This window comes from Juglans microcarpa x Juglans regia, chromosome 5D (assembly GCF_004785595.1).
Source record: "Juglans microcarpa x Juglans regia isolate MS1-56 chromosome 5D, Jm3101_v1.0, whole genome shotgun sequence".
NCBI classification, from domain to species: Eukaryota; Viridiplantae; Streptophyta; class Magnoliopsida; order Fagales; family Juglandaceae; genus Juglans; species Juglans microcarpa x Juglans regia.
Genome location: NC_054602.1, coordinates 32,446,308 through 32,507,255, shown reverse-complemented (window position 1 = coordinate 32,507,255; position 60,948 = coordinate 32,446,308). Strand labels below are relative to the sequence as shown.

The following is a 60,948-nucleotide window of genomic DNA, read 5'->3' as shown; positions in this document are numbered from 1 at the left end:
GCTTGCCCTTAAGCAAGCAACACCATCCCACACTGGGCAATAGAAAAGTGCTCACAACTTGGGATGAACATCGTTGCGCATGCTCGTGGGAGTAGTGTGAATCTTTGCTCCTGGGTAAGTAAAATGGAAAGGGAGAGTGCTCGCCCTTGGGAGAAAAGAAATTCACACACGAGGTTGGCATAAATTTTGGTACTCGAAACTTGTAAAAAATGCCGATCACCCTAGGACAAGCAACACCATCTCACATCGAGCAAGAAAACAGTGCTCGTGACCGAGACGAGCACCCTCCCTATGGCGAACACCTGTCAAAACACATGTCGACCGAACCATAACAACCTAATGATAGATACTTCAAGGGATTTTTCATTATCAGAGTCACTTTTTCAACATTTTTCTCAAGTTTAGGGGCTCAAGGAGAATAGATGTAGCTAGACTTGACGGTACTCATATTGTAGAGGTGGTGTTTGTCACCATCCGAGAGGGCCAAGAAACTCACACTCACACTTGCGAAAAAAAGAAATAGGAGGAGAAGTAAACAATGACTTTGTTTCAAATATAGAACAATTTTGCATCCTTGGAAATGATGCATTTCATATAAGTTGAGAGGTTGAGAATTTTATGGAGAAAAAAAAAACAAAAAACGGAAGAAGAATAAAATAAGCATAAGAAAAAGAACAATGGAAGAGACGATTCTAGGAAAAAAAGTAAAAAGTAGTGTAAAAGCGCCAGAAAGAAGGCACTGAGGTTTTCAAACACACGACAAGCAAAATGACCAAAAAGGTACATCCTGCTACAAAATCAAGGATATTTTAGACAAAAGCCATACATTTTTTCACATTCTGCAGAGATAATCAGGTAATTTCAATTCCACTATCGACGTCAATCATAGGGATACCATTAGGCAAAACAAAATACAGACATGCATCAGTCCTAAGGATACTAACATTTCTCCACAAAACACAACTTAACCCATCATTAAATTCAAGGATAAAGATATAATGAATCCATCAAACACAAACAACTATTCATAAACTAATACACTCTTTTATAAAGAGAAATGCTAAACCCACACATGGGGCTCCCAACAGTAGTTTTTTTAATTATTATTATTTTTACTTAATGATTAAGGAAGTATTTTTTTAATGATATTGTGAATTATTTAAAAAAAATATATATAAAAGTATTAAATATATATATATATATATATATAAATTGCACCGTCGGGATGCCTCGTGTGGCTGTAGAGCCACTCTTTATAATAAAGGTAGATATATTAACTCTGAAAATCCGTATAGTTATGACAATAAAATTAAAAAGTTAAATTCTCTCCATCCATTAATTATGATCTAAAGAAGTGTCTCCCAACCTCCTTTCTCTTTCTTCGGTTCGAATAGACAGAGATGCAAAAGTTTGATCGATCATAATACGAGTAAAAATCTCTCAATCTATTTTTGTTTCATTAGCAATAGAATCTACACATTTTTCACCAAAAAAAAAAAGATCATTGTATATATAAGTCAACTCTTGGGCGTCCAATTAACATGTCATATAAATATATATATATATATATATATATTTATATTTATATAAAATATGTATGAGATCTATCTCTCGTTTTTCCCATAATTGCTAGAAAGTTATTTTCCAACTAATTGAGCGGCGCATGCAATCTAGCTAGTTTGTAGAATCTGTCTTTATTGTTGGGCGGTGCATGCAAACCCTAGATAGTTGAAAAAGGTTTCCCAACGAGGGTGTGCGTTGCGTAACATGTTATAATTATAATATATTTGTCACTATATATGAGTGGGAAGTACTTAAAAAAAGCATTTAGATGACGACCGACCTTGACATTCTAGCTAATAAATTAGCCTATGCTCTCCATGTTTGTCACGTTCAGGTTGGAATAAACGATGACATGATGATCAACAACATAATTAGCTAGCTAAAAGCAGCCGTGTTCATTTCTTCTTTCACCATGTTTATTGTTTAGTGGGTAACATGTCTATCTTCTTGTCGATCTCATGTATATAAAAGTTGGGAAAAAAAAAAATTAAAAGCATAAACTTGCGCAAATTATAGGAGAAACATGGGTTTATGCCAATTTATAATATAGTGGATCAAAAATCCTGTTTTTAGTAATATAGATGTGTCTTGGACCTTTGATTTATTTATGTTTTCTTCTATATATACGTATACATATACATATATATATATATATATATATATATATATATATATATATTTATGAGAGTGGCTAAGGACCGGGCTCGGTGAGTTATATATCCATTTTTACACCATCCAATATTAGTCTGACACGTGTATTTCTTAGAAAGTTTACAATAGAACTGGGTGTAGAAAAAACAACCCGTGTAAATCTCACTTCACTCTTCCCCTACCAAGCCTCCCTCTCTCTCTCTCTCTCTCAAGTCGAAGGCCACTATAGATCTCCCTCCTTGAAACTGAACAATATAGTTCATGATCTCCCTCAGTTGATCTCCTCGAAACCGAACAATAGATCAAATGTACTAAACAGGATCTTGCGATTAAGGTTCCGTTGAAGGCAAAATAAGGTTCTGTCGAAGGCTCAATTAGGGATAAAGAGAGAGGGTTTGTCAGAGGAAGGGGGGCCTGGGGGGAGAAGTGAGAAGAGAGAGAGTAGGGAGGAAAAGAAAGAGAAGGGTTCTGTTGGGGAGCCGAGGGATTGGGCAGAAAAAGGGGAGAGATTTAGTAAAGCGTACATACAATCTGTTGGCGATTGCGATGGGCTCCAAAGGTAGGGTGGGTTCCGATTCAAGAGGCAAAGAATGTTGAGATCAAGAAGCGTAGTACTATCGATGGCTTCCACTACTTCTGATGAAGTTGGCTTTATATGGATTTTCTTCTCACTCTCTCTCTCTCTCTCTTTTTTTTTTTTTATTTTTTTTTATTTTTTTTTATTTTTATAAACGATGAAATGAAAATTCCAAATTATATTTTAAATCAAAATCTATATAAGTTACAAAAAAAATTATATTTATAATCTTTTTATCAATAATCTTTTTTGGCGCGAAACAAATATATATAAGATTTGAAAGCAATTCGACTTTGCCCATAATTTATTTCCAAGTCGTCTAAGAATGTGCCTATACTTCTTCAGAAGATGAATTAACAATCACTTCATCCTTTATACAACTTGGATGAATTGGCCAATAATTATAAAAGAGTTTTGCTATTAATTATTTCCATATGTCACATATTACGCTTATTTTTATTTATTTTTTGTTTTATGATTTTTAAATTAATTGAGTTCTTCTACTTATCATTTATACGTCACACATTTGATAAGAAAAAAATAAAAAATAAAAAATTATGTATAGTGTGTGCGTGGTGTCTGAGGATGATGAATATAATTTTTCAACATAAAAATATTAAAAAATTATTAGTATGAGTAATGGACAAAATTAAAACTTATAAACAAGATCAGCTTTGAACATGAGACGTGATCACCATTTAAAAGAAGTAGCACTGATCATAATATAGATAGAGTTTGTGGATTTAGTATGAAATATTGGTGGATACGTAGAACATTTCATATGGTTTGGATTTAATTGGTTCTAACTTCTAACATTTAGTGATTCATCTAGTGACAGTTACATATGCATGTCATGATACGTGTCACTCGTTGGATTGATCAAATAAATAAGTTAAGTCATAAATCTATTACGTTGCATGTGATCCAATGATTACACATGTGAATAGCCTTTTGGTATGAATCATGGGAGGTTGAGATCACCATCATCTTGTCTAAATTTGTAGATCCCATCATGATTTTGACATTTCATTAAAAAATATTTGCTTTTCTTGAAATATATTTTTGAAATATTTTAAAAATTTTTAATTTATAATATTTTTTTTAAAACAAAAAATTAGATAAGTAGATTGATGGGATCATGTCAATGCGTCATGATATCGACAAAACGAACGAAGTACTAGAATTTCAAAAACTTTACAGCTAGATTAATTATTCGATCTATCGGCCAGAGTAGTTGAGCAGATCATGATCAGCTGCAATGAACTGAAGTTGGCAGACCAGCGGATAAGGGAGACCGATGAATGTCTTGTAAAACAGTAACACGAGTAGCCGAACTTCCATTGCGGCCTCATGCATATATAACCCGCCCCACCTTTTCTTTATTTTTCTTGTTCTTTTTCTACGACGAAACATCGTCAGATCTCTGTGTCAGGCTGTAACGGGGACGGTCCATGATGTCCAACACGCTTTTGCTCGAGCGTGGCCTATCCAATTATTTAAGAAGAAGGGAAAAAAAAAAAAAAAAATCTTTCCACTATTTGTAAGATCTTATGGACGTGACAGAAGGCTAATTTCGACAGACATAATACTTCCTTTTAATATATAATTGAAGCCGTGAGTGGTGGTAATTAAAGTCGGTGCATGCCCTTCAGTGGTGTCCAGATGGGCATGCAGTACTGTGAAGTTTCTACTTATTATTATTTTTTTCTTTTTTGCTTTGCTACCATTATTTATGCAGTACGTTCCCCATCTTCTTCTTCGCCCACTGTCTGCTTTATCTCTCTTTTTTTTTTTTCTTTTTTTAAAGCTTTCTGCGTAAAGTGGGCAAGCCTTGCCTGCACGTTTTTCTCTTTCTGCTGCCTAGAATCCTTTTCTTTTTTCTTTCAGCTGTGGAAAGAGATAATTGGATGTGATTTGGTTGAATCCCACCCCGAAATCTATCATTTTATGCTCCACTTTTCATTAGTCCAAATGCTTACCCTAATAAAGGTGGTTCATAGGTCCCGCACCTTCTCACATGCAAACGATCGATGCTACTACCATCCCAGACACACACACATATATATATATATAATATGAATAATATTATATATAATTATAAAGTGAACAAGTACTATGTAATCACTTCTAAATTTTATGATTTTAAACATATCAATAACTGATATGTATGTAGAGAAATAAATTTTTTATAAATTTTTCTTAAGTACATTTATTATTATTTTTTATATATATAATAGTATATACAATTTTAGTATATATATATATATATATAAATCTAATCAGAATAATGCCAGAAGACATACCATCCATATTTACTATGCAGGCGAATGGAGAGGGATCATGAGGCTTGCAAGCTATATTATTTTATGATCAATTGTATGGTTCTAAAGAACATTTGAAAAATGGATTGAAGAAGGTAATTTATGAGTTCCAAATGCAATGAAGAGGAAAAATGATCAGAATATATTGATCAAGCTAATCAATTTGGGGAGCCCAAGAGCTAATCATCAAACCTAGCTAACTAGGAGAAATATTATTTATTAAAAGAAGGTAAAAAGGCCGTTTTATTATTAACTCAACTAAAAATCATTAATAAAAGAGAATTATATATGTATGTACAAGAACATGAATATGTATTTTTTTCTCAGCTTCCAATTGTTCCATTATATTTATTTTGAACTTCCGATCCAATCGATATCCTGTCTTATTCGATCATATAGGTTAAGAACGTGGAGTATCATTGTACGTTATTGCATCTGGAAAAGACGCACATGGTGATCACGGGAAAGGGGCAGCCGCTACCTATTGAATAATTATCATCTACGTGAAAGGGGCAGGCGCTAGCTCATTAATTACTCTTTAATTTGCTACACTATGGCTTGCTGCTTAAGCCTCCAGATGTTAAGAGACGATTTCTTTACACTTTACTATTATACATAATATTATTTATATCTCAATATCTAAAAAGCATCGTAGTTCTAGACTTGCGCTTGCATTGCATTGAGCATATGGACGTGGGAAAAAAATTGTAATTAAGGTTCCGTTTGGATTGAAAAATTATTTTAATTAATTTTATTTTATTATTATAATTTTTTAAAATTTAACTTAAAATATAATAATATTAATTTTTAATTTTTAATCTAAAATCTTCTCATTTCGTCCAACCTAAACGAAACTAAAATATAAATGAAGGAGGTCTCATGGGATTACTTTGGGGGCGAGAATATCGAGGAACATGTCTCCTTAATTAGCGCGATTAAATATGGGGTTTGTTAAGATCGCGGTTTTTGCCTTTTGATAGTGTTTGTCTGGTTGTCCATGGATTGAAGAGTTTCCGAGATTCTTAATTTTTTAAATGTTTGACCATATGTCCCCCCCAATTAGCAGCTACCACTTTGACTAACCCCAACCTTTCCACTTCGGCTGCCATTTTGTCACTACTAATCTTAACTGGAACCCATGCTGATCACTGAACCTAATTATTATTAATATATTATTTAAAAATCAATTAAAAAAAAAAAACCCATCTTTGTTGAGAACTTGACAGCTAATTGCCTCAAAATTATATAGATGCCAAGTTATTATTTTTTTTGTTTTTTTTACTAATATCGATGATAAGATGGTAGGCCACGGGCCACCTCCCCTTATAATTACGACAATATTGTTTCTGACGTCGACACCAAGGCAAGATAGTACAATCATTAAAAAAACAAAAACAAAAACAAAAGTTGTTAAAACGTCTTTCAACAAGCTACGAAAGAGTGGTCAACCTAGAGATTTGATCCATCTGGAATATGTGTCTCGAAAAATCTGTGCATACGTACTGAAGTGTTAGGATTAGGTTGAAGAAAATAATAAGATTACTATCCCTTATTATCTATTTATTATTATTATTTATTATTATTTTTATTTTAATTAATAATTAAGAAAATAACTGTTATTAAAATTATATATTTTTTTAATTTTTTTTAATGATTAAAAGAAAATGATAAAAAATAAAAAATACACTATAAATAATAAATAGATAATAAAAAGATAATAACCATATCACTACCCTAAACTATTTGTACTCCAAACTTATAATGAGACTAGATTCAATCAACTATTTATTTATTTTTATTTTACTCTTTAAATTTGGACTGAAAATCTGAAAAATGAACTTCTTGTATAATCTAAAGAATGTTAATTTTTTTAAAATTAAATTTATTTTTAATTAAATTACATGATTATGTTGGTTGATTAAATTTATTTTTTTCTAGATTATGCAAGAAATTTATATTCTTAAATTTTTAATCTGATTCAAATAGCAAAAAGAAAAATAAAATTGAATAATTTAACAGTAACAAAAAATGTATAAAATTATCGTTACCCAATTTACAAACGTTGGGTTAATTTTACTGTTGTGTTATATAAATGATGGTGACAAAGTTGTACATTTAATTATTATCTCCTTGAAGCTTTAGGCCTTTGTTCTAATGTGCAATGCAGCTTGGACATTGACGTCCGCTGAAATGACATCAAATTAATAAGTCGTTGGAGTTGAATTTACGTTTTTTGTGACAATCACATGAGCACTAGCTGCTTGCCAAAGCCCAACAAAAAACTGGGGCAGTGGACTGGAATATAGTACCAAGTTTTTTTAAGTGTGGAATTTCTTTTAGGTCTTATGTTTATATATCAATGATGAGAAATGGCACAAATCCTCTGCTCTTGTATAAAAAAAATAATGAGAAAAATATTTGCATCATTGCATGGTTGCACAGCCTATACCTATGTGAGTGAGCAAGTACCATCCAATCACTTTAAAATAAGTGAATAAATATGAGACCTGTATAAAAAAAAAATTAATTTTTTAATAGTAGATCCTACTTTTTTCAAAGCGGCTACATGATGCTTGTGCACTCCACGACTGCATATAGCATTACTCTAGACCTATATCTAACATTAATGTTTAATTAAATAACTTTACATTAGTCGCCTTGTAATCCATCTTTGTTGCCTAGCGCAAAATACTACGTACGTACTATGACATGATGCCTGTTGGATGAATGGGCCAGATGGGTCCATACAAACACATGGCCCAACTTTTGTAGGTTTGAAAGCGCAATCTCATTGAAAATATCTCACTATCTCTCACCCAACCCTAATGATGAATAAGAGAGAAGAATATCGGTTCTTGAGAGTGGGATGTATATAAAATTTTAAGATGATGGGAATGGCGGCCTAGAGATATATTTGATGTGGCGAGGCGAAAAGGCGAAGGGCAATTTATATGAACGGACAGATGATACACTCATTTAAATGCATGAGATCAACATAAAACACTGCCCATTTACCCCAAACTAAAAGGGTAACTTAACAAGGGGATCATTTACGTTGTGTTTGGTTGTTCAACCAAATTCAACTCCTTTCAATTCATCTCAAACTAATTATTGATGAGATTTACTACTTTTTCAACTTCTCATAAAAAAAATTAAACTCATCTCAACCTAAAAAAGTTAAACTCATCTTAATAAGACCCACACAATATTACTATTCACAATTCAACTCCACTCAACTCATCCAAACATCTAAATATAGCCTCAATGCAACACAAATTAAAGCATCAATTAATGCAATGGCCCGTGATAAAAGAGACAAAAAAAAAAAAAAAAAAAAAAACTCCACTACCAAAGTCTTCTCACGCTGTACACTCCCAACAAGACTTCTTTATTTCTTGTGAGCTAATCCATGATCCATCCAACCGAAGAGAAGGTTGTTGATATCAAAAGCTATGCCAACATTATTCCTTAGATGCATGATACATCTTTACACTCTTATAACTAGAGCATGATTGGTTTATGTGGGGATATAGCCTAGATATAGTTCCTACTTAATTCACTATAAGAAAAATAAATATTTATAACGAATTATTTGCGATGAGAATGACTATTTGTGACGAGAATATATTAATTTTGACCGGAAATAATCATTTTAAAAAAAAAAAATTTGATTACAAATAAGCAATTTTTTTTTTTTTTACAGTGATTACATTCCACACTAACAGAACAATTTAACCTATAGTTAGCAAATTAAAAAGTGATGAGATAAGGTAAACACATGTCTAGTAAATTAAGTAAAAGCCATGAAGACAAACAAAAGAGACTACAAAAGAGGGCTATGATCAGTCTATGACATGTGTAGAGTTCACAGATTTCTCCTATTTTTATTTTTTCAAAAGAACTCTAAGATTATATATAAATCATTTTACTTTTTCTAAAAGGGCAATTGGCAATTATATATGTGCTTGCCGTCTGGGTTGCTTGCTCGAGACCAGATGAACAGAGGCTTATGTGACTAGTCGAGCAGAGCCCAAATTATGCATGCTACTGTACTTTATGTAGGGAAAGATAGTAATTCATTGTTCTGCATGGCCTGTTTGACAAAGGCCTGAGTCTGAAAAACGGTCCATCTTCTTAACGTCTTGTCTAACTTTCAAATGTCTGGCTTCACTACCTACCTATCACCTGACTTTCCCCAGCAATTGCATGCAGTTCACTATATTGACAATTTCGTGCCTCCTTTATCCCTTTCAAAAATCGAGATTTTCTTGGAAAGAGAAATGCAAATTCCATTTGAAGTAAATTTCGTGTTGGGTCTTGAAGTTTGAACGACTTCTGCTTATTTAGCTGCAAGTTGATTAATCTGGTTTTTACCAAGACTTTACCTTCCAACCTCTCACTGATCTCTCTCTCTTCGACCTCTTATTGTGAGGTATATTTTGAGTTGGCTAGTTAAACTTTAGCTAAATTTTATATATGGCTAGCTCACTACAAGTGCTCTTTCTTTAAAAATGGCCAAAGCTTACGTTTTATTTCTTTAGAGAGAAGCTTATGCCATCGATGCAATATCAACTTAAGGATCCTATTCATGTCACATAGATAATTAGAAATGTTGGCAGGAAATGATACAAGTATAATATTTTTCTTACAACTCATTTTATAATCAATAAATATAATTATGACACTTTAGTAAGAATGAATTTTAATTATAAAACTACCGTACATTTAATATAGAGTTGAAAGTTGATCATTTAATACTATAACTTGTTTTATTTTCACGATAAGTATATGAGAACATGTAGTTACTGGTGAGTTATTGTTTTAATTTGTTCATCAATTATTATATTAGTTTTTTTAAAAAATAATAAAATCAATAATTAATGGATTATGCATATTAATACAAGAATTTTGGAATGAATTAAGAACATAATTAATGGATTATGCATATTTTTCATTATACAAACTCAACTTCAAAAAGAATCAAATATTATCCACACGATCTTTTGATGCCAGGTCCCGTTTGTAACTTGGACTGAACTGAAATCAATTCAATTCAAACTAATTTTAAGTTAAGTTTAATATCTAAATACCCAACTCTCAAATTATTAAACTCATTTCAACTTAAAACCTCTTTATATATGGGACTCACAATATTTTTTAACTCAACATTTCTTTATACGTGAGATCTAAAATCTTTTTTAACTTTTCATAAATATATCTAAAGTCATCTTAATATTTAAATACATCTAAATTTATTTTAATAGATTTCACAAAACTAACTTCACTATCTCGAATCACTGTTATTTATTAAAAAATCAATTCATTTCAATTCAATCAACGTATAAAATGGGGCTTGTACCGGTACTGGAACCCAAAATGTTTTTCTCTGCCAACTTCATCGGGAGAAAAGACACTATATTTATAAAAAGTCGTATTTGAATTTTATATAGAATAATGATTGGGATACAATCCTATTACTACTTATTTATTATTTTTTTTATATTTATTTTTTAATTTTTTAATTTTATTTAATGATTAAAGAAGTGTGTATTAATAAAGTTATATATTTTTTTAATTTTTTTTAATGATTAAAGATATTAAAAAAATATTTAAAAGAAAATAATAAAAAAATAAAAAAACTTAAAATACCTTTTAATAGTAGATGGATGTATCACTCTCCTTTTATATATATTGTTCTGTTAACATTTGGGGGATCGAAAGTCTTGGCAATGCAAGAATTTCTTTGCATGACCGTCACTTTTACCTTTATCTTCCTGACACGTTCATCGAGGTTGATCCCGTCACCTGAAGCATCACGGAGAACCCATTTTGCGTCCAAAACAAGAGTACTGATACGCTACTATCCTATTATTACTTTATACTTTTTTATTATTTTTTTAAGTATTATTTTAATACGATCATTAATTATTAAAAAAAAATAAAAAAAATATATAATTTTATTAATAGTCACTTCTTTAATTATTAAATAAAATAAAAAATTTTAAAATAAAAAAAATAATAAATGAGTAACAACCTTATCATTTTCTCAAAAAAAAAAAAAAAAAAAAAATCTAAAGTCCAATAATGCTATCAACACATACTTTTCCAACGGTCCGTAAGTACTCGCCGGTGGACCCATGCCAAGACGTGGATGGTCCTGATTAAAGTAAACCTTAAAGCAAGAGTGCAGCGTGTAAGCATTCAAGCACCCATATTATTCTAGCCAGTAGCCAGCCAGCATATCGCAACTTGTGTTGCATGCCTTCTTTGTTAATATAGATTGCCATTACCACATTCTCATGTCTTTTTTTATATAACATCTAAGCATCAGAAACGCATCCCGTAATAGCAAAGTTTTGTCTTCTGGGGAATCTTAGCTTTTATCTTTTTGATTGACGTTCACACGCCAAACCTGTTGCTCCTGATCTTCCTGATCTGACAGACCATTACTAAAGCCAGAGGAAGCCGAAGAAGAAGAGGAGGAAGCAGCAGCTTTGAGACGACAGAAAATGGTCAAGGATAGGAAAGTAGGTGTGGCCATGGACTTCTCAAAGAGCAGCAAGCACGCTCTGCAATGGGCAATAGATAATTTGGCCGACAAAGGAGATACCCTTTTCATCATCCACATCAACCCCAACTCTGTCGATGAGTCTCGTCACCAGCTTTGGGGAAAATCTGGCTCTCGTGAGTATCTTAATATTCAAGCTTTTCATTTTCTTTTACAAAACTGAATATTAATGATCAAGATCATGATCTATACAAACTCTGATCCGATCTAATTTGATATGGTCTTTTTTTTTTTTTTTTTTTTTTCTTGCAGCTCTTATTCCTTTGACTGAGTTCAGAGAGCCCGAGATTATGAAGAAGTATGATGTTCAGACTGATATGGAAGTTCTTGACACGCTTGACACTGCAGCGAGACAGAAAGAGGTTTTTCTTTTTCTGGAGTTTGTTTTTCTTTTCCTTCTACACCCGGCGTTGGAATCGAACAATTTTTATCTTAATCTGTATAAATTAATGTGGGTTTTAGGTAAACATTGTTACAAAACTGTACTGGGGAGATGCGAGGGAGAAACTTGTAGAAGCTGTTGAAGATCTGAAGCTGGATTCTTTGGTAATGGGAAGCAGGGGGCTTAGTACCATCCGAAGGTCACTTTTCTGATTTTCCTCTAACCAAAATCTCATATACTGCCCTTTTTTTTTTTTTTTTTAATTCTTCATCATGCTTATAAATAGGTAAAAAAGGAAAAGGAAATAATATAATCCAAAAGAAGTTTTCAATCTCTCTCCAGAGGTCCTTTTCTCTTTGGCATCCTGCCATTTCTTCCGCCGAGAGGTAATTTGGAGTTTCGGCTCTTCCTTCGCTCTTCCTGTTCAGCTAACCCTAAAGCTATCAATAGAGTTTTTTTTTTTTTTTTCGTAGTTTTCTGTCCGTAGCATCAAGATGGATTGATCTACTACCTACGACCACCACGTGCCTCTCCAGCAGACTCTCAGGCTGTCAATTTATTAGACCGTTGAAAAAAACTGTTCAAAAGAGTGACGTGTGAGTTTTACGCACGGCTTATAACGCTTCAAGTGGAAGTAAAAGTCTCTTCCAATCAGTCCAAATGTAGCACACAATCTTTTACTGTAGCTTCTAACTGTAATATAAGTCTATTTATCAAACTATATTAAAATTACTTCAAACGGTTTCTTCCGATGAAAAATAGGTGTGAGCTAAACTTTTAACTCTAAATTTTATTTTTTATTTTTTATTTTCGTTGGTTTTAGAAAGACTATAAAAGACTTTTACTCTATTAAAACTTGTATCATATAATTTACTAATTTATCTATAAATATTTTACTTACTAAAAAAAAAACCTAAATTTTACGGAAAAAAAAACATATGAAATACTTTCTTCTTGTATTTTTTTGGCTTTCTTTTTTCGATTCATTTTCTTTCTCATCATCTTCATTTAAGACATGTATCTAAAAATATTTTTAAAGATATTTTAAAATTTCAGTGACGTGGGTCCGCCACTTGATTGTAGATATATTCTTGTGCCTTACATTCCTGTTTTGGAAAACAGGATTCTGGTGGGAAGTGTGAGCAACTATGTTATAACGCATGCTACTTGCCCTGTCACCATCGTCAAGGATTCAAGCTCTGCCTAGCCTTCATCATTTCAGTCATTTGGATTTTGGTTTTAAGTGCTCTGTTATTACCTATTTACCGTACCATTTACAGTGCTCCTTTTCTATGTTTTCCTGAATTAAGTTGTTTTGTGCTTAATTACAGTCAATTACGAAGTATAAAGTCTTTTGTTTTCTTAACAAAAACGTTAATGCCTTTGGTAATTGGGATATTTTAGGGAACCTCTTCTTATTTTTTTTTTCCTCTTACTAAATATGTGATGTATAGACGGTGAGTAGAAAAATTCAAGTAGTTTAAGACGAGTATAACAAACAAATATTAAAAGAAAAATAAAAAAAATATAGTGTGTGGTGTATAAAGATGATAAATAGTAAAACACTTAATTTAATTTAGAGAAATTCTATTTGCAGTCCTCAGTAGAGATGTCGTGTGCAGTCTCATTAATAAATGATAGTAAAAAAGAAAAAACATTATTTTAAAAAGGATTTTTTTGATATAATTGTATGAATTTGTATGAATAGTTTTTATTTGGAGATTATATGTAAACTTAACTCTTTAATTTGTGGAGCCAATTTTGGGACAGACAGTTGTGAGTGGTGACATGTACAAATCTCCAACATGCAAATGAAGTTGTAAAAAGAATTAAAAAAATTAGTCGTGGGTGACCTAAAACATGTTATTTGTAGAACTTGCACGTTACGTAAACGGTCCACTTCACTTAATTTTCTTTTCTCAATTTTATCCGCCGAGTAAGTAGTTGAAAATGTCGCTTCCTAACCTTAGTAATGGTTGTCCAGATGACTAATTTAAGAGGGTGAATTGGGTTTATTTTTAAAAAATTAACAATTATAAATCAAATGCATAATATAAAATATAAACAGATTGCTAAATAATAATAAATATAAAGAGTAAGAATAAGAGATATGCAAACTAGTTTTTAACGAGGCTTAGTCCTACTGCCTAAGTCTTTGTCTCAAGCTATCAGTACTTGATTATTTCTAAATTTACTATTTAACTTTATTCGGGTGGAGATAGAAACATATTACACATTTGAGCAAAAAGCTTTAAAGGATTAGTGTTGAACACCTTCTACATTAACAATCACCTTATTACGAGTGGTGATTCAACTATTACTTGTATAGAACTTTGACTACACTTACAATGGTTATACATACCCTTTTAATATTATACAAGAACTGATATTGGGTTAATTATCATCTTACACTCCTCAATGAGTGAAATGAAACAATACAATGCAAACTATATATCTTTAAAAATAAACAAGTCTTAAGACTCAATACTAGAAAAGAGAGATTGAGAGCTCTTGATGAATGAATGTTGTAAAACTTATAGTTGTGTAACTTTGAGGATCTGAAATGAGTTATTTATAAACATATGAGACTTCATTTTCAAATTTAAAAAGATTCAAATGTCAAAAAAGAGCACCATTCATTTTTTTTTTCAAAATTGCCAAACAAAAGCTTCTTTTTGCAATTGTTAAAGACAACGTTAATCATTTTTCAAAATTTTCAAATGAAATCTTTTACTTTTTGAATATGTCAAAAATAACATCCTTCACTTTTCAAGATTTTCATACCAGGTGACATGTTTGAGATTTGAAAAGTGAATGATGCTTTTTTGACACATGTAAAAGTAAATATGAAAGTTGTGTACAAAAATACTCTTAGTCTCGGTTTGGATTGAAAACTCATATCATCTCATTACTACAACTTTTCAAAATTTATACACAAAATACAATAAACAATTCAACTTTTTCAAATCTCAAAATAATAATAAAATTCAAAAATAATATTATAACAATATTTTATTCAACTCATCTAAAACTATCTCAACTTATCTCAACTCAACAATGAATCCAAATGGGCCACGCTTCATTTGTAAACTTGTTCATTTTCTTGATCATGTTTGATTTGTTGACATTTTTGGTCTTCGAGACTTCATTATGTGGATAATTTATGATTCTTTTATATTTGAACTTGTTTGTTATCATCAAAATGTATAAGTAGATATAGTATAATACTGGAAATCTTGGACTCAATAGTGATACATTAGAAAATACATACATATGTATTAGTAAAAACATGTTATATAAATGTAAATATAATATGTACGTACTATATATAAAATTTATAGAGTAAACGAATATGCTCAAATTTTAAACAAATTTATTTTGGTTACAAGTTGATTGTAAATTTGTGTTGTTATTTTGATATTTGTTAATAAAAATTGTAATTTCGATTCATTCAAGCTTTTTAATCATCTTTTATTAATGAGAAAATTTAGAAACTTAAAAAAAATTGACCGACTGAGTACTCGACTCAATTGATCATTTTAAACAAATTGAGTCAAACTTTAGGTCATGTTTGGGAATGAAATCTCTCGTATCAAAATTTTTCATAATTTTATTCTCCAACGTCACTCAAATGTAAAATACTTTTTAATTTCAAATATTCAACTTTTTCATTCAATTAATATCTAATCATTACAAAATTTTAAAACTCCTAGACAAAACATAAAAAATAATTCAACTTGTTCAAATTAAAAAAACTTATATTAAAAAATCATATAATAATAATTTTTTAACTTTATAATATTTTTATTCAACTTTCACTTTCCTATTTCAAAATTCAATAAAATATCTTAATTTAAACAATTTTACTACTAATCACAACTATTTTACTACTATTCACATAATTTTCATCTTATCTCATTATCCAAATAAAGTGAAAAAAAATTCAATCCAAATTAATAATAAATGATAAGATGTTGATATTTTCACTACAATCTATTTCACTACTATTCATAGAATTCTCATCTTAACTGTTGATATTTTCGAGCTAGGCTTGAACAACCCCCAACTCATCCAAACTCGAATAAAATACAATCCAAATTAAGAATAAATGATATGTTCAATCAACATCTCTAACAATTTCAAAACTGTGGAAAAAAAACATTGGGTGAAACATATTACTGGTTAATTAGTTTTTATCTTTTACACCTAATAAGATGCTTATAGCTAGCCTTCTAAGCATCCATCCAATTAATTTCCGAACATATACTAGGATGTTAGCACGAATAAAAAATCATAAATTCACGGAATTTCGATTCCCCGCGTTTGTTTGTTGATTCCGAGGTTTATGCAAATAAAATTGATGATCAATGTTCTTATAATAATTTGATTAATTTGTTCCCCTCTCATGCGAGGTGTTCAAACATGGAGTACTTTCTGATCTACCCCACCCCTTTATAAAAAAATAAAAATATATAGGAAATTTAGGGCCTAAAAATTGTCAAAAATAAAGTGTAAAAAAAAAAAAAAAACAGATCTATTATAAGCCTTTGGAGATGAAATGAAAACCGAAACAGAGTACCCCAGAGTCATGAAACCATGACAGACAGACAAACAAATTAATCGGATGAAATGCCTAATTAATATAATAAATTATTAATGGCACTAGTGGTGGATTTTATTCGCTAGATTTTGACGATCGACCACCAACTGCATGTGAGTACGTAGAGATGTGCTGGTGTAAATTCAGGATCAATATCTATTTGGCCGGCTAGCTCCCGAAGAGATTTTTCAAAAACACAGTAAGTTCGTCTTTGGGAGGTAAGTTTTCCTTGACAGCACTTGTGCTTACAAACTCATGGCTCCATTTGCTGAGTTTTGGAAATTTCTCTCTTGTCATCAACTCCACTCCCGACCCTTCTTCAAAACTTCTAAGCCAAAGGCATAGCACATCTGCCACAATGTCTACCAATCCAATTGTCTCTCCTCCAAAGAACCTCTTTTCCTTTATCTCCTTCTCTAATAACTGGAGAAGTTTAGTTACTTCTTCCACTGCCTTATCACGCCCTTTCTCTTCCCCCCAGCAGGCTCTCCGTATTGCAGGCAGCAACTGCAAAAACAAGACAATTAAAGACAAATAGTACTCAAGTTGTTGGGGAGAATATTAATAGAAAAAGTAAGACGATAGTGCATGCATGCCAAGACATTTAGGTGTACGAGTTTCCAATATTACAAATTAACATTACAAGCAAGCTAATTAGAGACAATATGTATACCTTGTCATCAATGAACTTGGCCCAGAAACGTGCAACGGCTCTCTCGTAGGGGTCTTTGGGAAATATGGGATAACCTTGCCAGGTCTCATCGATGTATTCAAGAATGACAAGGGATTCCAAGAGAGGGTTTCCGTGGTGTACAAGCACTGGAACTTTCTCATTGATGGGGTTGTATTTGAGAAGCAAAGGACTCTTGTTGAATAAATCTTCTTCAATGTATTTGTACTGGACTACTCCTTTTAGTTTCAGCGCAATCTTTACTCTGCAACTAAAAGGACTTGCCCACATACCAAGCAACGATAATTCTTCTGCCATTTTTGACAACAGTACTTCGTGTTCTCTCAACTTACCGGACTTTTAACGATTTTATGATGTTATTCAAATGCTTGTGGCTCTAAAGTTTGGGGGTTGGATCCCTTTATATAGCCATATATACATGCACGATCCAATGTCGAGGTTACCTGGGAATGCCTTTGCGCCTCAAGTTATTGATCTGTAATTAATTAATACGGCCTGTACATGATATCGTGATTAAGATATTGAATTTTTATTGTATATTATGGTCAATAATTATGGTAAGAAAAAGCTGGGAGTTGGTACTTGGAGACTTTCCGATGATTGACCGGGGAAGATAAGAAACTACCAATGGCTGCTTTACCTGTTGGATTATTGAAACTCTAGATTCGAAATAGTCGGGAATCCCATATCTATTTAATCCTTGGATATAGGTGTGACGATGGACTCATATGATCAATATGTCATTGATGATCTTTTATCTCAAGATTATGAGCTGAGAGCTGATGTCAGCCACGAACATGCTAACACCAGTGAGCGTTTGCTACACAATAATACAGACAACAAAATAAAATATTACAAAAGAATGGGGTTGGTACGAAATGCTAATTAAAGGGACCCCATGAATTCGGGTGTCCACCAATTTAGAATCTGCCTGTGATATACATGATATGGTTTTGATCTCACATTATATATATATATATATATATATATATATATATATATATTTGTTGTTCACATGCCCTGCCCAAGAACATGTATTTAATTATTTCGTTTGTAAGAAGAGATCAGATTATAATTTGATTGTCTTTCTAAAGTTTCCTTGTGGTACGTACGTACTTAATGAGTCATCATTGAAAATTCGAAAGATGTTAGTCAAAGATTAAAAAAAAAAGGAAAATGTTAGCTGTCCTGATTTCTTTTTTATTTATTTTTACTTAATGATTAAGAAAGTGTTTTTAAAGATGTGATTGTTTTTAAATATTTAAAAGTGTTAACAAAATACATGTGAAAAAAATAAAAAAATATAGATAAAATGTACTAACGGAAGCCTCCAACGGTGGTTGTAGAGCAACCCTAAAAAAAGGAGTGATGCTACATCCACCGGTGGAATCCACCGATTGAAACTTGTGGACGTCAGTATCTAAGATTTGAAGGTTATGAACAGGGTCTAATATACACACAACCCAATGGTGGAGATCTTGTCCAATGGAGGAGATGTTAAGGGTTCCCTGATGCGGATTGGGGGCAGTGGGGTTCTTTGAGGAATTTGGTCTTCATTACGTCTGCCAAAGGTGGTATTTTCAGCCCTCATCCATGGCTCATATTGAGAGATTTCGGGTACAACAGAAAACGAAGGGCAAGCTTGAGCTAAGTGTCCTAGACATCCATAAGCATAACAGAATTCAGAAAGCCTTTCATATTTGATCAATTTCTTCTTCAGTTCACGGTTTGGCCTTGCCAAATCAAAACCTTTTGGAAGAGGTTTTTCGATGTTGATTTCCACCTTCATACGCAGATATCTTCCAAGCACTACACCAAATATAGAAGCTTTATCTACTTCAATGAGGTTTCCTAGAACTTGTCCTATTTTCTCAGCATTACGGAATTACGGATTGTCAGCATTTCCATGAGGAGTCCATGGATTTGAACCCAAAAGACAGTATAGTTCAGAGCTACTTCATGTATACTGAGCCCTGGTGGCCAGTGCCTTAGGACCTAATGATATCCCTTGAAATTCCATGGATGGTTGGCTAGCACCCTATCTCCTTATCTTGTTGATTTGGAAATGTAAATAGGAAGGTATTGATGTTTATATCTTCAATTATGAGTTTTTTGTTGCATGAAAAGTGTGTTTGTTCAAGGGTTTTGAAGATCAACTTCCCTACCAGAGTTAAATTGGAAAAGTGATTGACAAGGCCTCCTCTGGTTCAAGTTGGAGATCACTCCATGTTAAAGCTTCTGCTTGCCTTATAAGCTTGTCAATGTCGGATTGTTGTGATGACACATTTGACGTGTTGTGTGCTGAAGTTCTTTGTGGTGGAGGTATACTGAAGAGGCTGGAAGTGTTTTATGAGAGAGTTATGAAGGCTGGATGCGTTTGAGAGTTAGGGGAGAGTTGTGAAGTCTGGATGTTTGATGGGTATTTGAGGAGGTTTGGAGGGGAATTCTACTAAGAGGGGAATAACCCACATGAGAGGTAGAGAGAACTCATCCTAGAGAGAGAGTTGAGAGAAATCACCATGTTATAATCTTATTATCATATATGTATTACATTATAGCTTTTTCATCATTTTCGACAGTCATAATTGGACGGACGGTGCTATAATATGAAGAAAAATAGTAGTATGAAGTTGCAACTTGTGATCAAAAGTATCTAGTAGTTTGGTTATGTACGTATTGGCTTGTAAAAGGGATAAGAATTGGAGGATGCAAGATGTAGTTTTTTTTTTTTCTTGAAAAATATTAATTTGATCACCATTCACAAAACAATATATAGAGATTTATAGATAAATTTATAACCATGCACCAAAATCTCAAAAAGCGCAAACCATTTGCAACAGTACATTAGTCTGTAATAATATTGTTTCAAAACCGAGTTTTATTAAAGAATTAATATTCCCATTAGCCACTATTCATTACCCACACCCTATAAAAAAAGAAAGAAAAAGCTGTTAAGTGTGGCAGTGAATAATAATAACACATGATTATATATCAAGAATGTTGCAAATAAGACCCATCACACTAATAATGTCGGCCATCTATAATCGTTAATCATACCGCACTCATTATTAATTATTAACAACTCTAACCAATGACAAATCCAAAGGTGAAGAACCGCTCAATGAAGCAAGATGGAAACGCTCATGTTGGCCAGAGAAGGGTGGCTTCGAGTGGCGGTGACTGAGATGGACTGAACAGTTGAATCCACCGAAGAGAAAACCGAATGGCAACTTTTTCAGCTCACAATCGAAACAAGCTTCCTCAAAGAAGCACTTTCTGGAAATAATTATACTTGTACGAAGTATAAAAGTTCCGTTGAGAAGGGTATTTATCCTATAACTGCAGAACAAAAAGTGAAGTATTGCATGTTCTGATTACTACAACATTGGACATCAAATGATATATTGTGCATCTATTTTTTTTTATTGGCACTGGGTGTCCAGGATTAGCGTCCCGACTAATTCCAGGGTGCATATACCCTTGGCAAGAAATTTTCCGCAAGTACATCTCGGGTAATTCAAGAGAAAAATCCCTCCGTCCGATGGCTCTAGAGATTGTTTGCACCTAAAGTGATTTGAACCTTCGACCCAGGGAGAGCATACCCCAAGCCCAGGGAACCACTTGAGCCAAACCCCAGGGGTTTATTGTGCATCAATTTACTATAACCATCACAGTTCTGGTAAATTGTGCAAATACCAAAGAGCAACATGATCAAATGATATACCAGCTGCATGATCTCACGGGTGAGCATGAAAGCCATGGCTGTCACTAATACGACAAAAGGTGTCATGTATATGTGTGTGTGTGTTTATATATATATATATATATATATATATATATATATATATATATTTATTTATCTATAAGCCGATTACAGAAGAAAGTTAGAAAGTATCTTAACACCTCAGACATTCCGTTTCACAAACAAAGAACCATAGTACAAGAAGCCAACTATTTTGTTAGAACCATCATATGAACAATTAAACCTGATTCGTGCCATAACAAAGAGACGTGGCAGGGCTTGCCATTGTTGTTACAGATATTTTATCAACAACCATATGACAGCAACTAGAACCACGATCCCAATAACTGACAAGAGCATGGACATGCAAGAGCAACCACCCTTGGTGCGCTTATTCAAAATCGCCAAATGCTTCTGAACCCGCTGTTGTGACAATGGCAGAGACCACAAAAGAAACATGGTTAAAATTCACCCACCTTAAGTACTACATACATACATATATATATATATATTGTATGTGATGATAGCTATCTACAATAACCTCAATTTAACAAAGGCAACGAAAATTATTTTATTCTGTTGTTACATTTTGCAATTATGTCACTTGCTAAAGAAGGGTTTTGGTTGCCAGTTAGAAGTAGAGACTGAGTGTATTATTACCCGTAACCTACTGTCTGTAACATCAACATGTTGGTCCAAGTCATCCTGCAAAATGGAGGAGCAAGGAATTGAATATTCACGGTAACACAGTATCACCAACTATTTAATTCTAAATGACACTCAAAGACGAAAAAAAAAAGAAACGTCAGGTAACTAAACAAATAAACATGGCAGAAGAAATCACATACAATCAGTCTAGTGTGTAGGTCAAGTTCTTCATTGACTGCTAATGCAATGTGTTTTGTACTTATGACAGTCTCCTCCAACTTCCCAAGACCCTCATCTTGCTCTGCTTCAAGAACATACCACATAAAAAATCAACATTGCAGAAACATAGGCAATACAACATACCATAGGAACGTATTTTCCTCAATAATTGATTAGCAACTTGCCTTTCATGACCTGTCGTTGAAGCCCAACAAGGCCAGAGTTGTCCAGGCCAACTGTTCTGCTCAAGGCATCGGCTGGCTTTACTTCTGGGCCAAGTAAGCTGTCCCTGTTTGCAAAGTTTGACATGTTCAATGTTGAAGCCATCTGATTAACTTTTGACCTCAAACTTGCATGCATGTCCTTACGACGATTCATCTCCTTCTCCGATCTGTGTATCACCACAAGCAGATCAATGAACTTTAGGTAACAACAACCAGAAAGCTTCTCTGGAACACCAACCCAAGCAACTGATAAATATTGGAGTATACTTTTCAGTCGAACAGTGAAGAGCAGGTGTACCAACAAGATATAGACATAAAAATTCTTACCTACAAAGGCTAAAATCAGCAACCTCAAATTTGTTTGGATAAAACATCAAGGATTGGATTCACCAAACATAAACTTTGTTTATCATGGGTACAGACTGCAGGTGACTAATAGAAGAAGGATATTGTGAAGATTTATAAAGGAAAACCCAGATATTTGAAACCACCTCTTCTGATTCTCACTATCCCCCCAATTTGACTTCATGGTAGAACATAGCAGTTCAAGTCATGAACTTTCCCAACACCACAAAATCCAGCGCCCAGAAGTTAAGAGGTGAGACTTCTATTATACAGCAAAAGTATCAACCAGTTAGCTGTTTCAGTTACAAAACTTTTTTTACTTCATTTACCTCCATATGATGTCCATGTCATGCTCGAGTACTAGGATGCATGATCTTTGTACTTTTTTTATTAAGTTCTTTTAATTTGGAAAAGAAAAAATATCTTACAAACTTAAACCTGTATTCACATAAACTGCCAATATACAATCTTTTTTGCCTCAATACAGGGTCCAAAGTTTGATGTAGTGCCCTGATTTTGATCAGAAAACAAATGAGATTTTGAAGACTTATCACCACAATAAATTGGGCTAAAGGCTATCAAGAGCAAAAAACATGAGATGAGCACTAGATCAAATCCTTCTTAAAATAGCAATGCAAAAAATTTCAAGCCAAAAGAAAAAAAAAAAAAAAGAGTTTCCATCAAAGTAATGAACTACTCATCACAAAAGGATCAAATGAATCGCCAGCACACCATATGTATTAATGCGGGAACCTTCCTCATGGGAACATATGCACAACAATAGCACATTATTACACCAGATAACTGGAGTAAATATACAAACATTACGAGCATAAGGAAAAGGAAAACATGCAAGACAACATTTTTCCTCCTAAATCTATTTTGCGGTAAAACCATTCCTTTTCATAAAAGATTAGATACAGTAAATAAAGAAATCTTACATTGGCTGCTTTCCAGGGAGCTTCAACAAAAGGGACTGTAAACTATCAAGTCTGGTCCCTAAAATCGTGATCTTCCTTCTTATGGCAGATGCATGACGCTGAGCGTCTGGTCCTGATGCAGGCAATGAACTCCGTTCAGATACCATGCCATTGATATCATCAGCAAGTTTTACTGCTTCATTATATTCCTTCATCCATGAGTCTGCAGAAGAAGCCATTGACCCTGAAAGATAAAAGATGAATTAACAAATAAACAATTTAAATGAAGGAAATTTCCTCACACAAATTCATGGTAAATAAGTTTAGCAATGATACAGAGACAATAAAATCTTCTTAACATTAGGACGTTGTATAAAACGGTGCAATAGAGTAAAATTGAATATTAGTTTAATAAAGACATAAAAAATTGAAGGATAATAGCATAATGGACGGGAGATTAGGTTAATAAAAGCAAAACTTAAGAGATCCAATAATCTATACTCCAATGGTAATTTACCTACATACATATAGGAAACTTCTCCACTGTGGCAGGATTAACGAATCACAGTTTGGCAAACTGTTATCTCAAAAACTTTAGCAGCCAACAAACAAGCCAACACTAGGTATCTTACAAACACCAGCTAAATTAACCACTTGATAGTACCGAAAGCAGAAACCCACTAGCTGAGATCACACAAGCATCCAAGGAAATTTGACAAAACAAAACATATCGTTACACGATACAATTAAAGCAACCTTGTTTGCCAAATGAGGAGGTCTCAACTGAACCAAGCCTTAATCCAATTCCATTGGCCAACATATGGATTACGTGGATGGGCTTCATGAACCACTCTAAACCACTGTTTAAAAAATAATTCATATATATACAAGGGAAACGAGTCAGGCTAAGATAATTTCCAATTGTCTATTTCTTCATTGAATTATGAAAAGCCTACTCTATTCAGTGGTTTCCCAATATATAATAACAGAGAATTTCATAGTTTCCCCTCCCCTCCAATGGCAGAGGAACCAGGCGCTAAGTTTTACCTCGATAATCTATAATTACACAATAGAGAATTAAATCATGAACAAACCCGGGAATAAATTAAAAAATCACATAATTCTCAACCAGCAACTCGAAGAGCCAGGTCTGATCGCAGCCCTAGAAAAGTTGAAACAATAATCACATACATTATACAAAGAATAAAAGCGGCACGTTTAGGAGAACACGGCTCTTGAATGAGTAGAGCATATGAGATTCGCACGAACTTGAGCCTTGAAGGAAAGAGGACGGGGATCGAATTGAAGTGAAAGGGAATCAACGGACATAGAAATACCTGTCTCAAGAAATAAAGAATTATAGGACAGAATTGCTTTTGATGGTGATCAAGACGTCGACGTTGGGAGGGGACGTACGGCACCACAAACAACCGGCAATGTTTGTCCGGCTCCGTCGTCGTTTACGTCTATGTCTGTCCTGCAACGTTTCGTCGCTCGATGTAGATTTCCCTTCCCGTCCCCCCACCTCTCTCTCTTCGTCTAATTTTGTCCAATACATTAATACCATTAGTTCTAGTACTTATCTTTCGACACATCATATATCACACACTTCACACATATATTTTTAAATTTTTTATTTTATTTTATTCTTTTTAAATTTATTAAAATTTTTTATTTATCATCTATATATCCCATATTTAATAAAAAAAAATATGATATATAATGTGCAGCAATTATGAATATAACTTTTCTAATACTAATAGAATAAATTTGTTCATTATTTATTTTTTCATCATCTTCTTATCATCTAATAATATAATATTAAATAATAGATTTATAAGTAAAATTTAATAAATAATCTCTAATAATCTAATATCATATTATAAAATAATAAGAATTTAAATGATAAAATGTTGTAAAATTGTTGTAAAAAGTATCATTAATCAAAGAAAAATGTTTTGCTTACGACAAAATTTCGCACCTATAAAATGACGTACAAACTCCGCCCAAAAGTCAACTTATATAAATTTCACAAAAGTTTTAAGTTGTATAACATTTGTGCATTTCTTTAAAGAAAAAAAGGGATCATCTAGAATTAATATAAAAAATTAATTTTTTATGATGATGGGTCTTATTTTTGTTAAACGGCTTAACATCATGTGCGTCGCTTGTATTAAAAATTATAAAACTTAAAAATACTATGAAAAAGTGAAAGATTATTTAAAAAATAAATCTATTAAAAAAAAGAAGAAGAAGAAAAAAACTATAAAAAACCAAATATAAAAAGAAAACTAAAAATTTAAAACAATATCAAATCTAAAAGTTTTTAATCTCGTTTATTTTCACAACTCATCTCAATTTATCTAATCTCATTTAATTATTATAATCTTTTCAAGTTTCTACATAAAATAAAATAAACAATTCAACTTTTTCAAATCCCAAAACAAGAATAATATTAAAAATATATATTCTAACAATATTTTATTCAGCTTTTAACTTTAATCTTAACTCATCTCATTTGTGAAAACAAATGATGCCTAAAAGTAAAAGATGCCAAAATTTTAATCGAAGACAAGCCTCGTTTAGATAGTGAAAATGTTTAACCTCATCTCATCATTACAAATTTTTTAAATTTTCATATAAAATATAATAAACAATTCATTTTTTTTCATATTTCAAAACAATAATAATATTAAAAAATAATATTCTACTAATATTTTATTTAACTTTTATTTAAAATCATCTCATCGTATTTCATCTCATTTTCCAAACCGCAACTAATGGGCGATGGTGAAGATCACTATTGTGATCATTGATGTCAATTGGAATCAATGGAAATTTTGGGTTTAGTATTTTAGCTGTTCTATTATAGAAAAAGATGTCATAAGTTGGAGGATCATTCCGCGACCTTGCTTGCTGCAAAAGCACCGGGCGGGTGATGGAGCAAATTAAGAACATTCATGGCATTTATTTATACGAACGATTCCAAATTAATTAAACAAAATCCAACACTAATTATGATAGACAAATTAAAATATTAATGAAATTACAAACTTGATCGTAAGAGAAATCAAGCCTATTTATTACATTGGTGCAGGATTATTAACTATTATTTTTACGAAAGTAATTTCGTAGAAAGGAAATGAGTTCCTCTCTGGGAGGTGCATTTTCCTTGATAGCAGCACTGTTGCTCATGAACTCATCCCTCCAGTTGCAGAGTTTAGGAAATTTCTCTCTTGTCATTAACTTTACCCCAGAAGCTTCTTCATAAGCTCCAAGCGAGAAGCCTATGATGTTTGCAGCAATGTCTACCATTCTTATGTTCTCTCCCCCAAAGAATCTCTTCTCCTTGAGCTCCTTCTCCAGTAATTTTAGTAGTTCTGCTACTTCTTCCCCAGCCTTCTCACGCTCTTGCTCTTCGCCCCAGCAAGCTTTCCGTATCGCAGGCATGCACTGGAAAAAAAAAAAAAAAAAACGCAAGTTTTGTTATGATCTGCAGTGCTTTTTCTTCATTTCACTTCTTCAATTAGTTGTATGACTTGCTTTTATAAGATGAAGATAGATAATTTGAGCTTGGACGGACTCAAACTGCCATGAAAATTAATAATGAAAAGCTATATAATTAGAGTAATATTATTACGTACCTTGTCGTCAATGAACTTGGCCCAGAAACGTGCAAGGGATCTCTGATAAGGATCTTTGGGCATGAGTGAGGGATAGCCCTCCTGCCAAGTTTCATCGATGTATTCAAGAATAACAAGGGACTCCGCGATAGGCTTTCCATTGTGTACGAGGACGGGAATCTTCTTGTGGATGGGGTTGTATTTGAGAAGCGAAGGACTCTTTTTGCCTAAATCTTCTTCAATGTATTTGTAGGGCACTCCTTTCAGTTTAAGAGCAGCCTCTATCCTGCGACTATAAGGGCTTGCCCAAGCACCAAATACCACCACCTCATGATCTTCTGCCATTATCTTATGTATAGTATAAGTACTCGATGGTACCTTTTGGGGGGCAGATCGATGCCCTTTTTATAGAGCAACGATTTAAGATCAGATCTTCATGTTGAGATATTATTTGTTTTCAGATATGGAGCTTAATTTCTTTCCTTTTCTGGTCAATGCTTATATTATTGTTTAATTCTCTGTAACTTGTTATCCCCTCGTTAAGATTGTATTTGGATGTTGAAATGAGTTGAGTTGAGATGATAAAATATTGTTAAAATGTTATTTTTTAATATTATTATTATTTTAGATTTTGAAAAAATTGAATTGTTTATTATATTTTGTGTTGAAATTTGAAAAAGTTGTGATGATCAGTTGAGATGAGTTAAGAGGAGTTAAGGAACCAAACGAAACAAGAAGCAGGCGGCGTGGTTTCTGTATTTAAAAGAGTAGCACTAGCGTGCGCTCAAGTAACCGCTAGCATAAAATTAGTGTTTTTTTCATTCATATTTTTTAAATATTTTTAAAAAATAAAAAAATACATCAATACACTTAAAATCACTTTCTTAATTACTAAATAAAAAGAATTTTTTTTTTTTTGACAAGTGGTCAAATTGAACGATATGGTTGGGGCGGCAGACTAACTTTATTGTATTTAAAATTCCAAACCGATACTGGTTCTTAATTGACAAATTATATCCTCCAATGATCAGTAGAGCTTTTGAAACTATAGGTCATTGATGATGATCTCCTCACCATAAAAGAAAAAAAAGTGAGGTAATAGACCACGTCATGAGCAGGAATATAATCGAATCCGATTTGCCTTATGGCAATGGACTAAACTATATGCTAATACGCACCAGTCAACCTTTCATATACATAGGTCATTGATGATCTCACCCAAGAAAAGCGAGGTGACGGATCGTGGAGCAGGAATAATACTCTAATTGTGATATGTACAGTTCGAGGATTATACATGGTACATGAGTTGGCTTGACGTTTGGTCTATTTGGTATCAAGATACTCTCATCTTATCTCATCTCAATATCTAAACATCGTAAATATAAATAATTTTTAATTTAAAATTTTAACCTTTACATCTAATCATTACCTAATCATTATAACTTTTTCAAACTTCCAAGCAAAACATAAAAAATAATTCAATTTTTTTAAATCTTAAAACAAAAATTATATTAAAAAAATTATATTATATTAAGATTTTAACTTTATAATATTTTGATTTAACTTTTTCTCTATTTTTTCAAAACTGTTGTGAAAAAGGATGATAAAGAAGTAAAAGTACACAAAAAATAAATAAACAATCAATCATACGACATAAATTTACGTGGTTCGACAATGTTCCTACGTCCACAGAGTTACAGATGATTTTATTATGTTGAGGAATTACAAGATACACTTTAGGGCAAAATATTACTATTCATTGTGGCCATACTGTTCATAATAAACATATTTATAGGATTACATGACGAAAACTTTAATTTTCACTTTTCTATGATATTTGCTTGAGCGGAATGTCGAGCGCATATCGAGCGAACTCTCTATTTGGTGTTCGCTCAAGTGCCAAGTCAAGCGACTTTCGAGCAAACTTTTTGTTTAAGCTTCACTCGAGCCTACTGTCGAGCGAAACTCAAGTGAACTTTATTTGAGCTTCGCTCGAGCTGAATGTTGAGCGAGAGTCGAGCGAACCTTTTGTCTGGCGCTTCCTGAGTCAAAAATAGCGCCAAGCCTCATTGAAGATCCACTCAAAAAATCATAACAAATCATTGTCGGGTCGTGTCATCAAGTCAGACCACCACAACACTAAACTAAGCTCTACAAACCCAACAAAAACCCCATAAAAAGCTTAACTCAAACCATTTCATTACTATTCACAGATCATCTCATCTCATCTCATCTCACTATTCAAACCAGACTAAATCTTCCACAAAAAGTTCGCTTGATACTCATGAGATCCGTAGAAGAATTTCCTCTTCTATGCATAGAGTACCACCTCGGTGCATTCATTGATCTGTTAGTGAGTTTAACAGTGATGCCACTAAAGTTCTAGTACTAGAGTTTATCGTGGGGAAGTTGTAGAAGAATTTTAGAGTTTTGAAATTGTTGCTGGAAGAGACTGAATGAGTCACTTGTTGGGGATTAAAGTCCGCTATTTAAGTTTACACGGATTTTGTGAGAGCTTGAACTGATTGAGGTCATGCCTTTCTTTATGTTAAAGTTCAGAGGGGCAGCCATTGACAACTTTTTCTATATGTCATTAGTCAAACATGTGTATATATATATATATATATATATATATATATATATAGTACAAAGCAAAGGGAAACAAATCCTATAATATATGGAACATTAAAGAGGGAATCAGTTGACTATAGCTGGCTATACAATCTAAATGGAAATATATGATGCAACAAAGCAATATCCTAATATGCCCCCACAATATTGGTGATACCGATCCCTCTCAAGTTGGAGTACGAAGATCCGTAATGTCAAACTTGGATGCTAAACTCTAAAAGTGTTCACGACCCAAGGTTTTGGTGAAGATATTGACAAGTTGATTTACAATGAAAATGTGGACGGTGTAGATAAGTCGAGATAGTAATTTTTCACTAACAATGTGGTAGTTGATCTCAATATGTTTGGTATGTTCATGAAATTCAAGATTTTGGACAAAATGAAGGGCATCATTACTTGCTACAAGGAGGTTATCAACATAAACAAGGATAATAATAAAGGATGAACCTTGAGCGAGTGTGTAGAGTGAGTAATCAACTTGGGAATATCGAAACCCAACAGTAACTAAAATAGATGAGAACTTGGAGAATTAGTTGTGAGAAGCTTGCTTGAGGCCATAAAGAGAATTTTGAAGGTAATAGACACGGGTCTCCCCTTGTTGCAATAATCTAGTGAGGTGTTATGTAGAGTTCTTCATCAAGATTGCCATGAAGAAATACGTTGTTGACATCTAATTGATAAGGAGACCGATTACGAGTACTATAGTGAGAACACACCGTATTATGACCAGTTTTGCCACAAAAGCAAATGTTTTATGATAATCAAGTCCTCCAACTTGAGTGTATTCCTTAGCCACGAGACAAGCTTTATGATATTGCTCATTGGATCCATTGGCCTCTAGTATGGTTTTGAATACCCACTTTGCATCCAATAGGTTTCCTGTAAGGTGGAAGGGGTTCAAGAGACCATGTATGATTAGATTCTATGGCTTTGAGTTAGGCAGCCAATGTGAGTGATGCACGACTTGGGAATAAGTTGTAGGATTAGCTTGATGTGCAAGAGTCGAAAGGCAGGCACAATGGTTGTTAGGAAAATGATGGTAAGATAGACAAGAAGATATTACTCTATTAAATAGACAAGAAGATATTACTCTATCAATTTAATAACTGACTTTTTGATCAAGCACCTTTAAGACTAATTAACAGCGTCAATTAAAGGACAAAATAAAAAGAAAAGAAGATCAAAGGCCTTCAGACGGTATTAGCTGCTATGTCTACCATTCCAATCCTCTCTCCTCCAAAGAGCCTCTTTTCCTTAATTAGCTCATTCTCCAGAAACATTAGAAGCTCAGTTGCTTCTTCCACTGCCTTATCACTCGCTTCTCCTTCACCCCAGCAAGCTTGCGTTATTGCAGGCATACAATGCAAAAAAATAGAAAAATAACAATAAAAATAACAATAAGTAAGGACTAAAAAAGGATCTAGTCATATCTGAATTTAAAATTAGTCAATATTATAATTGAAATTCCTTATAATTTATTATAAAAGACAAAAACTTCTATTTAATCTTCAAACAATGCAGGATGCTGGTCTCCTTGAGAGTAATAATACATACACACACATATATATATATATATATATATATAAGAAAAATCTAATTGTAAGCGATTATGCGCATTAATACGCGCATCCATTCAATATGAATGGTCAAAAAGTAGATTTTATTGAAAACAATACTAATTTGAATTTAGAAAATGAAAGCAACAATATTAATATGCAGATTGGTACGCAAATTTGCTTGTACATAGCAAAACTCATATATATATATCATGTGTGTGTGTTTGTATGTATAGATTTATCTTGTCGTCAATGAACTTGGACCAGAAACATGCAGTGGCTCTCTCGTAAGGATCTTTAGGCAATATGGGAAAACCTTGCGGCCAGGTCTCATCAATGTATTCAAGAATCACAAGGGACTCTGCAATAGGATTTCCATTGTGTACAAGCACGGGAACTTTCTCATGGATGGGGTCATATTTGAGAAGCAAAGGACTCTTGTTGCCTAAATCTTCTTCAATGTATCTGTAGGGTACTCCTTTCACTCTCAGAGCAGTCTCTACTCTGCAACTGTAAGGGCTTACCCAAACACCAAAGACCACCACCTCTTCGCCCATTATAACTAGTGCAAGACCTTGCATGCACGCACGGGCAATTCAAATGGTTGCATGGCTCTGCCTCTTGGGTTTGATGCCCTTTTATAGTGCAACCATATCAATACAATTTGGATCCCAGGCATGACATCATGAAGGGGTTGGTTGGTAATGGTATGATATCACATGCAGCTTCGAGATTTTGACTCTAGCAACCCTGGCAATTTTTTTGTGGCGTTATTAAAAAATATATTTGCAAGTCTATTTATTTATATACCAAGCACATTATTGATGTAGCAGCTAGAAAAAAAGTATACTGTATTTTAATGTTTTATAATTATAATGAATTTCAAAATAAACAGTGTGTCACCAAATTGTAAATAGCACATCAACTCTATACATCCAGCTAGATCGAAAGAAATTAAGCTGATAGATGACTGTACGTAGCTAACTTTCCCGTGAGGGAATAATCCAATCCAACTGCTCTAGTGCAATGAACTAAACCATAATATTATTTTGGAAAATGCTAGTTTTCCTCTTGGATTTGATAGCTAGAATACTGTATTTTTTTTAAATTTTTAAATAAGTTACTATTAGTATATTTGTGTATATATATATATATATATATTTTTTTTTTTTTTTAAAAATATTTAACTATGTTTAAAAAAAATTTAAAAGAAAAAAAATGTAATTACACTAAGAGACATGTCCAGCAATACATGCTGGATAGAAGAGTAGTATGGTCCTATAGTCTATTACTAGGGCTGAGCAAAAATTCGAAAAATCCGATTCCAAATCCAGCTTCGTTCCGATTCCGACAAAATAGAGTAGGAGTCCCCTTTTTTTTTTTTTTTTAATTTTTCATTCGGAGTCGGAGTCGGAGGTATCACTAGACTGATACCAACTCCGACTTTATGCTTTGACTCTGACTCCAACTTTGCCCTCCGACTCTGAATCCGACTCTGATATTGTACATATGTTATAAAAATATATATTTATCTATATACTTATCATATATACTAGTATAGTTATATAGTTTTAAATTTCTTGAAAAATTTGAAATTTGAAAAGTTGTAAATTTTTTTTTTTTTAAAATGGGCTAAATATAAAACTAAAAAAAGCTCAAAACTGAAAGTCTAAATCCTATTCCTTTCCGATTCTAACTCCGACTTGTTGGAATTAGAATTAGATCAAAACATATACAAATCGGAGTAAGAGTCGAATTTAGGAGGATCTGACTCCAATAAAATCGATCCTCATTCCTATCTATAACTATTGCCAATCAAACTTGGCAATAAAATACAGACCACGACAAAGCTAGAAAAAGGTCGAGAAAAACGCAAAAAAGAGAGCCCAAGTCGGATCTTTCTTTCAGAATCAGCCACCGGTATACTTCCATAGTTTTCTTATATCGTATTTGTAATTTATAAACAAGGCGGCCTGGTGGGAAAATGGGACCCAGGTCTCCTTCCTTAAAATATCTCAAAAAAAAAAAAAAAAAATGTAGTGATGACATGAGAACCCAGGTCCCCGGCAGCCAACATGCTAATTATTACGAAAATAGTACTACTAGATGGAGAGGATGAGATGAAAAGTACCACAACAATAATAATTAAGAATATATGGATTTTCTTAATATTAAATGTTCTAATCTAAAGGTTTTCAGATATGAGCCAAATACTGAGAGTAAATACTTTTCTAGCACGAGGTAAAATTGTTCAGAGAGTAAGGACCACGTACGGGGGGTATTGGAGAAAGAAGTTGCTATCATGCCCTGAAGTGATCTGAACAAAAGAGGGGTGGGGTGGATCAGAGATAAATAATGATATCCCGGACTAAAGAAGAACCAATCGAATTATATTGTGGCGTTAATAGTAAAATTAATCCCAACTTTAAAAAAATAAAAAATGAAAATGAAAATGCTTTTTAGCGACATAATTTCCCATATATTTGATATATAATCCCCAAAAGTTAGATTTTAATAAATATCTTTTATTTCAAAAAAGAAAAAAAGACAAGTATACATAATTAATATTGCCTGTATGATCAATCACATCATAGAAATCATAAATTTGTTGAACTTAATTTCCTACTACTTCCTTGGCTTTGCATGCATGGGGTTATTCTAGCTGGTAATTTATGCAGGTTTTCAAGAGGAAAGGAAGAGAAACAAAACAAAAAACAAAGCCTTGAGATTGAACCAAAAACGAAATAAATACGACCACATGCAAACGAATCAAAATCAAACTATAGAGTACGTGCAAAAGTTTTTGTTTTGATAACATTCATCGATCAATCTCTCGAGACGTTCGGGAATCGACCCTCCATACCCACAATCATTGTGTACAAAGCACGGGAATCTTCTTGTGAATGTATTTGAGAAGCGAAGAACTCTTGTTGCTGTCTTCAACCTAGGGGAGTCAAATCGTGTATTCAAGTCTTGTCAAATTATGAATATTCAATTGTAATGAATCCACAAATTTGAATGTAAGGAATTATGACTGGAAATTAAAATGGAGAAATTGTGGAATTGTATTGATAACTAAGAAATGGTTCGAGGCAAATCCCAACCTCCAGATGAACAAAGTTCTTACAAGGCTTTTCATAATAATCTTCCACGCAATTCTACCTTCTCTTATACTTTCCAGGGCTAACAAATTAGACTAATTAACAAAAGAGACATGTACTGTAAAATATTGAATTACATAGTGTAATCTAGTCATGAGTAACAATTTGAAAATAACAAACAAGATTCTAGAACACTTAAAAATGAAACACAGTGTTTCATTCTACCTAGCACGTCACCTCTTTTCCCCCTTTCAATGCTGTGTTTTGATTCTGAGGCTTAATGAAATGGACCGAATTGGCAACATAACACTTGGGCCCCCATAAGATTTGTTTTTACACCTGGGCCTCATTACAGACTCCCCCACTCAAAGAACCTCGCCCACAAAGTGTGGGTAAAGTTCTCGAAGCCCCCCAAGCACCTCCCAGTTGTTATCTTCGACCAAAGCCCCACCCATTTGATCAACACTTCGGTGACTGTGCGGTGCCCCTGCCATTTGAGATGCCGATCAGACATTGCTTCAGGTTCGGGTTGGACTTCTCTAGTAGCATTGACGGGTGGTAAGGAGGGAAGGGCTTGGATCTGGGACCCTAACTTCTTTTTGAGGCACGAGACGTGGAAGACAGGGTGTATCCTTGTTGCCGCCAGTAGATCAAGTTGATAGGCCACCACTCCTACACGCCGAACCACTTGGAAGGGCCGTAAAACCTTGGAGATAGCTTTAGCTGGTGCCTTGCCACCACTGACTTCTGTCGATAGGGTTGTAACTTATGGCAAACCCAATCCCCAAGTGAAAATTCCCTTTCCATTCTTTGTTTATCAGCATAAAGTTTCTGTTTTTGTTGTGCATGGTCCAAGTTTTCCTTGAGTTATTGCTTGATCTGTTCTCTGGTTCTCAATGTGTGATCCACCGAGACATTAGGGGCTGTTACAGGGATATAGGTTGTGAGCTTAGGAGGTTGGTACCCATATAAAACCTTAAAGGGTGAAATCTTTGTAGATGTGTGGTAGGAAGTGTTGTACCACCATTCAGCCATAGGTAACCATTGATACCAAGTTTTAGGTTTTGATCCAGCATAACACCTTAGATAGCTTTCAACACATTTGTTCAAAGCCTCAATCTGTCCATCCGTCTGTGGATGATAGGTTGAGCTGTAGTGTAAGGTTGTGCCTTACAATGTAAATATGGTTTTCCAAAAAGAACTAAAAAATATTGGGTCAAGATATGAAATTATAGCCTTGGGAAGACCATGTAATCTGAACACTTCTTTCATGAAGACTTGTGCTACCACAAAAGCTGTGTAGGGATGGGATAAAGTCATGAAGTGGCCTTACTTCGTATATCTATCTACCACCACCAGGATGACACTAACCCCATGGGACAGTGGTAGTCCTTCAATAATGTCCAAAAATATCTTTTCCCAAGCCTGTTCAGGAATAGGCAAAGGTTGTAAAAGCCCTATAGGGAAAGCTATCTCACGTTTATTGGTTTTCAAACATCACAGTTTCTCACCAAACCTTTGATATCATTCTTCACACCGTGCCAAAAAAATCTCTCTTTGCCCTTTGATATGTTTTTAGAAACCCTGGGTGGCCGGCTTGTGTTTCATCATGTATAAACTGTAGGATTTTTCCCTTGAAGGGAGAATCAGGGTTTAATACAATTCGCCCCTCTTTAAAATCAACCCCTGCTATAGATTATACCCTTTAGGCACCTATTGCCCTTTTTGCAGTTTTTATAGCAATTCCAATAGCTCATGGAAGAGGAATAGCTCTATTTGAGCTCTTCTATCCATGCAGGGGTGGGAAGGGAAATGATAGCCAACGCCCTTTCTTCTATTTCCTCCCCTTCATGCTTCCTCGATAGAGCATCAACCACCCTGTTTTTCCTGCCTCTTTTAAATTCAATTATGAAATCATATCCCATGAGTTTAGTCACCCACTTTTGTTAGGCCATCGTGCCCACTTTCTGTTCTAGCAAGAATTTTAATGCTTGCTGGTCCGCTTTTATGATGAAGGATTGACCTAGTACATAAGGTCTCCATTTTTGTACAACCGTCACAAGTGCTAGCAACTCCCTCTCAGAAGTGGATAGTGCTAGGGCCTTTCCCTTTAGTGTCTTACTTAGAAATGCTATCGGTTGCCCACTCTGCATAAGGACTACTCCTATTCCAACACCACTTGCATCACACTTTATGGTGAACGTTTGAGTAAAATTAGGAAGTTTTAAAATTGGGGTGTGTGTGATTGCAGTTTTGAGCTGCTGGATAGCCTTGGAAACTTCTTGATTCTAAGTAAATGCTTTCTTTTATAAGAGGCTAGTAAAAGGAGCTTCTATAAGGCCATAATTCCTTATGAACTTTTTGTAATAACTTGTTAGTTCCAGAAAACCCCTCATTGCCTTAGCTATTTATAATAGAGGCCACCTTGGTTTTTACTTTTTCTGCCGACAAAACATACCCCAAATATTCAACCTCAGGCACACCAAAGGTGCACTTAGACATCTTAGCATACAACTGATTGCTAGATGGCACCTCCAAGACTTACCTAAGATGGCTTATATGGTCTTCATGGTTGCGGCTATAAACCAGAATATCGTAAAGAAAGACTATAACAAACCTCCTTAGGAATGGTTTAAAAATCTTGTTCATTAACCCCTGAAACGTAGATGGTGCATTGGTGAGCTCAAAAGGTATCACCAAAAACTCATAGTAGGAGAATCTGACTCCGACTAAGTCGATCCTCATCCCTATCTATTACTATTGCCAATCAAATTTGGCAACAAAATACAGACCACAACAAAGCTAAAAGGTCGAGAAAAACGCAAAAAGAGAGCCCAAGTCGGATGAACAAAAATCTTACAATATTTCATAATAATCTTCCACGCAATTCTACCTTTCCTTATGATCTCCAGGGCTAACAAACTAGACTAATTAACAAAAGACACGTATACTATAAAATACTGAATTACATAGGGTAAACTGGTAATTGAGTAACAGTTTGAAAATAACAAACTAGATTCTAGAATACTTAAAGATGAAACACATCGTTTCATTCTCCTCAACACGTCACCTCTCTTTCCCCCTTTCAACGCTGCGTTTTGACTTTAAGGCTTAATGAAATGGACCGGATTGGCAACATAACACTCAGGCCCCCATACGATCTGCATTTGCACCTAGGCCTCATTACATCAATTATATAGGTCAACTCGAATCCAACCCGTTAAGTTAGATGTGTCAAAATTTCAAACCTTAATCAGAGCAATTTAGATAACAGATCGTGTTGTGTCGCCCCTTTTGACCCATTTAATAATTAATTAGAAATAAATTAACATGTCACGATTCATTTAAACTCGTTTCATGTAAATGGGTTGAACTAACACGTATAACCCATTGTTTGATCTAATCAACATAATTTGGCATTAAAGTTAAAATCTGTATTTATTAGTAGTCACAATATATTCAAAACAAAACTATGTACAAACAAAAAATATCAATATTTTTCAAATTTTAATATATAAATAACAAATATTACAAATCTTATAATAACAAATATGAGCATAGGTTCAAAATCAGAATTCCAATAATAAAAATATAAGCATACTGAAAAATACAAATATTATAACTTAACAATAATAAAATTATAATTTTGAAATAAAATCTAAATGGGTCAAAAAAAGTTGATTCCGGGTTAAGCGGATTGACTCGTTTATAAATTATGTCTTAACGGGTCAAGCCGTTTTAATCTGAATCCATTAACATTAAACTCAAACTCGTTAATTTCGTATCGTGTTGAGTTCAAGGATCGTGTAACATATTGCTATCCCTATTTCAACGTACTCACTGCACTCCTTTTAGCTACAGAGCATTCTGTATTCTACCACTAAAAAGGGCTTTCCCAAGCACCAAATACTCCAATCTTCAGCCGTTCTATATTATCACACTCTTAATTCGTTGCCCTTAACAAGTTAATTTTGTTATGGGATTCACATGTGATTTGGCTCTACCCTTTTGGATCTGACTCCCTTTTATATGTAGAGCCACAATCGAAGACTTGCTTGAGAAAACTTCTACATTGTGCAGGTCTGAATGACTTGGACGTTGAAGTTTGAACCCTTAATTAGCCCCGTTTGGATTGAGAAACTATCTTAACTCACCTCATCTCATTTCATCTCATCTCATCATTACAACTTTATTAAATTCTCACACAAAATACAATAAACAATTTAACTTTTTTAAATCTCAAACCAATAATAATATTAAAAAATAATATTCTAATAATATTTTATTCAACTTTCAACTTTATTTAAAACTATCTCATCTCATCTCACTATCCAAATGGGGGCTTGGTCTTTGATGATTTGTTATCTCCAGACACTGAGATGAGACGTCATGACGTTAGCCACCTTGTTAACTTTATTATTATTTTTTTATTTTCTATTTGGAATGGTTCAAACAGAGCGGACCATGATATTATAGTGAGAAAATATATTTGCAACCGTAAATTGTGCAACCGCTGCGTAATCGCTTTGAAAAAAGTGAATAAAATATATGACCCACATGAAAAAAAAATAATATTTTAATAGTAAACTTCACTCTTTTTCAAAGCGATTACGTAACGTTTACACTCTTATATGTAGAATTATTCAATGTCTACTATCATTTTTATTCTCAAATTTTCTTCCTGATCCACTTGTGGGGATTGTTCTGTTCTGGGCTATTTCACATGGGCCTTGGAATCCTTCTTCATTCATGTGTGTTACTGCAGAAGTGCCAAAAGTTGAAGCAACTGCAACAAATCTCGAAACGAAGTTTTAGTACTTATTGGCAATGAAACTGGTTGGTCTTTTAAGGTTCTCAGGATTCAAAAACTGAAATGGATCTGAGTTGAGGGCAGGGGTACATGGTATTTGGTATACATGAAATTTAAAAAAGAAATCAATCACTACAATTGAAAAATAAAAGTAGTATGCACTACGCAGTATCTTAATTTAATGACAAACAGCAAGAGCATTGAGTACACTTATACTCTACGGGTTTCAAATTAGCAGTCAACATCAAGCTGCAAACGAATTTGGTAGCCGGTGAAGGGAGGCTTTCATTATTGCATTTTTGGGTTGGAAGTTGGAACAACCAGCACCAGGAACAAACTGGAATTACACAAGTTTGGAAGCAGAAAGCCTTGCAATGGAAGTGACCAAAGAGAGACGGCCACGTACTGTTATTATGAATCCCCAACTGCAACTCTCTCGCTTCCTTGCCATTCTTAATTGTTTGCGAAGATCACCATCTTCCTTGAATAATTCCGCGTTGTTTCTCTTTAATGCCTCATTAGTAGCTAGAGCCTGCACAATTTGATCTCGTACATTTTTAAAGCATTCTTGGAGAGTTTTTTTTTTTTTTTTTTTCATATTAAAAAAGATTTTTTTTTTCTGAAAATGATTTATTCACCGGAGGGTTCCACATGTATAAATAACAGTACATGAACAGTAACTTTTTTAGAAAAAAAAGTAAGAGTAGAGCCCCCACAAACTTATCGCCCAATCTTATCGTATATATATATTTTTTTAATTTTTTTTTTAATGATTAAAAATGTTAAAAAAAATTCTTGAAAGCAAATAAAAGAAAAATGAACAACAAATTTATAAGTAACGGTACACTCAACAGTAAACGCTGGACGGGTCCGCTAGCACCATTAATTTTTTTTTTTTTTTTTTTTTGCCTTACCTTGTGGAATCTGATCTCGTGTCTCTATCAGGATTCTCTTTTATGCTGTTGAAGAACTCTTAAATTAGACAATGGGTGGCCTGAGGCCCTGAACCAATACAAGGAAAGGGAAAATGGTAAGGAGGGCGATTGCTGAAAAGAGTTTAAGATTCTGACACAAGTTTTTTGACTTTAGATTACAAGTAAGATAAATCTTTTTCATTCCCTCTCAAGATTGCTAAAAAGAGTTTAACATATGACACAAAACTTTCACTTAAGCGGTTATTCGTTAAAAAATTTAATATATGAAACTATTTAAAATATATTACATCAATTAAAATGATTGAAATGACTAAATCTATGATCAATAGTATAAAGAAACATGAAACAGAGGAGCAATTAGTTCAAAAAAAAGAATAGAAAAAGAAAATTGGTACCCAGTAAATATACAATTATTTTTATTTCTCGCCGTTTGTTTGAAAAGTTTAAACTAATAGGAAAATATAGATTTAATTATTTATTATATCGTTAACGCTCTCCTCGTGAGTGGGCTGGACTTTTCTTTAATAAGTGGGTTTGACACGTAAAATATTTAATTAATAAAAAGAAGTGTAGAATCAAGATTTAAACTTAGAACATTTACTTTAATACTATGTAAAATCACCAATTATTCCAAAAATTTAAATTGATAAAAAGAGATAAATTTAATTATTTATTATATCGTTAACCCTTTGCATCTCCAAATTACAAAATAAATTGTAAAATGACGTGAGAGATTATTGTTAATAATTAAACACTGTTCTTCAAGCCTTTTACTAGTATTGCATCAATTTTATTATGATAAGAGAACTCAACGGATAAGTTGAGCCTTGGTGAATTCCTTGTTTTGCACAAAAAACTCCTTTGAGGGCACTTCAAAATTCAAACTTTATCCAATACTTATAGCCAAAAAATTAATCGGATAAATAATCTCGAATATCTCTGAGAGAGAGAAACAAAAAAGCAGTAGCAGTAGCATGTATTGGCGGTCCAAATTTCCATGCTTTGTTTTTACATAATACATAGTGACAGACAAAGTGGAGCGGAAGCAAAACAGAGGGAAAAGACACAAGTGACCTAAAGACAGGTAATGAAGTGGAGTTGTAATTTGGGAATATCAAGGCAAGGATAATCTAGTCAATTACTACATAATCCAGAGGTCATGAACATCATGAAGATTATAAAACAGGTAGACATCATTGACAGATCCGTCACTTACACGACTCCCATGACCTTTGTTTATTGTATTTTTTCAAACAACCTTAGAATAATATATACACTTCTCATTTTAATGGCCTTGTTTAAGCAAACCAAAGCAAAGCTATGTTGCCAAGAAAAAAAACAAAGAAAATAAAAACAAAGCTATCTCTGTGTGTGTGTGTGTGTGTGTGTGTGAGAGAGAGAGAGAGAGAGAGAGAGAGGGAGGGGGGGTGGGATTGGCAGTTTCTTGACTGCCTTGAATCAAGGAAAAATGGTGGAGTTTAGACTTTAGAGGCTTCTAAAATGTAACAGGACACAAGAGGCTCTTTCATGTCTCTTTCAAAGCATGTGCTTGAGCAAGCTTCGGTAATCATGACTGGCTTCATCCTTCACATGTAAGTATACTACAAATTCAAAGCTCCTCCTCCACAAGTGGAATATCCCAGCACTCTCCGTATTTTACCCTTTATTACATACCTTTACTAGCACACATGGTTGAAAACATACGGATAGAGCTTCCAACCACCAACAAGTAATAGAAGGAACTCAACAGCAAAATCCACAGCTCAATCTTTGTCTGCCATTGGTGATGTTCAGAAACTTTCATAACCGGAACCCGTTTTCTGTTTTAAGGTCTTGGTGTCAAAGTCTCTCCAGAATTTATATTGCACAGGTAGTTTCTGGCTTTGCTATGATGGTATGGTGGTGAACAACTCCGTTTTTTGTGCTTCGCCTAGTTTTGTTGAAGAAGGGGAAGCTCTAATGGAGGGTTTTACTGAAAAGAATGAAGGCATTCAAGACAGAACTGAACGGTGCAAGGAAAATGGGGGTCGGGTCGAAACATTCGGGTATTTGATTGAAGAAGAGCGACGTGAGAGCAGTTCGAGCTCTGATTTTTTGACATCCGAGACAACAGGGCATGAGGAACAGAGTCACAGTAGCTCCGAGTCATCTTCGCCACCTTTATTGGGTTGGCCGATTCAGAAAGCTGAGGTGCCTGATTGCACCAGTACTAATGGTACAGAAGATGAAAACAAACCCCATTTGGGTGACAGAATATTCAAGAAACAAGGTTCAGAAATATCAGGTTCTCTCTCTCTCTCTCTCTCTCTCTCTCTCTCTCTCTCTCTCATATATTCAGCACCCAAAAACAAAATTATTGAAATGATAGTATAAGTAATCGGCTTTTTCTTTTCTGGGATCATAGAGATTGAGATGATGAAAGAGAGATTTTCAAAATTGTTGCTTGGAGAAGATATGTCAGGTTGTGGAAATGGGGTTTGCAAGGCATTGTCTATTTCAAATGCTATTACTAATCTTTGTGGTATGCAATCTTTTTTGCTGTTTCTAATTCTTGCTACATTGATTCGCGATGCATTTTTATGGGAAGATTATTGCATTGTATTTCCTTCTGATGATTGTTGCTCATTTTCTGCTTGATATTGTAGCCACTATGTTTGGGCAACTTTGGAGGTTGGAACCTCTACCACTTCAGAAAAAGGTGATGTGGCGAAGGGAGATGAACTGGCTTGTTTGTGTTAGCGATTACATTGTCGAGTTGATACCTACTTGGCAGACATTTCCAGATGGAAGCAAACTTGAGGTACAATCTAATTCCATTCTTGAATTTTAAAGCTATATGATATTCTTGGGATCTGCCCGAACATTTCCAGGCAGTCTCTTATCCAATTACTAATCCAGGCACATATGCAAATTGGCTACCTCATTATGGGCAAGCCTGAATTCCCATAGAAACATAAGTGCTCCTTCTCTGGCTGTATTACTAATAATGGAAATGTTGCTGCAAATGATATACTAATCACAATGGTACATTAAATTTCCATGGGATGTTTAAATCAACTCTTAACCTGTTGCTTTTTTGTATGAATCCTTCTTGATAAGTATGTTTTGCTGATCAAAGAGGTATGGCTTGACTTTTTTAATCTTTCTTTCATTGTAATTCAGATCATGACTTGCAGACCCCGCTCAGATCTCTATGTTAATCTCCCAGCCCTACGTAAATTGGATAACATGCTTCTTGTAAGTTTCTCCAGGACTTCTTAATCCGTACAATGCATCCAGTTTCAAGAGTTCATCCTGGATTTAACTCCTTTTTGCAGGAAATATTAGATAGTTTTGTCAATACAGAGTTCTGGTATGTTGACCAGGGTATTCTGGCCCCAGATGCTGATGGGTCATCCTCTTTTAGAAAAGCACTTCAGCGCCAAGAGGAGAAGTGGTGGTTGCCTGTGCCCCGAGTGCCTCCTAATGGCCTCCACGAGAATTCTAGAAAGCAGTTGCAGCACAAGCGTGATTGTACGAATCAAATTTTAAAGGCTGCTATGGCTATCAACAATATTGCTTTAGCTGATATGGAAGTCCCTGAGTCGTATTTGGAAGCTCTTCCGAAGGTTTGAAGAAAATCTAGGTATTTCTAGTGTAATGTTATTTAAAAAGACATGGATATTGATTGTTGCTCTAACTTGGTTTCAGAATGGAAGAGCCAGCTTGGGGGATCTCATATATCGCTATATTTCATCAGATCAGTTTTCTCCTGAATGTCTGCTTGCTTGCCTTGACTTATCTTCTGAACATCAAGCTATAGAAATTGCTAATAGAGTGGAGGCCTCAATCTTTGTGTTTCGCAAAAGAACCAACTCAAAACCAGCCAATAGTACAACCCGATCCAATTCAAAATCATCATGGGAAATGGTTAAGGAGCTGATGGTTGATGCAGAAAAATGGGAATTGCTAGCAGAAAGAGCAGAAAGCCTACTGCTTTGCTTGAAGCAGCGATTCCCTGGTCTCCCACAGACAACCTTAGACATGAGCAAAATCCAGTACAATAAGGTTCATATAAATATATATATATATATATATATCTTTCTTCCCAATTGCGAATATATATATGTTATTATAAATGCCTTTTAATTTTGATTAACAGAGAACTGATCAAAGTATTCTGTTATCTAGGATGTTGGGAAATCAATTCTTGAGAGCTACTCGAGAGTGTTGGAGAGCCTGGCCTTTAATATTGTAGCACGTATTGATGATCTGCTATACGTGGATGACTTCACCAAACATTCAGATCAGTTCTCATCACTCTCCAAAGTTGGCGTGATTGCTCGCAAGAGTGTGCCAATATCATTTTCAGTGCCTGCCTCAAGCACTCCATATAAATCGGCTTTCACCTCACCTAGCTTTTCACCATCACAGCGACTTAGCCCTTCCAAGGGAGAAAGATCTCCGCTCATGACTAGCAGCAAGATTCCAAATCGTGGGATAGGCGTGAAAAAAGTTCTAACAGATTATCTTAGCATCGATACCAATCTAAAGGACAATGAAAATCCTTCTGAGAGATCAGATACAAGACCAAACACAATACGAGAAGCGCCAGTATCTTAAACTGGAGTAGAGTCTGCTCGCTGTACAAAGGACTCTATTGTAGAAGAATGAACCTCGAGTATGGGGCCTTCTGAGCTCCTTTTCAGTATTTGTATTCTAAGTCAGCCCTTTCATGTATGTTTTTCATAGACAACAAGGTATATATGAGATTCGGAAGGTTTATCTTGTATTTTAGATCTTGTAACGAGATGTCTTTAGTGGTGATTTGTCGAATGCTTCGTGTTTCTCACTGGCATTTTTAATTTTACAGTTCCGAGTCTGTTTCTGGAGTTATCAAAGTATCAAACTCAAACTGTGCGTGTAAACAGAAAGAAACAGCTAAAAGACATGTTAACATACCATGGAAATGCTTTGGTCATCTCCTAGAAGATAATGCGCGACTTGCTGATTTCATTGTGTTCCTGCCTTCTGGTGACTTAGCAGCGTGAATTGAAGATCATAATAGGAGAATTGTGTTTATGGTGGCTTGCTTTTGGGCCGAAACTAATAGTCTATGCTCTAAATTGTAAAAATAGAGTAGTTGGGGGCATTCCGAGAATTGAACTCGGGACCTCTCGCACCCTAAGCGAGAATCATACCACTAGACCAAATGCCCGTATATCAACTAATAAGACTATGTTGCATATAAAACACCTTCAAGTTGTCCAGGCTAACGAGGGGTACATGACATCTGATTCAGTAACATTTACTCAGTAAGTGAACAATTGACACCATCCATTCAAAGTCTGTAGTTTTACGAATCATTTGCATATATATATATATATATAAGAAAAAAAAAAAAGATAAAGAAAAATTATATTTGCAACAGTGAATTTAATCGCTTTGAAAAAAATGAATAAAACATAAGACTCATATGAAAAAAATTAATTTTTTAATAATAAATTTTATTCTTTTTTAAAATGATTGCATAATATTTATACAGTATTTCACGTAAAATTATTCCAAAAAGATAAGATAGTAATGATCAGAACGCTAGAGTCTGGACCCGACTTAATATACTTTAATTTCGAGGCTGTACAGGAACTATTGAAGTTACTGACTGAATTATACCGGCCATGGCTATTAGTACGTTTCCATTTTCGGCTTGATAGAATGCTGATCACCTAGCTCGGTCGAGGCTCAAGCCCCATCCAATGAATAAAGTATAAGATCACCTCTCGATCGAGAATGTGTGAGCTTTCATTGGAAGGTGCAAAGGCGGCCTGGTTTATACCATGTCCTGAATTTAGATTTTCTCAAAAAAACAAAAAAAAAAAAAAAAAATATCCAGCACAATTAAAAAGTCTAATACATGCGTACGTTGATGGATTTTTTTAGGATTGTATTAAAATAAAATTAAGAATGCAAAAGGAGGAAGTAAGAAATCCCAACACATATTTTTTTAAAGTAGATGAGTAATTCTACATACAGCTGTGAAGTATGTAAACGTCGTGTAATCTTTTTGAAAAAGAGTGAGATATACTATTTAAAAAATTATTTTTTTTTCATGTGAGTTTCATGTTTTATTCACTTATTTTTCAAAACGATTACGTGACGATTGCACAATTTACGATTGTAAATATCTTTTTTCAAGGTAGACACAGTGTAGCTAGATAGGTAAAATAACAAAGGACATTGTAATAATATATGTCAATACATTTATCTGTTCCCTTTTATTTTACTAATATGTTTCTCTTACATGAATGAATGGACGAGACAAGTGGCAAAATCATGACCCTTGAAGTTAATAAGGTTGAAGTTGTTTCATGTGAGAAGCTCGTGCCTGTAGCTGTTGTATTAAGTGTTTGAAGCCGCTGAATCATTACACGTGTTGGCATCTATTTTATCGTATATATTCATAACTATCGTGTTGTAAACTCTGATTCATTTTCATTTTGGGCATTATATTATGTGAGAGGTTTCGAGAGAGAGAGGGAGAACAGAGAGGGGTGAATCTAGGGTTTGTTAGGGTTTTCACTTGGAGGGAAAAATTATTGTGATTTTCTGAGAGATAGTGAGGGCTTTGTATATACATGTGATTCTGAGACTTCTCTGTGAAGGACATTGATCATCAATAAAGCTCTGAGACCATTCTTATCATGGACGTAGACCATTAGGGTCGAACTACGTAAATCAGTTGTGTTGATTATTTATTTCCTTTATTCTTTTATTTCTTTGATTATTGTTCTTGATATTGTTATGTTTTCTTGACGTTTCTAGTTCTGTGATAAGGTTTTATTTTTGTCGAATCTTGTTTGGTTCTATCAGTGTATATTCACTTTCATACTTCGTTATTTGAGTTCTGTACAAATGGGACTGTTGAATAAATCTTTACAAGTGGTATCTAGAGACTAGGTCGATGGGGACCATGAGGTTTGATATTGAAAAATTTACTGGAAAAAATGATTTTGGGTTATGGAGGATTAAGACGAGGGCACTGCTAGTCCAACATGGACTGCAAGATGCCCTCCTTGGTGAGAAAAGAAAAGGATCTTCCTCGAAAGTGGAAGACAAGGAGACTATCCAGAAGGACATTCTCCAGAAAGCTCACAGTACCCTAATCCTCTCTCTTGGAGATAAAGTCTTGAGAGAGGTGGTCAGTGAGGACACTGCTGCGGGTATATGACTGAAGTTAGAGAATCTTTACATGACTAAATCTTTAGCCAATAGACTTAATAAAAAAACCAAACTGTACACTTTTAAAATGATTCCTGGAACCCCAATAGGACAGCACCTTGATGAGTTTAACAAAATCATTTTAGATCTAGTCAACATATACATTAAGGTGGAGGATGAGGATCAAGCCATCCTCTTGATGAGTTCCTTGGACTCATCATACCAGAACCTAAAAGAAATTATGATGTTTGGTAGACTCACTTACATTAGATGAAGTACAATCTGTAATTTACACTAGAGAACTACAAAATAGAGGGGAGTCTAAACAAAATCGTGGGGAAGGCTTGTCTGTTAGGGGCAAAACATAAAAGAGAGAGAAGAGGGGCAAAAATGATGTAAAGAAATTTAGGTCTAAGTCAAAGGAAAAACATTTTAAATGTTTTTATTGTCACAATGAATGAAATTTTAAGAAAGATTGCCCTGAAAGGAAAAAAACAACTTTGAGAATAAGCCTAGAGAGGCGTGGTATTAGAGGGATATGAGAGTGCTGAGGTACTCACTATGAGTGAAGTAGACTAAAAAACAGAATAGATAATGGATTCTGGTTGTTCCTTTCATATGTGTCCAATTAAAGACTGATATGAAACATTATCTGAGTTAAATGGGGGACATGTAATCCTAGGAAATAATAAGTCTTGCAAAATCATGGGTATAGGGTCAATTAGACTAAAAATGCATGATGGTATTGAAAGGGTTTTGAGGGAAGTCAGGTTTATACCTGAGTTAAAGAGAAATTTAAGTTCTCTTGGTATTCTTGATTTATCAGGCTATACCTTCAAGTTTGAGGTAGAGGTTCTTAGGGTTAAAAAAGATTCTCTAGTTATTATGAAATGGGTAATTAAAAATGGTTTGTACACACTACTTGAAAAAACTGTGGTCGGGGAAGCATCCCCTACACAAAACACTACAGAGAACCAATTCGTGCTATGGCATAGGAGACTTGGACATGTAAATCAGATGGGGCTTTTAGAGTTGCAAAAACAGGGGCTGCTGAGTGACCAGAATTTAAGCAATTTACCCTTCTGTGAAGATTGCATTTATGGGAAGGCCAACAGGGTTATTTTTAAGTCAACCACTCACAATACTAAACAAACTTTAGACTATGTCCATTCTAACTTTTGGGATCTACAAGAGTAAATTCTCACAATGGAGGGAGTTACTTCATATCCCTTGTAGATGACTACTCTAGAAATGTCTGGATTTATATCTTAAAGAATAAAAGTGACACATTTGAAAAATTCAAGGAGTGTAAGTCTTTAGTGGAGAATCAAGTAAGTAGACAACTCAAGGTTCTAAGGACTGACAATGACTTAGAGTTTTTGTCTAATGAGTTCAACATGTACTGTAGAAAAGAGGGAATCCTTAGGCATAATAAGACAGTGAGGGAAACCCCTCAACAGAATGGGTTAGCTGAAAGAATGAATAGGACCATCTTAGAAAGGGTAAGGTGCATGTTGTCCAATTATGGGCTGCCTAAAACCTTTTGGGCAGAAGCTGCCACTACTGCTGTCCACCTCATAAATAAGTGTCCTTCCTCTGCAATAGGATTTAAAACCCCTCAAGAATTATGGTCTGGAAAACCCCCCTCATATGACCATCTTAGAGTTTTTGGGTGTGTTGCCTATGCACATTCAAAAACTGATAAACTAGAACCTAGGCACTTAAGTGCATCTTTATAAGGTATCCTGAAGGGGTTAAGGGATACAAACTTTGGGCAGATGTACCTGGTAGGTACAAGTGCATTGTGAGCAGGGATGTAACCTTTAATGAGTCACAAATGGCTCGGGTACAGAGAGATATACCAAACCTAAAAGTTGATAACTCCTTAAAGGGGTTACAGGTTGAGGTGGAGCAGGTTAACACCCAATCTGAACCTGAAGTTGGAAAAGGCAGTAACTCTGAGGGAGAAACCTCAGGGAACATGAATCAAGGTGGAGTTAGCTCCTATAACTTGGTTAGAGATAGGCAAAAGAGAGTTATTAAACCACCTATAAGGTATGGCCAAGCTGAACTTACCATGTTTGCTCTAACTGTAACTGATGAGGTTGTTAATCAAGAACATATGTCTTATAAAGAGGCTATGACTAGCAAGGACTCCTCTAAATGGATTTTAGCCATGCATGAGGAGATGGAATCTCTTAATAAGAATAAAACATGGGTTCTAGTACCTAAACCTCAATGAGTGAAACTAGTTGGATCAAAGTGGATCTATAAGAAAAAGGAAAGCATACCAGGGATAGAAGGGACCAGGTATAAGACTAGACTTGTAGCAAAAGGGTTTACATAGAGAGAAGGAATTGATTTTAATGAAATCTTCTCTCCTGTGGTTAAACATAGCTCAATTAGGCTACTACTAGCTTTTACAACCTTTGAAAACTTGCATCTAGAACAATTAGATGTTAAAACTACTTTTCTGCATGGAGAACTTGAAGAAGAAATTTATATGCAGCCTCCTTAAGGTTTTACTAATAAAATTAATAATAATCAAGTGTGTCTTCTTAAAAAATCTTTGTATGATCTTAAACAATCCCCTAGACAGTGGTATTAAAGATTTGACACACATATGATTAGTAACAATTTTAAAAGAAGCTGTTATGATAGTTGTGTTTATTACAAGGAAGAAAAAGAAATATTTGTTTATCTCCTATTGTATGTTGATGACATGTTGGTAGCTTGTAAAGACACTAAATTAATTGAACAAGTTAAATGCATGCTGAAATCAGAATTTGAAATGAAGGAACTGGGTCCTGCTAAGAAAATTTTAGGAATGGAAATTGAAAGGGACAGCAGTGCTGGAATGCTATACTTGTCTAAAAGAAAGTACATTTCTAAAATTCTCAATAGATTTGATATGGAACATGTGAAACCTGTAAATGCACCATTTAGGTCAACATTTTAAATTGACTTTAGATCAGGCTCCTAAAACAAAACCTGATATTAGCTTTATGCATCAAATTCCCTATGCTAGCATGGTGGGAAGTATAATGTATGCAATAGTTTGTTCTAGACTTGATTTGACATATGTTGTGAGTGTAGTTAGTAGATTTATGGAGAATCCAGAAAAAACTCACTGGCAGACCATTAAATGGGTACTAAGGTACCTGACAGACTCTACTAATTTAGGCCTCAGTTTTGGAAATAATGTTGAAAAAGGGTATGAGTTGATTGATTTTGTAGAAAATGTAGACATTAAGAAGTCCTTAACTGGATATGTGTTTACTGCTTTTGGGTGAGCTATTAGCTGGAAATCACACTTACAATCTATTGTAACTTTGTCTACCACAGAAGCTGAATATATAGCAATGACTGAAACTGTAAAAGAAACCATATGGTTAAAATGTATTGCAAATGAGTTAAATATTTACAATGACAATCAAAGTTTTGAATTTCGTGCCGTACCGGCCGGTACGGCCGAAATATTTCGTTTCCATAACACAGCCGGTACAGGTAAGTTTGGTGTTTATTACCAGTCTGAATACCGGCCGTTTCGGGGTGTTTCGGCTGGTATTCCGGGTTTTGGCCGGAATTAACATTTCGGCTGTACTAAATCCGGAATTCGGAATATGTTTATGAGTTTATGGCAGTTTTGTAATTTAAGTGAAAGCAAGGGTCATTTATGGCATTTAAGTCTTTAGCCTTAGGGTTACTTTTTACTTTTTCTTCTTTCCTTTCTTCTTCTTTGTTCTGGAGCGCTACAATCTCGCCGACTCCCTCTTGCTTCATTTCTTCTTCAGTTCTTCAAGTTCAAACTTCAACTTTTCAACTGCCTTTTTTCTTTTGGCCTACGGAAGTACGCAGTACGCACCACCAGTTGATTATTTTCGGATTTTCCTGAAGGTATGCTATTGCCGTATTGAATCCATTCCTCTATTGATTATTTCCTATGTCTGGACTGTGATTTCCGAAATGCTACTAGGAGAAATTGACTAATAGGTTAATTTGTGTTTTGATTTTTGATTCTTTGAATCCATTTGATAATTTATGTTAAGTTTATTTTGAGGCCTCTGATTGTATGGACATGACTTTGTGTGCATTTTGAATCTGAAATTTGAATTAATGTGCTACAGTCTATCCATATGAAATTTTAATTAAACATAGGAATAATGATCAATAGAGAAGAAAATAGGGAATGATGACCCAGCATTTGAAATTTTAAGTAAGTGTTTTAATTTTTGATTTTTTGAATCTATTTGATAAATTATGTTAAGTTTATTTTGAGGCCTCTGATTGTATGAACATGACTTTGTGTGCATTTTGAATCTGAAATTTGAAGTAATGTGCTACGGTCTATCCATATGAAATTTTAATTAAATATAAGAATAATGATCAATAAAACTTAAATTTAAATAAGTGTTGAGTAACTTGAGTTATAAATTATTGTATAGGAGTATAAAAATGTCTAGTTGTCAATCAACTGGTGCTACATCTACAACACTTGCTCCTGCGAGATCAGAAGATCCAGCGTGGGCCCATGCACCTGTAGTGCTAGGAGCAAGAAATAATACTGAATGTGTCTACTGTAATAAACTAATTAGAGGTGGTGGAATCACTCGGTTGAAGTATCATCTAGCTGGGATTCCAGGCAATGTAGAAGCATGTAAAAAGGTCTCTGATGATGTAAAATGGCAAATGAAGGAGCTGATTAATGAAATGAAAGAGAGTAAAGAGAAGAAAAGAAAAATAAGCTCAGAGATTGGAGACCATGTTGATTTAACATTTGATGATAATGATATTGATGATAATATTGAGGGATACTCTCAGAATTCAAAAAGTAAGGGGAAGGAAAAAGAATGTGGAAGTGGAAAACCAGTGGGGGGATTGAGTAGATTTTTTGCTCCAAGAACAACTCCTGGCTCTCAACCTTCTATTAAGAGTGCTATGTGTTCGAATGAGATGATTGACAAAACAAAGATGGTTATAGCACATTGGTGGTATGATGCTAATCTACCTTTCAATGCAGCCCAATCCAAGTTTTATCAACCAGCTATAGATGCCATTGCTTCCATCGGGCCAGGATTCAAGGATCCTTCTTTATATGAGTTGAGAGGAACTTTGTTAAAGAATTCTGTGAATGAGGTTCAGAATTATCTGTAAAAAATTAAAAATATTTGGAATGAGACTGGTTGTTCACTAATGGCAGATGGTTGGACAAACTAGAGGCAACAACCAATAATCAACTTTCTGGTTTATTGCCCAAAAGGTACAATGTTCTTGAAGTCTATTGATACATCAGGCCTTAGAAAAGATTTTGAAACATTATTTAACATCTTTGATGAAATAGTTCAAGAAGTTGGAATTGAGAATCTTGTGCAGTTCATAACGGACAATGATGTAAGTTATAAAGCTGCAGGAAAAAAGTTACAGCAGAAGTATGGCTCTTTCTTCTAGTCCCCTTGTGCAGCTCATTGTATAGATTTGATGTTGGAGAATTTTTTTGATCTTAGGCATTTTCCTGTTATTGATGAAACTATAAAAAAGGCAAGAAAGATAACGAAGTTCATCTATAACCATGCTTGGGTTTTGGCTTTGATGAGAAAAAACTTCACCAAAGGTCGTGATTTATGTCGTCCTGTAGTCACAAGGTTTGCCACAAATTTTTTAAGCATCCAATGCTTACTTTTGTTTAAGAAAGAGCTTAAACAAATATTTACTTGTGATAAATGGATTGCATCAAGTCATTCTAAAAGCAACGTAGGGAAGGAGATAGCCGAGATTGTTCTAGAAGATAGAGAGTTTTGGACTCAATGTCAATTTATTGTGAAAATTAGTGAGCCTTTGGTTTGAGTTCTACGACTTGTCGACGGGGAAGAGAAGCTTGCAATGGGATACTTGTATGATGCAATGGAAAGAGCCAAAGAGAACATAAAAGCCAGATGCAATAACAAAGTTTCTGTATTCAGTCCATTCATTAGGATCATTGATGCTAGGTGGGATAAGCAGCTTCACAGTCCATTACATGCGGCAGGTTGTTTTCTTAACCCGCAATTTACTATAACCCTTGCTTTAAAAATAAAAATGATGTTGCAAGAGGGTTTATGTCTTGTGTTATGAGGATGGAACTTGATCTCGATAATCAAGACAAGATCATTGAAGAACTTGAATTGTATAAGAATGCAGAAGGTGATTTTGGATATTCTTTAGCAATCCGCCAACGTGACAAAATTAATCCAGGTATTTTTATTTATCAATATCATTTGTTAAATAGTGTGAATTTGTACTTTATTTTTTGCTTTATTTTTTTTATTTGCATTTAATTTATAATTTATAATTGCACTATTACTACAGTTGCATGGTGGACTAATTTTGGTCACGAGGTTCTAACGCTTCAAATATTTGCAGTTCGAGTACTAAGTCAATGTTGTAGTGCAACTGGATGTGAAAGAAATTAGAGTACATTTGAGTTTATTCATTCGAAGAAGAGAAATAGATTAGAGCATAAACGTTTGAATGATTTAGTATTTGTTCGTTATAACTTGAAGCTGCGAGAGAGGTAAATTTTTTCAATACAAATGTTTTTCATTGTATAGGAGAATATGTAACATTTTCACTTATGTTTAATATTTATTTTGTCAGAAACATAAAAAAAGGTAGAGATGCTTTGGATCCAATCAATCTTGAAAACATTGACTTGATGGAAGAATGGGTGGGTGAAGACTCTGAGCTTATTGATGGAGAAGACTTGGATTGGGCAAGTATTGACGAGCCATTAAGCTTACTAAATTTAGAAGAGGGTGATGATGATGGTGACGTTGATGGTGATGGTGACGTTGATGAAAATATTATGAATAACACTTCGAATGTTAATCCTTATTGTTTTTTTTATGAAGATGAGTGATTTTATTTTAATAGTTGGATTGAGAACTTATTTAGTTTTACAAGTATGTGTGTTGTTAAAATTTAAGACTTGTATTGAGAAGTATTACTTGTTTTATGACTTGTTTTATTGTTATTTTAGAATATAATTTGTGTGTATATATATATATAATTTATTTATGTATATACTATTCCAAAACGGTACACGAAACGGTACTGGTATCGAAACGGTACTGGTACCGGTACCGAAATATTTATCCGAAATGGTACACGAAACGATACCGGTACCGAAATATTTCGTTCCAGTGCCTTGACCGAAACGGCCACCGAAACGGTATTCAAAACTTTGATGATAATATCACAGTACACTGTGATAACCAAGGTACACTACACTTAGCTAAAAATCAAATTTTCCATGAAAGGTCCAAACATATTGATATAAGGTTTCATCTTGTTAGGGATATTATAAAATCAAAAAGTGTATGTGTGAAGAAGGTCTCTACTGAGGATAACCCCTCAGATATGATGACTAAATCTCTCCCTTGTTCTAAGTTCAAACAATTTAGTTGGTATGGAAGTCTAGAGTATGTCCCAACAAAAATGACTTGATTCATCGGCTAAGTGATGCTGTTGTCTTTTCCAAATTTGACCTAAAATCAAGATTTTGGCAAATCCAGATAGAAGAGTCAGACCGGTATAAGACTGCTTTCAATACTCCTTTTGGATGTTACGAGTGGAATGTGATGCCTTTTGGCTTAAAAAATACCCCTAGTGAATTCCAAAACATCATGAATGACATTTTTAACTCTTTCACCCATTTCACCATTGTCTATATTGATGATGTACTCATATTCTCCAAATCTATTGATGAACACTAGAAACATTTGAATTCGTTTCTAAACATCATTAGACTAAATGGTCTTGTTGTTTCAGCCAAGAAAATCAAATTGTTTCATACCAAGATTCGATTCCTTAGTTATGACATCTCTGAAATAAAATCCAGACCCATTAATCGGGCCATTGAATTTGTTGACAAATTTCTAAATGTCATTCTTGACAAAAACCAGTTACAAAGGTTTCTTGATTCTCTTAATTATGTTGCTGAATTCTACCAAGATATGAGAAAATAATGACGTCCTTTGTTTTAACGACTACAGAAAAATCCTCCTCCTTTGTCAGACGATTATACTAACATTGTTAAACAAATTAAGGCAAATGTCAAAACTCTTCCTTACCTTGACATTCCTACTACTGATTCTTTTAAAATTGTTGAAACAAACGCCTCTAACATTAGTTATGATGGCATTCTGAAACAAATTGTTTCGCCAGACTCTTCTGAACAAATAGTTCGCTTCCATTCTGGAGTCTGAAACCCTGCACAGAGTAATTATAGTACTATTAAAAAAGAAATTTTATCTATGGTACTATTTATCTGTAAATTTCAAAGTGATTTGTTTAATAAGAAGTTCTTACTAAGAATTGATTGCGAAAGTGCTAAGTATGTATTAGAAAAAGATATTGAAAACATTGCATCAAAACATATTTTTGCACGATGGCAAGCTATTTTAAGTATTTTTTATTTTGATATTGAATATATCAAAGGTTCTAATAATTATATCCCAGATTTTCTTACCCGTGAATTTTTGCAGACACCAAACCATGAGCAAGAAAAAAGGAAAAGAAAAATAAACAATTGTTCCATCCCCCATCCCTGACAAAAAACTCATTAAGAATGAGTCTGCTTCACCTGTTGAAATTGCCAATAGGTTTACTACCATCGGCAAAGTAATTCAACCTGCTTCTTTTGTTTTAACTGTTTCTACCCCATATGATCCATACGCTAAAGTCATTGCTTCAGCACCTGTGTTACTCAGTATTTACTTTCCAATTCCAAAATTGAGTATATACGAAAGATGCATTCAACCAATCTGTTTTACATTGAACTAAATCGGGCTGTATATACAGACCCTTTTAAAATTGCTTCATCTTACTTTTCCCTTGGATTTTACTGGATCCCTGAAGATTCCATAAAAAATATTCAATTCTATTTTAGCCTCTTAGTCCAAACTGATTCAATTGTCATAAAACTCATTTATGACAAAACTGATAAAACAAAATTGATCTACCACAGTGCTTATATTCTTCGTGTCATAACAGAAGAATATTGGGGAACCAACCCCTTTACTTCTAAAAGACTTGCTAATACAGATATTTCCTATAACTATTATGACTACATCAATGCTTGGAACAGATTCATGTTTTTCCAAGTTCCTGATATGTGTCATTCCTGGTTTCTCAATTTTGACAAAAAGTTTAAAGGAAAACTACCCTTCTGGTTTCTCACATGGTGGAGCCAGTTTGGTCCTATCCCTAAAAACTTTCCTGATCCACTACTCAAAGCATTCAAATGTTTTTCCAATGTTGTTTGTTCTAAACTGGACAGAAATATGGCTAAGTTTCCTTACTGTCTCCATTTATGCAAATGGTACAAGATTCCTTGGATCATGAAATGGAACTATGAGAGATATGGTGATATCGTAGTCCGTTATGCTTTCACAAAATGGTGGGATAGATTTTCCTATACCCAAAACATTATTGATTATGTGATCAGAGACTTCCCACAAACTGCCCCAGATCTGCAGAATAAAGAAGAATTTCCTGCTATCACACATGATTCTCTTGTTTCAACTGAATATCTTCAAATCTAGGCACCTGCTTCATCAACTACTTCACAACGAGGAAAAGCAACCACAGCTTCCTCCACTAAGAAATCCTCAAAATCCAAAAAGAAGATCAATGTTCTTGAAGGATTAAGCAAAAAGGATTTAATTTAACTCTTTAAAAAATCATTGGAAAATGAAAATTCTGATGAACATAATCAGAGGCATCATCAGAAGCTTCCGTGGCTGATCCCTACTGAAATATTTTTGGATATGATTCCGAAGGAACCCCAAGATTATCTGACGATGAATGATTCATTGCTCCATTACCGTCACTACCAGACGAAGGAAGACTATCGTCTCCCAGACTGAAGAGTACCTTCTGTCAAAGATACTCATTGCTTTATGTCAAAACAGATGCTCCCACAAGACACGCTGAGAAAGCAATATGAAGACATCATGATTTTACTTTAACTTGAATGAACAATCTCAATTACTATTCACTCACGAACTCTATTCTACTGTTTCAATTATTGTAAAAGGCGACCCCTTCATCTATAAAAGGGGCACCTCTGGTTCAAGGAAGGCAGACTCAATTCTCCTCCTTTCAAGAATTCACTTTCCTTCTCTTCTATCGCATACCTTTCTCCACATATTCTTCTGTAAGTTTAAAACTTGTGATTTTAAGCTTGTAATTTTACTAAACTTATATTTCAATGCAAATTATTATTTTTGCATCTATTTATTTTCTGTATTTCGCATTCATGCATATGGCTAGTTCTACCGTCTATTCTTAATTGTGCATACTTTGATTTCTTATTTTCATTTCCTGCTTCATATTCTGTTACTTCTAGTTATTTGGTCCTCCAGTTATTTAGTCCTGCTTACTTGATCTATCTTTATTTATCCTTCATTCCACATCCTTTGTGATATATATATATATATATATATATATATATATTTATATATATGACGATGGATCGATCATGACATCTGTCAATTGACCAAGAGAAGTAGTACCTTTGAATAATTTTAATATTATATGTAGCATTCAACTCATTCAACGAGCTTGAATGAGTATTTGAGATGCGTCAAATCAAACTAGCTTATCATGTAAATTTGGTCAATTATGAGCCTAATTTGTATATAATTAGGCTGAATCTGGCTGAATTTATGTGTCAATTAAGGTTCGTTTAATTCAAGCCAACTAAAATCAGATCGCTTCATTTGAAGGGCATTAGATTGGACTTTTTCCTTCTAATATAATTAATGTCACATCATGACTTAGACTTGTAAGAAATAAAGACTCATTTGTGACGAAACTTCTTGTGTAGGTGCCATCGCTTAATCGAACGATAATTTTCTCATTGGTTTGAATTAATCTATTAGCTAGTGATGACATGTTGCTCAGTAAGATACTTTTTCTTAAAAAAAAAAAATGAATAAAAAAATGTCAACACATTTCATTTTCGTACGTTTGATCTAATATTGAACAAAAACATGTCATGTTTTGAAGATCACAAATATCGCAATAAATTAATAAATAAATAAATAAATAAATTTTATATGATTTTCTAATAATTAAAAGGGTAGGTGCATGGGTTTTTCACCATATTAGCAACTAGTTGAAATTCTCATCGTTAAAATAGCATTTTAGTCATGAAATTTTTCCCTTGTATTATATATGTTTTGTATATAAAGCAAGGCCGTGAATTGAAGAAGAGGTATACTTTAGAGGTACTACTCCTCTTTCAAAATAGTTTAGATAACTTATAAATTTATAACCATCTCATGGTACAATATTTGTATAATTAAATATTTTATTTTTATATAATGAGGCTGGTACATTTGATATTTCATGTACATTTCATTATTCTTTAATTAATTAATTGGCTGTCTAGCTAGAATATTGTTGCCATTTCAATGTAAATTTGGCTTTCCACATACATATATAGGCATGCGACTTTGTAATTTCCGTACATCAGAATTAGACAGCTTAAAATTAATTTCCCTTGTGGTTTTAGTCTTTCGGTGATCTGAATTTTCAACCAAAGTCTAGTAATCTATTATACACACTAAAATCCTAGCACCTATAGCAATTGAGGGGAGTAGTAACTTAATCAATTAATTAATTACTCGGCTAGTTCGTAGCTATATTCTCACGCATGTCATCATGAATAGGGGTGCTATCCGAAAGGTTGGCAACCAATCCCACCCCCCGCCGCTGGGGGGGGGGGGGGGGGGGGGGTCGCCACCATGGGTGGGTGTCCCCATTCAAATATTGAGCGAGCTGAGAGAGATACGTATGGTGACGACAAGAGGTAGAGAGAGAATATAACAAATAACAATTGGATGAAGTTGGGGCAACATTGATGGTGACCACGAGCTATAATAGAGGACTTGTGGAAGGGAGATTGAGAGAGTAAAGAGAAAAGAGGGAGATATATACAAGGGGTTGGGGAAGGCTGTTTTGAAAATAAAGTACGTAATAAAACGACGTCGTTTTGGAGAGTTATATTTGAGTCGGGTTTGGGCTTAGCTTGGCCCCATCCCTCGACTCCCAAAAACGAATGGAACTAGCTTTGCCCACGCGCTGGCCTTGTGCAGATAGGTGCCCTTAACTGGCCCATATGAGGGAACAGACGGACCGAATGCGGTGGCCCGCCACCCACCCCTAACCTTGAAGTTCAATAAAACAATTAAACACGTACGTACGACACTCTTGTATTAACCTCGTGTGTTCTCTGTTTTCTCCTAACGTAATTAAAGTTTGTGGGCCTCTCGGCAATTAAATATTAATAAAAGATCAGTACCTGTCTTAGTTACATACGCAATATCGACCGTAGTGTAGAAATCTGACCTGGATGTGGCGCCGGGTCCTCACTCACATAATCATGAATCAATATAGTCAAACATTTGGCTTAGTCAGAGATATATATATTATATAATATTGTGTTAGTCTTTAATTGCATGCAGTTGATGAAAGCGATCGAGCGTTCAACATATGTCGAATCCGAGCATCACGTACGTGCAACGAGACTTCTAATATATATGGTGATCAGCGATCTGCACGGCGCGCGCTTTCGTATATATATACATAAAATTGGACATCAACATATCAGCGGTAAATATATGAAATTGCATATATAGGCCTAGCTAGTTTGCATATATAGGCCATTCGATCCCTAGCTAGAGGACAGTGAATCTGCATGGCATTTGTGTGGGTGAATCTGAGGCAAAGAAGCAGAAATACTGACGGGCAGTGAAACTAAGGAAGGAAATCGAACTCATGATACAATATATATATATATATATATATATATATATATATATATATATATAGTTTCATGCAAGAACAATAGTTCCAAGAAATTAGTTGCAATTTGATTGAGAGAAAATGCTGTAAAAAACAGAGTTGGCAGGTAATTGCCTTATTTTTATTGATCACACAATAAAAAATCGATGAAAAAACAGAAAATTAAATTACATAATTAATTTGGAATGACTCGGTCAAATGGTGGATTATTATGTGCTTCCACCTCAACCTTACAATAATTTTTTCACAACTTCCAATTACAAAATAATTAATCAAATATCTATTCATGATGACACAAACATTAATTTCTTCGATCGCTTAAATTAGTGTAACATCATTTGGAATTTGCGGCCTGTCCATTAGGGGACTTAGCATGGCGAAGCTGCCTCTCTTGGGATAGTATTTTCGCAAACCTGCAAGAAATAAACGAGTTTGATAAATATTCCATTTGACTAACATCGAGTTAATTTATAAACGTGATAATTAACTTATAATTAATAGATCAATTCATCAAATTAAGCAATTGTCAAAGTTTAATTAATTAATTATATAGAGTTATATATAGCCAGATACGTACCTTCTGAGAGCTTCTTCATTAGTTTCATGGCCAGAACGCTCGAAAAGTCCAGTTTCCAAATTCACCCTAGAAACTGGCTCTTTTAGCAATTCTTCACCAACTTTCACAAGATCATCCAAATTCTTCTTTGTGGCTATATCCACAGAAGAGATATCCCCAGTCAACTTGTCGTCCTGTAAATGCATGAATTAGAAAGGTTGAATTGATAAAAGGCTTTT

General features: G+C 34.1%; 7 protein-coding genes and 1 non-coding gene across 12 annotated transcripts in view; 2 read left to right on the top strand and 6 right to left on the bottom strand.

Annotated features, from left to right (window-relative positions):
- The first annotated feature begins 11,295 nt into the window (after positions 1 to 11,295).
- LOC121266521 (universal stress protein PHOS32-like) lies at positions 11,296 to 13,470 on the top strand. The gene is made up of 4 exons (XM_041170372.1): positions 11,296 to 11,796; positions 11,933 to 12,042; positions 12,143 to 12,261; positions 13,185 to 13,470. The coding sequence occupies exons 1-4, from the start codon at positions 11,622 to 11,624 to the stop codon at positions 13,267 to 13,269; spliced, it is 489 nt and encodes a 162-aa protein (XP_041026306.1). The 5' UTR covers positions 11,296 to 11,621; the 3' UTR covers positions 13,270 to 13,470.
- Positions 13,471 to 16,699: 3,229 nt separating this feature from the next.
- LOC121266192 (glutathione S-transferase U8-like) lies at positions 16,700 to 17,682 on the bottom strand. The gene is made up of 2 exons (XM_041169945.1): positions 17,336 to 17,682; positions 16,700 to 17,169 (listed from the first exon to the last, which is right to left on the bottom strand). Exons 1-2 carry the CDS (start codon positions 17,648 to 17,650, stop codon positions 16,831 to 16,833), a joined length of 654 nt encoding a protein of 217 aa, XP_041025879.1. The 5' UTR covers positions 17,651 to 17,682; the 3' UTR covers positions 16,700 to 16,830.
- A 3,542-nt stretch (positions 17,683 to 21,224) lies between these two features.
- On the bottom strand, positions 21,225 to 25,016 carry LOC121266189 (syntaxin-52-like). 4 transcript variants are annotated; one of them, XM_041169941.1, is made up of 6 exons: positions 24,715 to 25,016; positions 23,473 to 23,695; positions 22,148 to 22,353; positions 21,944 to 22,044; positions 21,756 to 21,800; positions 21,225 to 21,518 (listed from the first exon to the last, which is right to left on the bottom strand). In XM_041169941.1, the coding sequence occupies exons 2-6, from the start codon at positions 23,688 to 23,690 to the stop codon at positions 21,387 to 21,389; spliced, it is 702 nt and encodes a 233-aa protein (XP_041025875.1). In that variant the 5' UTR covers positions 23,691 to 23,695; positions 24,715 to 25,016; the 3' UTR covers positions 21,225 to 21,386. The 4 variants fall into 4 exon arrangements, with proteins under 4 accessions (XP_041025875.1, XP_041025874.1, XP_041025876.1 ...); XM_041169940.1 differs by having other exon boundaries at positions 24,789 to 25,016; XM_041169942.1 differs by lacking the exon at positions 24,715 to 25,016 and adding an exon at positions 24,643 to 24,667.
- Positions 25,017 to 26,418: 1,402 nt separating this feature from the next.
- LOC121266191 (glutathione S-transferase U8-like) lies at positions 26,419 to 27,419 on the bottom strand. Its single transcript, XM_041169943.1, has 2 exons — positions 27,096 to 27,419; positions 26,419 to 26,904 (listed from the first exon to the last, which is right to left on the bottom strand). The coding sequence occupies exons 1-2, from the start codon at positions 27,417 to 27,419 to the stop codon at positions 26,554 to 26,556; spliced, it is 675 nt and encodes a 224-aa protein (XP_041025877.1). The 3' UTR covers positions 26,419 to 26,553.
- Positions 27,420 to 30,895: 3,476 nt separating this feature from the next.
- LOC121265914 (glutathione S-transferase U8-like) lies at positions 30,896 to 31,847 on the bottom strand. Its single transcript, XM_041169577.1, has 2 exons — positions 31,504 to 31,847; positions 30,896 to 31,066 (listed from the first exon to the last, which is right to left on the bottom strand). The coding sequence occupies exons 1-2, from the start codon at positions 31,840 to 31,842 to the stop codon at positions 30,896 to 30,898; spliced, it is 510 nt and encodes a 169-aa protein (XP_041025511.1). The 5' UTR covers positions 31,843 to 31,847.
- A 9,680-nt stretch (positions 31,848 to 41,527) lies between these two features.
- LOC121266199 (rop guanine nucleotide exchange factor 7-like) lies at positions 41,528 to 44,922 on the top strand. Of its 2 annotated transcripts, XM_041169956.1 has the most exons (7): positions 41,536 to 42,391; positions 42,512 to 42,628; positions 42,753 to 42,907; positions 43,270 to 43,344; positions 43,425 to 43,715; positions 43,798 to 44,154; positions 44,278 to 44,922. In XM_041169956.1, the coding sequence occupies exons 1-7, from the start codon at positions 42,004 to 42,006 to the stop codon at positions 44,707 to 44,709; spliced, it is 1,815 nt and encodes a 604-aa protein (XP_041025890.1). In that variant the 5' UTR covers positions 41,536 to 42,003; the 3' UTR covers positions 44,710 to 44,922. The 2 variants fall into 2 exon arrangements, with proteins under 2 accessions (XP_041025892.1, XP_041025890.1); XM_041169958.1 differs by lacking the exon at positions 42,512 to 42,628 and having other exon boundaries at positions 41,528 to 42,391.
- A 310-nt stretch (positions 44,923 to 45,232) lies between these two features.
- On the bottom strand, positions 45,233 to 45,304 carry TRNAP-AGG. The gene has a single exon. It is a non-coding gene; the product is annotated as a tRNA-Pro (tRNA).
- A 14,946-nt stretch (positions 45,305 to 60,250) lies between these two features.
- LOC121266200 (patatin-like protein 2) overlaps positions 60,251 to 60,948 on the bottom strand; it is a 2,523-nt gene continuing 1,825 nt past the window's right edge. The window contains exons 6-7 of the mRNA XM_041169959.1: positions 60,731 to 60,903; positions 60,251 to 60,566 (exon numbers count right to left, since the gene is read on the bottom strand). Of these exons, the coding sequence (XP_041025893.1) occupies positions 60,488 to 60,566; positions 60,731 to 60,903 (252 nt within the window). The 3' untranslated portion in view covers positions 60,251 to 60,487. The remainder of the gene's footprint in view (positions 60,567 to 60,730; positions 60,904 to 60,948) is intronic.

Excerpts from the sequence above, each read along its gene's own strand:
- LOC121266521 (XM_041170372.1), top strand. The coding sequence starts at position 11,622 with ATGGTCAAGGATAGGAAAGTAGGTGTGGCCATGGACTTCTCAAAGAGC. Across the intron at positions 12,043-12,142 it reads CTGCAGCGAGACAGAAAGAG|GTAAACATTGTTACAAAACT; the intron begins GTTTTTCTTTTT and ends TGTGGGTTTTAG. Across the intron at positions 12,262-13,184 it reads GGGCTTAGTACCATCCGAAG|GATTCTGGTGGGAAGTGTGA; the intron begins GTCACTTTTCTG and ends TTTGGAAAACAG.
- LOC121266199 (XM_041169956.1), top strand. The coding sequence starts at position 42,004 with ATGGTGGTGAACAACTCCGTTTTTTGTGCTTCGCCTAGTTTTGTTGAA. Across the intron at positions 42,908-43,269 it reads CAGATGGAAGCAAACTTGAG|ATCATGACTTGCAGACCCCG; the intron begins GTACAATCTAAT and ends ATTGTAATTCAG. Across the intron at positions 44,155-44,277 it reads GCAAAATCCAGTACAATAAG|GATGTTGGGAAATCAATTCT; the intron begins GTTCATATAAAT and ends TCTGTTATCTAG.
- LOC121266192 (XM_041169945.1), bottom strand. The coding sequence starts at position 17,650 with ATGGCAGAAGAATTATCGTTGCTTGGTATGTGGGCAAGTCCTTTTAGT. Across the intron at positions 17,170-17,335 it reads CCAAGTTCATTGATGACAAG|TTGCTGCCTGCAATACGGAG; the intron begins GTATACATATTG and ends TTGTTTTTGCAG.
- LOC121265914 (XM_041169577.1), bottom strand. The coding sequence starts at position 31,842 with ATGCAAGGTCTTGCACTAGTTATAATGGGCGAAGAGGTGGTGGTCTTT. Across the intron at positions 31,067-31,503 it reads CCAAGTTCATTGACGACAAG|TGTATGCCTGCAATAACGCA; the intron begins ATAAATCTATAC and ends ATTTTTTTGCAT.
- LOC121266191 (XM_041169943.1), bottom strand. The coding sequence starts at position 27,419 with ATGGCAGAAGATCATGAGGTGGTGGTATTTGGTGCTTGGGCAAGCCCT. Across the intron at positions 26,905-27,095 it reads CCAAGTTCATTGACGACAAG|TGCATGCCTGCGATACGGAA; the intron begins GTACGTAATAAT and ends TTTTTTTTCCAG.
- LOC121266189 (XM_041169939.1), bottom strand. The coding sequence starts at position 24,331 with ATGAATTATTTTTTAAACAGTGGTTTAGAGTGGTTCATGAAGCCCATC. Across the intron at positions 23,696-24,207 it reads CTCCTCATTTGGCAAACAAG|GGTCAATGGCTTCTTCTGCA; the intron begins GTTGCTTTAATT and ends TTTATCTTTCAG. Across the intron at positions 22,354-23,472 it reads CTCCCTGGAAAGCAGCCAAT|ATCGGAGAAGGAGATGAATC; the intron begins GTAAGATTTCTT and ends GGTGATACACAG.